Source organism: Papaver somniferum, chromosome 7 (assembly GCF_003573695.1).
Source record: "Papaver somniferum cultivar HN1 chromosome 7, ASM357369v1, whole genome shotgun sequence".
NCBI classification, from domain to species: Eukaryota; Viridiplantae; Streptophyta; class Magnoliopsida; order Ranunculales; family Papaveraceae; genus Papaver; species Papaver somniferum.
The window spans coordinates 172,209,536-172,281,624 of record NC_039364.1 but is presented as its reverse complement, the minus strand read 5'-3'; positions in this window follow the sequence as shown (position 1 = coordinate 172,281,624).

Sequence of the window (72,089 nt, the reverse complement as noted above, 5' to 3'; positions counted from 1 at the left end):
ATTCGGAGAGGAGAGTAACCTAATTAGGCGAAATCTCTTACGGCCGCTCAATTTAAAGTCTTCTTTGGGATTAAGAAGCTCTATTAGTACCGTTGGTGGGAAACTAGATAATTGCGGTTTATCTTTTGTTTTCGATTGATTTGATTGACTAACGGTGGTTGAACTTTGATTGAAACTAGTTTGTTTATGCTTGAGAATCTTCTCTTATGATATAAGATTCACTCAAACTAGATCTAAGTTTCGACAGGGATCTTTAGACTGTTCGTAGATCTAAAGACGTCTTGTGATAATCCATTGTTAACAGACTCCGTTCTGTGTGTGATCGATCACAAGATATTCAAGTTGTTATATGAAGGTGTTTATTGAAGATTAAAGAAGATTTGAAGACAAATAAGATATTGAAGATTTCTGATTTGGGGTTCATAATCTTTGGTGTGCACAATACTTGTTTCGGTATAGAGGATCCAACTATCATCGGTTTATCCTTGTGGTAGATTAGATTGATTAGTTGTGTATATCGGCATCAATACAATTCTTTTTGATTAAAAGTATTGATTGCAAAATCTTACAATTACTTCGGTAGTTGATAATAAGATAGATCTAAGAACCTGACGAAGGAGTTTATTGAGATAAACAGAAGAGCCTTTGTCGAACTCACAGCACTTGGTTGAAAAGAGTTGCTCCCAAACAAATTTGTTGTTCATTTACTGTTTGGAATACGAACCAAAGGAATTGTTTCAAGTACGTGACTTATTCATAAGTTGGAGGCGTGGGAATACAGACAGAACTAGGTGAACTATAGGTTTAGTTGCTTGGTCTCAACTATACGAAGTTGGTTTGATTTTGTATAGCGGCTTAATCCTGAGAGTATTCAATACTGGACAAGGTCCCGGGGTTTTTCTGCATTTGCGGTTTCCTCGTTAACAAAATATTGCTGTGTCTTTTACTTTTATATTTCCGCAATTATAATTGTTTTTATTATAATTAGAAGTAAAATACACAAACGTTAATTCATATTTACTTGATTGTAGATGGTGGATTTTCGATAAAGGCTAAAATCGTAAACTCATAATTATACGAAGCTCTGATTAAACAATCAGACGTGAGTATCGAGACACGGGTCTCTCATCGAATTCTCAACGGAGAGTACTTTCTCTCAGAGTACATGTAGATATGTAGTCTCACAACTGGACAACGGCATATCTCATGAATACTGAATACTTTCAGTGATTATTTCTATATAGTATCACGAGATGGACGGCTCCTAGACAGCTTGCTCTGCTAGTATAGAGCGATAACGTCTTCAGGAACAAACAACAAGTTTACCCTGACTATATAAAGGATATGACTTACGAAAAGCTCATATCGGGATAAATAATGCTCCTAGACAGCTTGCTCTGCTAGTATAGAGCCACAAAGTTAATTATTCCTAATTAAGATTAATTCTGCCGTGACATTCACTACTGAATTCCCAGAATAATCTATTATTGCTTTTATTCCATGGTCGAACCCACGACTGGTCCCATGGAATGACAATAACAATTGCTCCTATTCCATGGTCGAATCCACGACTGGTCCCATGGAATGGCAATAAACAATTGTTCTGATTCTATGATCGAATCCACAGCTTGATCTCATAGAATAGCAATAACTATATTATCTCATTACTCCGATTTCATGATCGAATCCACAACTGGTCTCATAAATGGTAATAGATAAATCTTAATTACTCCGATTCTATGGTCGAATCTACGATCCCATGGAATGGTAATGCTCACTTTATTATTCTGAATTCGTAGTCGAATCCTCAGCTGATCTTACGAATTAATAATAAACATCTTATTGCTCAGTTTTGTGAATTATTCTCCACCGAATTCCACAATTAGTAATAAATAATCAACAACCAGGCGTCTGAGCTACCTCTAAGTAAGCCCCTATTCAAATGGTGAAGGTGTATTCAACGACGATACACTAACAGTCACCGCACAAACGAGTATTTCAAAAATACAACGAAACGATGAACCTATACAAAATAGAGAAGAAAATAATAAATAATTAAAAATATTGACCAGGGTGCTGGGAGCACGGACACACGACCGACCGTGTCATGGTCAATCCCACACCAGTTTTATATGTTTAATGCATTTTTATTATTTTCCATGATTTGATGAAAATTCTCTCATTTTATCAAATCTCCTTCGTCTCGAGGAAACTCCTCGGTTTCATGGTACTTCCATAAATCCATAAAAAATAATATAAAATTAAGGAAAGGAGTGTGGGGCGTGACCATTGACCAGCCGGCCATGCCTTGGTCCCAAGCGGCCCCACACCCCACGATTCCTTATTATTATTATTATTATTATTATTTCTCTAATTTCATGAAAAAACTCCTTGATTTCATGGTATTTTTGCACAAATCATCATATAATAATAAATAAAATAAAATTATGAAAAACTTGTGGGACCGGGCCACTAGCCGGCCGGCCATGCCCTAGCCGGTCCCACACACCCTTTGCTTTATTATTTTATTATTATTTATCCTATTTTTCCTTGAATTAATCAAATTCCTTTATTTTATGGTATTTCTCTCAAATTAGGAAAAATTCCCTCAAATCATCAAAAATACCTAAAAATATTAAAAAATTATGAAAAACTCGTGGGACCGGTCCATGGCCAGCCGACCATGCCTCCATGGTCCCACACGCCCGTGTTTTTTTTATTATTTTAATATTTTGCTTCCATGAACTCATGAAAACTCCTTCAATTCATGGAAACTCCCTAAATTCATCAAATTTCTCAAAATTCATGAATTTTTCATAAAATCATCAAAATATTATAAAATTAAGGAAAGGGCACCACGAGACCGTGGTCATGACCGGACGACCATGCCTTGACCACGACGGTCCCACGCCACCTCATTCCTTATTTTTTAATTATTTTTCATCATCTCATGGTGTTTTTCTCAGTTTCGTCGAAACCCTAATTTTGGCATATTTTCTCAAATGGATGCTCAATTGCACGCCAGAAAATATCAAAATTCTTAGGACTAAGACGCGGACGCCTTAGGGACACGAGCATGCTATCTTGACCGACCAAGATTGGCTCTTTGGCTCACAGAAGCCGGTCCCATCAATTTTCACAGTTTCGACCTAATTTGCACAATTGCTCGTATTAGGTCCAAAACTCTTCCAAACACTTTGGATTTTCATGAAGCGATCGTCAGGCGGTCACGTGACAACCCAGGTCCGGTTTCATGACCTCATGGTAGGTCCCTCGCCTCGTCGTAATTAATTAGGTTTTCTCACCTAAGGCTCAGACGAGTATTTTGAATAAATGATTAAGCCAACATTTAATCATTCTTCCACCAAAAAATCGTCAACTCTTCAGGAGTTCTTTGTATTTGCTCACGTGAGCATATGGACACTACATGGTTGATCCACGGTCCCATGGAAGTCGCTCGCTCCTTCGTCCCATGGTTAAACTTCTGACGAACCATGAATTGATCATCAATTGATCAAATTAGGGTTTCTGAATCCAAGGATCATCATTCCAGATTCCAACCTTAATAATTTTACGACGACCTCATGGTCATTAATTTTATTAATTATGCTCGGTTCAACGACCAGTATTCTATTAATATTTTTGGTACCAGTAATCCATCAGATGAGCAACACATGCTCAGACGATCAAATATTCAACAATTCATCACATGAGCAACACTTGCTCAGATGATAAATATTTGCTCAAACCAAGGAATATTGGTTCAACAATCAATATTCAACGATCCATCGAATGAGCAATACTTGCTCACTTCATCGTAAGAACTATACCTCTGTCTCATGACATGTTCAATTCATGAGTTTCAGAACATCATGTTCAACTCAGCAACTACATGGACTCATCGTCCCATAAAACCACGAAGTCATCAATTGACTAACTTACCATGAGACGTCAATCGTGTCACTTGGGGGGATATCACTTAGGGTTTTGGTCTGGCGGTCTATAGCACGTGTGTTCAAACACACGATGGAATGTGAGAAAGTCGTGCAAGCAGTTGAAGGAATTCACGAGGTAGTGGGTGGAAAATCGACCAAGTATCCACACGTTGAGAAACTGGTTTCAAACACGATCTCCACTTCCCCACTCCTTGATTCCATCAACTGTCACACTTCATGGAATCATGGTGTCTAAAATTCCAGCAATATAAATAAGTCTCTGAATCATGATTGAATCATCGGCATCATCAGTATCATCAATCTCACGTCAAACTGACAACACAAGATCATCAATTCATCAATTGAGCAACTACTCTCAATTGAGCAATTTCAATCACTCAGAGCTTATCATATTCAGAATTCACACACCCACAATCTTTGATTACCATTGATTCCACACATTTCTCAGCTTCCCTTCTACATATCAACCCATCCTCTCTTGTGACCGAATTTATTCTGGAACGGTCATTGTCTTGATTTAGACCGGAGTACTACAGATTGATCTCTCGAATCTAAAGCACCCCCTTTGCAGCGGTGCATCTGTGTGAGGTTTAACATTTCTCTCGGTTCAAGGAGTCTCCTCCATACGGTCGTCTCCTCAATTCCTTAGAAACCAGCAAACCGTTTTTCCCCATCTACAGATTGGCGACCACAGTGGGAGATCATTCTCTCAGTTGCAATCTCAAAATCTCACAATATGGTTGATCTCAGGTCAGGTTCCGTTACGAATCCTAACACAAACCATGCTAGCACTAGCAACGACAACAATCAGAATATCCCGGAGACAATTCCGACCTCCAACACTGATGGTGGTGACATTACTCCTCCTCACGTTGAAGGTCATCCGCTGTCCGGACGACACCCTGAAGAAGTCAGAGGAGATCCACCACCTACCATTGCTGATCTTATCAAAGCGCAGGAGACTCTTGCAAAGAATCAGACTGACATGGCTGCTGCACAGAAGGAGCTGTGTAATTATTCAAAACTCTTACTGACAAGATGTCAGAGAAAACTCAAGAGAAGGGAAAGGAGAAGGAGAAATCCTCAGACGACGATCCTGAAGTAATTCCATTCCATACAGTAAAAGACGACGAAGTCCGCAAAACTTCTGCAGACAACTCATCAACGAGGGGATCATCGAACTTCATTATCCTGCTGCTACGCACAGGATTCCACTCCCCAAAGGTTACGTTTCTCCAACCTTCACCTTATATAATGGAACTGGCAATGCTAGGGAACATGTCTCTCGTTTTCTCGAATCCCTGGGAGAACATGAACATAATCATGTTGTTCGTCTCAAGGAATTCTCAAAATCTCTGAAAGGAAGAGCATACACCTGGTATAACAACATCGCACCAGGGACTATCAACAATTAGGGAGAAATGGTTAACGCATTCTACAGGAAATACTTCTTCGTGTCAGAACAAGTCACCCTCTCCGACCTTGGAAGGATGTTTCAGAGGGTCAGTGAAAATCCCAATGATTATGTGAAAAGGTTCAGAATCCAAGCCCTGGTTGTCATGACCCAAACGTCACGGAGCAACAACTGGTGGACTTGTGCATCAATGGCATGCTTCCGGTCTACAGGGCCTTGCTAGGAAACCTTCGATTTCAGACTTTCTCAGAGCTTCACGAAGCTGCGAAGAGGTCGGCAACCACTGCACCCGCTCTTTTGGAAAGAGCAAAGTCTACAAAGACTGAGGATTCAAAAGATACTCGAGGAAGCAGGCGTTAATCAACAAGCAGTACAACCTGCAACCTTCAACAAATGCTGTCGCAGAAGGGAGTAAGCGTAAAGCAGAACCACAGCACAAGCAGACTTCATCCACCCCTTCAAAGGCACACAAGAAGGAGAATTCGAAAATCCCTCCTCAGCATACGGAAGATCCATAAGCACCTGATTTTCCCTGTTCAATGGAAGAAGTTAATGAACTACTCGATGACTGGATCCAAGATGGTGCAATCAAATTTCCTTATGTCAAGAAGGATCCAACTGAATAGGCCATGGAAAATCCTCGGTATTGCCGCTTCCATAGATACGTCATCCATCCCACAAGTGATTGAAAAATCTTGAAGCGCATATTCAAAGAAAAGGTCGAATCAGTAGAGCTCAACCTGGGGACTGAGGGAGTGCACAAAAACCCCCTCCCAGTCAGAACTTTTACCATCTCTGAACCTCCTGTCAAGGAAGCGGTCCAATCTCTGATCGAACATGTCTGCGAATTGTTGTATCTTTCGAAAGCTCAAAGGAAAAACATGTTTGCTGCACTGAACCACATCGTGTCCAGAAAAAGTCTGTTGATCCAAGAAACCACCACCGAACCTTCAGCCACCGACAAAGAAATGTATGACTGGGGACTGCTCACCACAGTGCACACTAAAGCAAATGAGTTCAAAAGGGCGTTCGTCGATGTTGGTACCGCTGTCAACATCATCCCTTTGAAAACTCTCAGAGCTGCCGGTATTACTCGACAAGAAGCCACCCACGCTCCCATAGCAATTAGGGACCACGAAGGAATATCCAGAGACGCATACGACTTCATCACTCTCAAAATTACGGAAAGATTGATCTGCACTGAGGCCATGTTTTTCATAATCCGGGAAGACCCTGGATACGACATGGTACTTGGAAGAACTTGGATTCATGTCGGAAGGATAACGATGCCTTCAACACATCCTGTCATCGACAAGGATTCCGAGTCAGAAGACGAAGCAGAGGACGCACCACCGTTTGAGCATCTGGAAGAAGTAAAAACTCTGATGGGACTTACGCAGGAACTTGGAGAAAATACGCACACCTTTGTCAGAAGGTTTCGAGCTCAGGCAAGTCTTATTCCTCCTCATGCTCCAATATTACCAATGTTCAAATACGCTACTATAGTTCAGGGACTTCTCCCCATGAACAATTTAGCAGTCATCAAAAGATATGAGTGGGTAACTTCACCTCAACAATATTACACTCAATGATTGGGTTCAGAACTTCTTCAAATCGGTCACTCCATCGAGAGGTTTATTGCTGAAGACCTGGCTAAGCATGATCAACACTATGCTGGATACTCTCTTCCTCGCGAGTGTCCATATGTGCCACAATCGTGGAATTCCGTCAAACAGGAAATTCTGAATCAGTGGAAGATGTTCAAGGCACGATTGACCAAGCCTACAAGTTTCATGAAGGGGACCTGGTTCTCAAAGCAGTTCAGCGCGGTCTCCATTCTACAAGGAACTCCAATTGGGAAGGACCATTCATGGTCGCCAAGTCTGTGGCCGGAGGATACTACAAATTGATCAACACAGATGGGAGAACCCTACCAGTAATTCATGAAAATTGGCTCAAGGCGTTTATCTGAAATTATTGGACATTTAAGGTATTGGGGCGTTCGAAGCATTCATGGCGTTTGGATTTAACATTTAGGATTTTCTTTCATTTGTATTTCAATTCCTCCAAAACATTTGAAATACTCGCAATCAGTATTTGAATTCAACAATTTATCAAAATTCAGTTCAATTTCGTAAAAGAAAATCTTTATCAAATCTACAAGAAAAATCCTTAACCATCAGTCAATCCAAAACTATCTAAATATCAAAACCCAAGTATAAACCTCACATCTCTCAGAAGTTCAGAAGTTCAAGATATCAGCAAGAAAAGGCTTTCGCTCATCAGCATCCTTCAAGATTTGCAAAGCCGCCCTGTCCTTGTTCAACTCCTCGGTCAGCTTGGAAATCTTGTCCTCCTTCTCCTTCACAACATCATTGGGAAAGGGTATGTTCTTCTCACATGAATCCTTGATAACGTTTATTTGCTTACGAAGCCATTTCACGTTGATGCCAAGTCTTTCTGAATTCTCCAAGTTAAACTCCCAATCAAAGAGTATATATGGAGTCACGGTATTCCTGGGTCTTGTATGCATATCACTCACGACACACAAGATAACGCCTACTTGCATGGTTAAAGCATAAGCACGCCCAGAGTTCCTGTCAACGATCATGTGACCAAACTTCTTCCATATCGTCTCGTACAAGCGTGCATATCCAATGGGAACACTGAATACACCGACCAGTTCATGATACAGGAGTGAAGTGTTAAAGGGAGGATCGAAATCAACACCTGCAGTTGGATATTCATACACTATTATATGGTTCTCAGTCACTGGAGCAGCTTCCACGACCAAATCAACAGTTCCTTCGGTATTCTCCGCTGCTATCTCGGTTTCTTCTATCACTGAGGCAAAAACCATCTGGTTTTCCATAACATCAGCAGCGACCTTCTCATGACCTCTAAGTGCAGGGATGGCTGTCTCTTCATCAATAACTTCAGAAGGGTTAGAGTTGTCATCATTGGCTCCAATATCCTCAACTTCGGTATTTAGCACCTAATACGAAGATTACATGAGGTTAGAGTCACGAAGCCAAAGGAGATTATGAAACACAGTATACCCGCAAGGCAATATCATCAAAGTTCATCATACTACATTCAAGGCACGAGCAAATAACATGAAAGTCATGAAAACACATTTTACGATGAGTCCGTCTGAAGAAACTGAACTTCCCTGTACTAAGAGACGAACTGGGAGCAATACAAGGAATTAGGATGGGTCATATTCCATTCTCTTCGTATGGATGTCCTCTATGACATGTCAAAATTTCATGACAATCCGATGAACGAGCGAGTAGATGTGGCCAAAATATCAAGTGATGCGCAATCTGAAAAAGTTCTGGAAGTCTCCTGGAAGTTTACTATTTCGCCTTTTTCAGGCTCTGAACGTGCTCAAAACTTAAAAATTTAAAGCTTGGAAATTTTCCGGGCTTGAATTTGCACATGCAGATCATCAAAATCCGACTCCGGACGAAGATTCTACAGCGTTTCTACTAAAAAGCTGGGTTCTGAATTTTCTGACGACGAAATTCGACTAAGTTTTCATATATTCACATGGGTTCTCATTCATTCATTCACAAGTCAGCACTTTTACTTCTATGAAGAATATACAGGATATATACTTACTTGAGGAGTCTCCAAAGTGTCCAAGGGGTTGGAATTGTCCACATCAACGACAAGAGGAACATCACTTCCATCCGGCTCCGAATCTTGGGAATTACCTCCATTCCCATTCCCAGAGGATGATTGAGTTCCAGAATTCTCCATCTCCATGACGACATCCTCCTGTACACGTCCTTTACAATCAATATTTTCATCTATGAAGCACCACATTTGAACATGTGAAGAAATACTTACAGTTTCTTCGTCACTCAAATCAGCGATTGCTTGTTCAGTAGCAGAAAATTGAAGACCTTCAAGACTTGATGGAGTAAAATTCTGCAACAAAATTAACAACATTGGCTTCATGATTCTAATGTTAATAGCAATGAAAGTCACGGTGAGAAATATTGGGAACTCACCAAAGAACGAACTGGGGACTTCACGGTATTAGGTAACAGCTTATAACTTTTGTTCCTTCCTTCTCCGCCGTGAACAACTTCTCCAATATCTGAAAAATCTGCATGGATTCGAGGTCTTACGCTACGACCGTCCTGTAAAGAATTCAATAACATGATCAGAATACAGTTACCATGGTTTCATAAAAGACATGTGGAGAATCTTACTTGAGAACATCCTGGAGATAATTTTCGTTTATCACCAGAAAGGTACTTCAGTCTTGGTCGACCAGAGATCATCTCAGAGAGGAGGAATCTTCACTGGAGGCTGACTAACTGTCACGAATTCATGCAACCTCTCAAATTGTTGATGCCAGAATTCTATATAACCTGGGGTTACATATGCAAATCTATCAGAACCAGGAAACCAGTAACTACTCCCTTCCACGTGAGTGTGATCTAAACGAGACGCAAGCTGATCAACTGATGGTTTCCTTCTCCGGTAGTTGGAACACATTGATCCATACCCATTTGTCGAGCCGCCCTATCAATGTTGTATTCTTCTACGGCCCACTCTCCATGCATAACGGATAACAAGTGACCAGGAGTACAGCTCAACATGAAGGATCTCTCACCATCATTCGGGTTCACACCGATTTCAGAGTCGTGCTCTCTCCAGTATTGAAAGTCGTTGGTTGAGAAACATAATCAGGAACCGACACCCACGGACGAAAGTCGAACTCCGATTCTTCATCCAACACATCAATGAGGCGTGCTTTAGACCGAGGCTGCTTTGTAGACCAACGCATGATTCGGGCATTATCTTTCTCGGCGAAGATGTGACGGGCATCAGTATTTGGTCCTTGCAGGATATTACGTGGGATAGGCGCATAATTCTTGAAGTTTCCCACATCAAAGCTTGAAGAAACATCGTGTTAACATAACACTCAATCTTCATGAAGCCATTCGACACGCTGGAATCTAACACCAAGGAGTCTAAGTTAGAATACAAGGAACCCAGGAATAAGCTACCTATTGGGAGTTGCTCACCTTGAGCCATCTTAATAGCAAAAGGGATTACGAAAGGCTTCAACAAATGTCCACTGTCTTCGAATATGTCTCTGGATAACCATAAGCATAAGAAAGCGGCAATAGGTAACATACCGGTGATGGGACTATCAGAAACTTCATCTCTTGGCCACCAACGTGTCAACCAATGGGCATAACAACCTTTACTACCAGACGCCTTGTTCACTTCTTCCATCGCAGCTGTCAGAGTGTCAAAAACCACTTTTTCCTCATCCGAAAGACCTCCAGAGAAATTACCTGTAATCGGGAGATGCATCAAAGCAGCCACATCTTCTAAGGTAACAGTAAATTCTCCCCATCTACATATGAAGGTGTGAGTGGGAACACACCAACGAGCCAGCAAAGCCACGATACTTTTCACATCATGATTAATAGACAAGTCTCCAGAAGCTTGAATAGCTCTCGTCAGTGCCTGGTTGAGCATAGCCCTGACATGAGGGAAACCCAACATATGCCTCGCCCATCCAGAAATTTTTTCCAAAGGGCGTCGAGAAAGCTTAAACTCTATGGTCGATGCAAGGAAAAGCCCTCGTTCGAGACAAAGCCGTATTACCATCTTCGGGGTCACCAATTTCTTCTGAGTCACAGTCCTAGGGTTGATCAGAAGACGATATACTGGGGATTTGAGATATGCTTCAGCTCCTTTTGGATCCTCCTCAAAGAATGCGTCGTCTATATTAGGAATGTTCTTCACGCCAGTGGCATCCTCCTCTTCTCACCAATGGAGGTCTCGTCCATGCATGCATCATCCCTGGAGATGTCATCATCAGTATGCGATTCGTCCCTTGAAGTATCGTTGGCTGAGGAATTGGTCATTTTGCTAAAACAACTGCAAAGTCCACATTACATTCTACTTCAGTATGCTGTCCAGACATGAATCAAGGAAATACGGCAAAAATGGTAACTCTTAACTCTTACCTTTTGTACTTCCACTAACAATAGTGATAGTAACGGTAGAGTTAACACCTCAAAATCGTTCGTCTCTTTGAAAACTGCAAAAATGAACGAAACTTTATTAATTTCGAAACTAATTTTTCATAAAATCACGGACACAATTTTCATAATGTGAACATTCACACAACTGACCTATGAAGTTCATAACAATACAATATTCTATCATAAATATATTGTCTATCTTTGAAGAATCCTCAAAACCCACGTTTTGATTTTTCGAAAAACAACAACAATGCAACTTGCATACATAAATTCTCAAGGATTTTATCTAACGAAAAAAAACTCATGCAAATAAAATATATCATCATATTTTGCACAATATATGTCACGGGTGCATATATATATATATATAAAACTATTTTTCCTTCGTATCGTCATTATTTGTCTTTAAAACGAAGGTTTATTTCAAAAAATATTGTGAAAGCTCACATCTCATACATATGATAAAGTTTTGTATTTACATAAAATCTCATAAGCAAAATTTTATCACTGGACACAAGTTCATCATACATATTTTCCTTCGTGTCATCGTTATTTGTCTTTAAAATGAAGGATTATTCCGATTTCATGAAAATTCACTTCTTTTATGATAAAACCTTAGTACACATGAAAACTCATAAACTAAGTTTTATCACTGGACCTAGGTCCATATAAAAAAAAATCTCTCCTAAATCAGGGATTATAGTTAGTTTTCAAAACTAACGATTGAATGAACATACGTTTTCAAAAAACGAGGGTTTTTTCATAAGACTCACACTAATATACACACATGTATATAACTTCATCATGATCAAAGCATGAACAACTCATGAGGATCATAAACATCAGCAAAAAAAAATAAAAATTACCTAACGTGCGGCGGCCAGAATTTGGCAGGACGACGGTCAGACGCGCCGACGATCGGTGGCGGCTGGCGGCTCCGGAGGAAAAACCATTCTTCCCTGGCGTGAAGGTGATGAAGGTGCTGGTCGTGTGCGAGGAAAATAATAATAAAAAAAAAGGATTAATCCTTTTTATATCAATTTTATTTCCAAAACCTAATTTTCTAAGGATTTCCTTATTGGGCCCGACCCGCGAATCCTAACCGACCACGGACTTGTCGTCCAAACCAGCGGTTCAACACCAATTTATGCTCATCAAACGACACTCCAATCATGACATTGAAGCCTTCATCAAGTCATGGTTTTCTCATGCTCTCTAAATCCGGTAACGTCTCAACTTACGACTAAGTTCAATTACTGGTATTATTATTTATGGTCGGAAAATTACCATTTAATGCTGACTGAGGAACACGGATTTCTTCAGTAAGCATGGGACTTAATGTAGATGGTGGATTTTCGACAAAGTATAAAATCGTAAACTCATAATTATACGAAGCTATGATTCAGCAATCAGACGTGAGTATCGAGACACGGGTCTCTCATCGAATTCTCAACGGAGAGTACTTTCTATCAGATTACATGTAGATATGTAGTCTCACAACTGGACAACGACATATCTCATGAATACTGAATAGTTTCGGTAATTATTTCTATATAGTATCACGAGGAGGATGGCTCCTAGACAGCTTGCTCTGCTAGTATAGAGCGATAACGTCTTCAGAAACAAACAACAAGTTTACCCTGACTATATAAAGGATATGACTTACGAAAAGTACATATCGGGATAATTAATGCTCCTAGACAGCTTGCTCTGCTAGTATGGAGCCACAAAGTTAATTATTCCTAATTAAGATTAATTCTGCCGTGACATTCACTACTGAATTCCCAGAATAATCTATTATTGCTCCTATTCCATGGTCGAATCCACGACTGGTCCCATGGAATGGCAATAACAATTTCTCCTATTCAATGGTCGAATCCACGACTGGTCCTATGGAATGACAATAAAAAATTGTTCTGATTCTATGATCGAATCCACAACTTGATCTCATAGAATAACAATAACTATATTATCTCATTACTCTGATTTCATGATCGAATCCACAACTGGTCTCATAAATGGTAATAGATAAATATTAATTACTCCGATTCTATGGTCGAATCTATGATCCCATGGAATGGTAATGCTCACTTTATTATTCTGAATTCGTAGTCGAATCCTCAGCTGATCTTACGAATTAATAATAAACATCTTATTACTCAGTTTTTTGAGTTATTCTCCACCGAATTCCACAATTAGTAATAAATAATCAACAACCAGGCGTCTGAGCTACCTCTAAGTAAGCCCCGATTCAAATGGTGAAGGTGTATCCAACGACGATACACTAACAGTCACCGCACAAACGAGTATTTCAAAAATACAACGAAACGATGAACCTATACAAAATAGAGAAGAAAATAATAAATAATTAAAAATATTGACCAGGGTGTTGGGAGCATGGACACACGACCGACCGACCGTGTCCTGGTCAATCCCACGCCAGTTTTATATTTTAATGCATTTTTATTATTTTCCATGATTTGATGAAAATTCTCCCATTTTATCAAATCTCCTTCGTCTCGAGGAAACTCCTCGGTTTCATGGTACTTCCATAAATCCATAAAAAATAATATAAAATTAAGGAAAGGAGTGTGGGGCGTGACCATTGACCAACCGGCCATGCCTTGGTCCCAACCGACCCCACACCCCACGGTTCCTTATTATTTTATTATTATTATTATTTCTCTAATTTCATGAAAAAACTCCTTGATTTTTTGCACAAATCATCATATAATAATAAATAAAATAAAATTATGAAAAACGTGTGGGACCGGGCCACTAGCCGGCCGGCCATGCCCTAGCCGGTCCCACACACCCTTTGCTTTATTATTTTATTATTATTTATCATATTTTTCCTTGAATTGATCAAATTCCTTGATTTTATGGTATTTCTCTCAAATTAGGAAAAATTCCCTCAAATCATCAAAAATACCTAAAAATATTAAAAAATTATGAAAAACTCGTGGGACCGGTCCATAGCCGTACGGCCATGCCTCCATGGTCCCACACACCCGTGTTTTTTTATTATTTTAATATTTTGCTTATGTGAACTCATGAAAACTCGTTCAATTCATGGAAACTCCCTAAATTCATCAAATTCTCAAAATTCATGAATTTTTCATAAAATCATCAAAATATTATAAAATTAAGGAAAAGGCACCACGGGACCGTGGTCACGACCGGCCGACCATGCCTTGACCACGGCGGTCCCACGCCTCCTCATTCCTTATTTTCTAATTATTTTTCATCATCTCATGGTGTTTTTCTCAGTTTCGTCGAAACCCTAATTTTGGCATATGCATGCTCAATTGCACGCCAGAAAATATCAAAATTCTCAGGACTGAGACGCGGACGCCTTAGGGACACGAGCACGCTATCTTGACCGACCAAGATTGGCTCTTTGTCTCACGGAAGCCGGTCCCATAAATTTTTACAGTTTCTACCTAATTTGCACAATTGCTCGTATTAGGTCCAAAACTCTTCCAAACGCTTTGGATTTTCATGAAGCGATCGTCAGGCGGTCACGTGACAACCCATGGCCGGTTTCATGACCCCATGGTAGGTTCCTCGCCTCGTCGTAATTAATTAGGTTTTCTCACCTAAGGCTCAGACGAGTATTTTGAATAAATGATTAAGCCAACATTTAATCATTCTTCCACCAACAAATCGTCAACTCTTCAGGAGTTCCTTGTATTTGCTCACGTGAGCATATGGAAACTACATGGTTGATCCATGGTCCCATGTAGTCTCTCCCTCCTTCGTCCCATGGTTAAACTTCTGATGAACCATGAATTGATCATCAATTGATCAAATTAGGGTTTCTGAATCCAACGATAATCATTCCAGATTCCAACCTTAATAATTTTACGACGACCTCATGGTCATTAATTTTATTAATTATGCTCGGTTCAACGACCAGTATTCTAATTAATATTTTTGGAACCAATAATCCATCAGATGAGCAACACATGCTCAGACGATCAAATATTCAACAATTCATCACATGAGCAACACTTGCTAAGATGATAAATATTTTCTCAAACCAAGGAATATTGGTTCAACAATCAATATTCAACGATCCATCGAATGAGCAATACTTGCTCACTTCATCGTAAGAACTATACCTCTGTCTCATGACATGTTCAATTCATGAGTTTCAGAACATCATGTTCAACTCAACAACTACATGGACTCATCGTCCCATCAAACCACGAAGTCATCAATTGACTAACATACCACGAGACGTCAATCGTGTCACTTGGGGGATATCGCTTAGGATTTTGGTCTGAAGGTCTACGACACGTGTGTTCAAACACACGATGGAATGTGAGCAAGTCGTGCAATCAGTTGAAGGAATTCAAGAGGTAGTAGGTGGAAAATCGACCAAGTCTCCACACGTTGAGCAACTGGTTTCAAACACGATCTCCACTTTCCCACTCCTTGATTCCATCAACTGTCACACTTCATGGAATCATGGTGTCTAAAATTCCAGCAATATAAATAAGTCTCTGAATCATGATTGAATCATCGGCATCATCAATCTCACGTCAAACTGACAACACGAGATCATCAATTCATCAATTGAGCAACTACTCTCAATTGAGCAATTTCAATCACTCAGAGCTTATCATATTCAGAATTCACACACCCATAATCTTTGATGACCATTGATTCCACACATTTCTCATCTTCCCTCCTACATATAAACCCATCCTCTCTTGTGACCGAATTTACTCTGGAACGGTCATTGTCTTGATTTAGGCCGGAGTACTACAGATTGATCTCTCGAATATAAAGAACCCCCTTTGGAGCGGTGCATCTGTGTGAGGTTTAACATTTCGCTCGGTTCGAGGAGTCTTCTCCGTACGGTCGTCTCCTCAATTCCTTAGAAACCAGCAAATCGTTTTTCCCCATCTACATTGATAAGTAATCCTATTGTTTTCGTTTAAGTCCGAACCTTTTACCAAATAAACATACTTTGTTGTTGTATTGTCTCGATCTCGTATCCATTGACAATCACACGAAGTGTGAACCGATTAGTTGTATTGTTTTAACTCAGTCCATAGACAATCACTTTTGTAGAAAGGACTTATAGGTAGGAAAATTTTTAGCTTGAGGTATATTTGGGTACCCTCGCCTTTTCGCTTGGGAAAGTGTTGACTCAGGAATGAATCGTTTAGTTCTGTCATTCTGTCGAAGCGTAAATTCTCTTGAGGGTCCTGCGTCAGTGACGGTGATGTGAAGTGGCTGGGCTGAGTATCGTTCATTGGCGTAGTATTCGTTCCCATAGATGCCTTGGAAGATTTCCCTTCTTCTGGCGCTTCTCTTTTCAGTAAAGCGGTTGTGGCTGCAGACTGTTGGACAACTCTCTGAACTTCTGCGAGAGTTTGGATATAAAGGTTTTCCAACAATGCTTCATAGGTCGGCTCTTTACTTTTGTCTTGTAGATGTTGTTTTAGTTCTTTGTCGTTGACAGAGTTCAATTGGTCGTTTCCCTTCCGCTCTTGTATGATACGGCTACATGCTCCATCAGCCTCGTCATTGGTAGGGGGACAGACCCACGACCGACTTATCATACTCCTTAAAATACGAAGCATTTCATTTTGCCATTTGATAATACCAGCTTGGACCATGGTAATATCCTATAGCATTTTTGTTATGCCCTCCATGGTGATTGGATTCCGAGCATTTGTGGCTTTGGATGACCAGGGTATATCGCGAAATGGAAGGTTGAAATTGGCGATTGAAATGAATTTTGGTTAATGACTGAATTAGGTCTGAGATACAACCTCTTGAAATTGATAAAATTGGAATGAAAGAGAATGTTTTTTAACTGATTTTGCAGCCGAGAGATTAATCTCCCACTGTGGTCGCCAGTTGTTTATGGGTAAAAACTGATTCTGCTGGTTTTGGTAAATTTGGGTGTGCCGCCGAGAAACGAATCTAAACCCTAAACAAATGCACTGCACGGGAGTAGTTTAGATTCGAGAGATCAATCTGTACAGTTCTGGCCTAAATCAAGAAATGGCCGTTCCAGTCTTGCTTCGGTCACAAAGTGAAGGAGAAGGGTTGATCTTAGGGAGGGAAAAGAAGAAGCTATTGAGATCAAAATGTTGAATTTCGAGGGTGTAGATATTTTATGACTTGTATCAGAATTTGGAACTGGTTTGCAGAATGTAAGCTATCAGTTTTTGGTGTTTTTCTGGATACTTATGTTGTTAACCAAAACTCTGTCGTTTGGTCGAAATAGGCAGAAACCTATTTATACAAGTCATAATTGAACGCACCCTGATCTCGTAGGAAGTGGAAGTGGTTGAGTGATGGAGAAGTGGGGTAATGTGTAAATGATAGAAACCACATCCCTACTATGAGAGGAAACGGGTTAGTTTACACCCACTACTTCTTGCTACCACTAACTGTCCACTTTCCGGATACTTTCTTATAATGGCCGTGTTGCACGCCGCATGTTGTAAACCGCCAGACCAATACCCTGATGAGCATCCCCCAGTTTGTGACATGTTTGATGTCTCGAGTATTTTCGTGGAAAATATGCAACAGATTGCTGAGTGGGTCTTGTGTGCAAGACCTGGTTATTCTGATTAATCGTACACCATCTAGGTGACGGATAATCATGTGTGGCAAGTCAAGTCACGGGACTTGCTGCATGAAAATGTTGTGTGACGCTATTAGGTTAGTCTCGGTTGGTCACCTAAGACTTATCATAGGCCGGTTAATTCCGTGGCGAAGCTGGACGACCAAGATTGCAATTCATGAGAGAAGGTGTCTGTTGATTATGGCCACATCCCGTTGGCACCTGGTAATGGCATAGTGGCGCGATTGGCACATGCCAGTGGTATAGTGGCACGATTGGCGCCTTCCAGTGGCATAGTGGCGCGAATAGCGTCTGGCGTAGCCGCGGCCACTATATCTTGGCATATTGGTGTTAGGTCCAAATATGGATCAACAATATTGGCTCTAGTTGCCATATCAAAGTCAATGCCCTGGATGGCATTATTTGGCATGGTTAGTGTAGTGGCCCTATCCAAATTAGGGTTTGGCATGCAAAAAACCTAATTAGCACGTCTGGCATGTGGCCGCGGCACGGTGACGTTTTTGTGCGGATAGTGCCATGGCCGTGTTAAAGGAATTATGGCAGGGCCATAATGTGGGAACGACCATAGGCGCAAGGATAGCCATGGGTGGCCATAGCATGGCGCCATTTTTAGGGTTTTCTGGGTCCCACATGGCTTGTGGCATGTTGTAGGGCCGAAGCGACATAGTTTAGGCCACGGCTAGGAATTAGGGTTTCAACTAATGCCACTAGAACAAGAGTCGTATTCTGATCAGAATACCCTAATTGGAATTTGTATGGCGTTGGCCATGAACGAAAAGTGGGTTAGCACGCAGCTGCGCTGTTATGGCACGTTGGCATGTTGCTGCCGCGGAATAGCATGTTGGCATGTTGCTACCGTGGAATGGCATGGCCTGCCGATTAATATGTTGGCACGGTTTGGAGAATTGGTTAGTTAATTGGCATAGCGGCCAATTGGTGCGGTTTGCCCTTTTTAATGCGTGTGGCGGGTTTAGAGCGACCTGATTGGTCGATGGTAAAGGAGGTCGGCAAGCAGTATGGGCCCGACTATATTCCAAGCGCGCGTGGCACAATTAGAGCGACCTGATTGGTCGATAGGAAAGAGGGCCGGCAAGCATGGGGCGCGACCACATCTCAAGTGAAAAAGCGGGGGTCTAACAACACCACCCAATATTTCGCTTAGCAATCTGTATGGACAAACTCCAATATACTTTTTATGAGAATCAACTAGACAGTTAGACTCAATCAATAAAAAGATATATCAAAGAGTTTATATATCAATCTCTCGATTTGATCTTTACTCAAGCAAATGGAAATCTGCGAGTCTTTATCAAAGAGAGATAACTTGGACGGTACCAAAAACCAATGTCCAAGGATCAATCAATATCAATCAACAACCTAAGGTTGGATTTCCAATCGATGATCTTTAACGCACAACCTGTATTATTTCAATTATATAAAAAAATATAATGCGGAAAAGAAATAACACAGACACCATAAGTTTTGTTAACGAGGAAACCGCAAATGCAGAAAAACCCCGGGACCTAGTCCAGATTGAATACACACTGTATTAAGCCGCTACAGACACTAGCCTACTCCAAGCTAACTTCGGACTGGACTATAGTTGAACCCCAATCAGTCTCCCACTAATTCAAGGTAAAGTTGTATTCCTACGCCTCTGATCCCAGCAGGACACTGCGCACTTGATTCCCTTAGATGATCTCACCCACAACTAAGAGTTGCTGTAACCCAAAATCGCAGACTTGATAATAAACAAATCTGTATCACACAGAAAAGTCTATCAAAGGATAAATATGCCTCCCACAGAAAAACCCTAGGTTTTGTTCCGTCTTAAGATATAAAATCAAGGTGAACAGGAACCAATTGATAATCCGGTCTTATATTCCCGAAGAACAACCTAGATTAATCAATCACCTCTCAACAATCCTTCTTGACTACACAAGAGGTTTGTCGAGGAATCACAAACAGTGAGACGAAGATGTTTGTGACTTCTTTATCTTGCCTATCGGAGAACTCTCACGATCTCAAGCCAATCAATAGATTGTACTCGTACGATAGAAGATGCAAGATCATGTCACACAACTACGATAAAAGTAGTATCGGTCTGGCTTCACAATCCTAATGAATTCTTTAAGTCGTTAACCTGGTTTTAGAGAATAAAACGAAAGGTTAAATGAGAATCGACTCTAGCGAGCGCACTAGTATCACACAGACGTGTGGGGATAAGTTTTGCCCAATGTTAGATGTCTCCTATATATAGCCTTCAAATCAGGGTTTTTCCTTAGTTACAAAGCAATCCATATTCACCGTTAGATGAAAAACTGATTTAGATTCAAGTTAATATTTCTCAACCGTTAGATCGAAAACTTAGCTTGTCACACACACTAGGGTAGACGTTTACTGGGTATGTGAAAACCATGCCCAAACGTGTACGTGTATGTTGGTTCAACATAGTAACCCAAAAGGTTAACCATATGAGCATTTCATATTAACCTAGTTCTTCTTCACCATAACTAGTTCAATTGACTCAAATGAACTAGTTAGAGAGTTGTTCAATTGCTATGAGATCTTATGTAACTACACAAGACACAATTGAAACAAAGATGATTCAATTCGATGAATCGGCTCATGAATTTTATAGCCACGTTTTGCATAAAGCATTCCTTAGTAATTTAAGTTTCATGTTCAGAGCACATCTTTAGATCATAACCACTTAAGATCACAAACAAGTTCGCGGACTTAAGGCAACCGGCAGAGTTTTCCAAACTCAACAGAAAATCTCGGCAAAGAGACTTCCGCCAGTTCGCGGACTAGGTTCGTGGACTGAGTTCGCAGACTAAACACGCAAACGAGTTTTCGGAAAATCCCAGCAGAAATTCTCGGTAAGAGAACTTCCGACAGTTCGCGGACTTGGCAAAGCCAATTCCTCCGGTTTCTCTCAATCAACAAAGTTCGAAAACTTCGGAATAAGGAATACATGGTTATGTAATCTAAACTCTCATTCCAATCATTGAGACATTCTCAGAGGACGTTATATAGACGTTATTCACAGACCGTTTCACGTCAAAGCAATTCTCAAAGTAATTGAAACTTTTCATGACTTTCGTCACTAGGTGAAGATAAACTTGATCAAAGCGAAATGCTTTACCAACACACGATTTCGAGAAAAAGATAAGTAGTGAATACTCAGCTCGAAATGTCAAATGTGTATGATCCAGTCTATATAGCATACGACTTTTTGTCTCATAAGAAGTAGGATATAGAATAGATATACTTTTGAGTGATAGATAAGTTCAAGTCTCCACATACCTTTTTGTTGATGAAGTTCCACGGTTCCTTGAGTAGATCTTCGTCGTTGTATGATGAATCGCCATGAAGTCCTTGAGCTCAACTACACTTTTCTATCCAAGTACAAGACTTAGCTATAATAGACTAGAAATCAAGACTCATAGTTTTGATCACTAACATTGACAAACATGCTTGATATAGAAACGCATGCGATGTCGACCGAGCTATGCTCTAACAATCTCCCCCTTTGTCAATTTTAGTGACAAAACTATTTGTACATATGGAATACAAAAAAGATAAACTTTAGTGGCTCCTATTCCATAGTCTAATCTTCAACGTTCCTTGAAATCTTCGTCCTTCCAAGTACTCCAATGATCCCAAAGGTTGTAAGTTTAGCACCACCGTTGTTGAAGATCCGTAGCTATAACTATGAGAGAAATCGGGATTCTCGATCATTATTATACAGTGTCATAGTATCATTATGTAACATCAAAGTACAATTGCATCACGAATTTAACAACAATACTATGGTGATATATATCACCCCCCCTTAGTCAATACTCCATCCCGATCATGGAAACCACTCCCCCTTACACAATGATCCGAAAACCATATGTATTTGTAGTGTGAACTACATTATTTCTCCCCCTTTTTGTCAATAAAATTGGCAAAGGTAAAAGAACGGGATCATAATGAAATTTCCACAAGAGACATTTCATAGACTAAAAGAAAAATACATACCAACTTAATTTAGATGCAATCATAAATCCGAAGCTAAATGCATTCATCAAGGAGTTTTAAGATACAAGATAACCCCTATAAAATTCCACATCCTTACACCCCGCAAGATATTACGATTAAGCACAAGTTCAAAATAACTCTCCCCATTTGATGTCATTCCCGAAAGAACAACAAGAGCGACCTTAATTTCGAAAGAAAAGAAGGATTTTTTAATTGGACACCAAAAACCATGGAAATGATTTTCTATATCCAAAACTCAATCAAATTAATCACAAGTAAACCCATGATTAATTTAATTGGAATACACAACTAAATCAAACCACAAAAGCGATCAATTTAATTGATTGTGCTCAACATAAGAAAACTCACGAAGCTACGACTAAGATAACCACATGGAGATGACTACCTTAATCGTTCAAATACTCAACATAAGAAAAACCTTACGGAATATACGACTACATCAACCAATAGAACATGATTAGTATAGCCGTTCATATATTCAACACAAGAACTTGTGGAATATATGAAAAAATCAACTAGATTAATTACAAGAGAACCTATAACTAATCTAATTGGAATACATAACCAAACTAATCACCGAAGCGATCAATTTAATTGTCAAATGATTTTGCTCGAAAAAAGAAAACTTTCGGAGCAAATAACTAAATAACCAATCAAGATGATTAATTTAGTTCAAGAATGCTCCACATATAGCATCTCATGGAACAACCAACAAGGCAAATATTAATCTACATAGTTGTAAGGTTCTCAATATAAGATACACAATGGAGTCTTCACGGTAAAACATAACAAAATGGATCAATAAAGATCAATACCGTGGATAACATACAAGGATCTATTCTATTTTCCATCACTATTTTCATAACGACATAATAGACTTTATCCTTGTCAAACAAAAGATTTCATCCTATTTTCCATCAAATAAATGACTGCATAGGCATAACTTTTGTAATTGTCAAAAGTCCATTCGTCCTTTCATCAATACGAACATCAATTTATGAACGACTTTACTTCTGACACAATATGGGACCTTCAAGTTCACGGACGCAAACAATACATATCCCATAAAAATATTGCAATACTTCAAAACAGATTAATACTACAATAATATCATCCTCCAAATATTGTTAGAATTTAAAAACCAATAAACCTAAAAAATAAACATAAGAAGATGAAAGGAAAAATAGCTATGTGTAGTCACAATCTTCGCTATTCAAAGCACTAGTTATTCTTCCAATTAATCCAAAAAGAAGACATACTAGGAAAAAATTCCTTTGAGAAATTCTTTATCATTCCTGAACTCCTTGTTATCGACAACCATCGGGACATAAGGTTCACAGAGATAAGTGTCAATACCCACGAACTGTCTTGGCTGAAGAGGTCGAATTAGAGTCCTCTGAATTTCCAAATATTTAGACACGAACGTCTTTATTTCATAAATCTCCCTTCTTATTTCCTTTAACTCATCAAGAACATCGGAAAACTTCTGAGAGTTAGAAGGAACATCCCTTGGTTTTCTTGTATTCCTTATTTTTCTTTTCAGGGAATTAGAAACAGGATATTTCTCTTTTTCCTTGATTGAAGACTTAACAATCATGTTGACATCCTTTCCATCTGATGAGATAGTGCTTTAAGAACAGCTATGAACAACTGGATTTGTGTGATGGAATCACTTAACTCAACAAGCAGTCTTATAAAGGATGTCAAAAGGAAAAAGGAATGTAGGGTTCGAAACCTATTGACAGGTTCGTATACGCCCAACTCTATGTAGATGGGGAAAAACGATTTGATGGTTTTTAAGGAATTGAGGAGACGACCATACGGAGGAGACTCCTCGAACTGAGAGAAATGTTAAACCTCACAAAGATGCAGCGTTGCAAAGGGGGTGCTTTAGATTCGAGAGATCAATCTGTAGTACTCCGCCTAAATCAAGACAATGACCGTTCCAGAGTAAATTCGGTCACAAGAGAGGATGGGTTTATCTGTAGGAGGGAGGCTGAGAAATGTGTGGAATCGATGGTAATCAAAGATTGTGGGTGTGTGAATTCCGAATACGATAAGCTCTTAGTGATTGAAATTTCTCAATTGAGATTAGTTGCTCAATTGATGAGTTGATGATCTCGTGTTGTCGATGAGACGTGAGATTGATGATATTGTTGATGCCCATTCAATCATGATTCAAAGACTTATTTATATTGTTGGAATTGTAGACACCATGATTCCATGAAGTGTGACAGTTGATGGAATCAAGGAGTGGCGAAGTGGAGATCGTGTTTGAAACCAGTTGCTCAACGTGTGGAGACTTGGTCGATTTTCCACCCACTACCTCGTGAATTCCTTCAACTGATTGCACGACTTGCTCACATTCCATCGTGTGTTTGAACACACGTGTCGTAGAACTTCAGACCAAAACCCTAAGTGATATCCCCCAAAGTGACACGATTGACGTCTCGTGGTTTGTTAGTCAATTGATGACTTCGTGGTTTGATGGGACGATGAGTCCATGTAGTTGCTGAGTTGAACATGATGTTCTGAAACTCATGAGTTGAACATGTCATGAGACAGAGGTATAGTTCTTACGATGAAGTGAGCAAGTATTGATCATTCGATGGATCGTTGAATATTGATTGTTGAACCAATATTCCTTGGTTTGAGCAAATATTTATCATCTGAGCAAGTGTTGCTCATGTGATGAATTGTTGAATATTTGATCGTCTGAGCATGTGTTGCTCATCTGATGAATTATTGGCAGTGTACCAAAAATATTAATTAGAATACTGGTTGTTGAACCGAGCATAATTAATAAAATTAATGACCATGAGGTCGTCATAAAATTATTAAGGTTAGAATCTGGAATTATGATCTTTGGATTCATAAACCTTAATTTGATCAAATTGATGATCAATTCATGGTTCGTCAGAATTTAAACCATGGGACGAAGGAGGGAGCGACTACATGGGACCGTGGATCAACCATGTAGTGTCCATATGCTCACGTGAGCAAATACGAAGAACTCCTGAAGAGTTGACGATTTGTTGGTGAAAGAATGATTAAATGCTGGCTTAATCATTTATTCAAAAATACTCGCCTGAGCCTTAGGTGAGAAAACCTAATTAATTATGACGAGGCGAGGGACCGACCATGGAGTCATGGAACCGGCCCTGGGTTGTCACGTGATCGCCTGACGATCACTTCATGAAAATCCATAGTGTTCGGAAGAGTTTTTGACCTAATATGAGCAATTGTGCAAATTAGGTCAAAACTGTGAAAATTGATGGGACCGGCTTCCGTGAGCCAAAGAGCCAATCTTGGTCGGTCAAGATAGTGTGTTTGTGTCCCCAAGGCGTCCGCATCTCAGTCCTCGTGCAATTGAGCATCCATTCGAGAAAATATGCCAAAATTAGGGTTTCGACGAAACTGAGGAAAATACCATGAGATGATGAAAAGTAATTATAAAATAAGGAATGAGGAGGCGTGGGAACGCCGTGGTCAAGGCATGGTCGGACGGTCGTGACCACGGTCCCGTGGTGCCTTTTCCTTAATTTTATAATATTTTGATGATTTTATGAAAAATTCATGAATTTTGAGAAATTTGATGAATTTTAGGAGTTTCCATGAATTGAAGGAGTTTTCATGAGTTCAAGGAAGCAAAAAATATTAAAATAATAAAACAAGGGCGCGTGAGACCGTGGAAGGCATGGCCGGATGGCTAGGGCCCGGTCCCACAAGTTTCCCTAATTTTATAATGATTTTATGAAAAATTCATGAATTTTGAGAAATTTGATGAATTTAGGGAGTTTCCATGAACTCAAGGAGTTTTCATGAGTTCAGGGAAGCAAATAATATTAAAATAATAAAAACAAGGGCGTGTGGGACCGTGGAGGCATGGCCGTCCGGCTTGGGCCCGGTCCCATAAGTTTTCATAATTTTTTAATAGTTTTTAAGGTATTTTGATGATTTGAGGGAATTTTTCCTAATTTGAGAGAAATACCATGAAATCAAGGAATTTGATGAATTCAAGGAAAACTAATAATAAAATAATAAACAAAGGGGCGTGTGGGACCGGCTAGGGCATGGCCGTCCGGCTAAGGTCCGGTCCCACAAGTTTTCATAATTTATAATATTTTATTATTATTTGATGATTTGTGCAAAAATACCATGAAATCAAGGAGTTTTTTCATGAAATTAGAGAAATAATAATAATAATAATAAAATAATAAGGAACCGTGGGTGTGGGGCCGGTTGGGACCAAGGCATGGCCGGTTGGCCAATGGTGATGCCCCACACTCCTTTCCTTAATTTTATATTATTTTTTATGGATTTATGGAAGTACCATGAAACCGAGGAGTTTCCTCGAGACGAAGAAGATTTGATAAAATGAGAGGATTTTCATCAAATCATGGAAAATAACAAAAATGCATTAAAAATATAAAACTGGCGTGGGATTGACCACGACACGGTCGATCGGTCGTGTGTCCGTGCTCCCAGCACCCTGGTCAATATTTTTAATTATTTATTGTTTTCTTCTCTATTTTGCATAGGTTCATCGTTTTGTTGTATTTTTGAAATACTCGTTCGTGCGGTGACTGTTAGTGTATCATCGTTGAATACACCTTCACCAATCGAATCGGGGTTTACTTAGTGGTAGCTCAGACGCCCGGTTGTTGATTATTTATTACTAATTGTGGAATTCAATGGAGAATAATTCACAAAACTGAGTAATAAGATGTTTATTATTAATTCATAAGATCAGCTGAGGATTCGACTACGAATTCAGAATAATAATAAAGTGAGCATTACCATTCCATGGGATCGTAGATTCGACCGTAGAATGCGGAGTAATTAAGGTTTATCTATTACCATTTATGAGACCAGTTGTGGATTCGATCATGAAATCGGAGTAATGAGATAATATAGTTATTACTATTCTATGAGATCAAGCTGTGGATTCGATCATAGAATCAGAATAATTGTTACTGCCATTCCATGGGACCAGTTGTGGATTCGACCATGGAATAGGAGCAATAATAGATTATTCCGGGAATTCAGTAATGAATGTCACGGCAGAATTAATCTTAATTACGAATAATTAACTTTGTGGCTCTATACTAGCAAGTCAAGTTGTCTAGGAGCATTAATTATCCCGATATGAGCTTGTCGGTAAGTCATATCCTTTATATAGTCAGGGTAAACACGTTGTTTGTTCCTGAAAATGTTATCGATCTATACTAGCAGAGCAAGCTGTCTAAAAGCTTTCCATCTCGTGATGCTATATAGAAATAATCACTGAAATTATTCAGTATTCATTAGATATGCCGTTGTCCAGTCGTGAGACTACATATCTACATGTATTCTGAGAGAAAGTACTCTCCGTTGAGAATTCGATGAGAGACTCGTGTCTCGATACTCATGTCTGATTGCTGAATCGGAGTTTCGTATAATTATGAGTTTACGAATTTCGCCTTTGTCGAAAATCCACCATCTACACTCTAAAACCCTATAAAGAGTAGAATTGTCGATAATAACCCTTTCTTTTACTTGATATACAAAAAATAACAAATCTAAGAAAAGAAGGAAAAACTTTTCTGAAGCCTGGATCAGCACTCAATCTTGTCTCTTTTCGAACAGGCACATGAGACAAGATTTTCCCAACAACACAATCAAGTTGTGTTGCGATGAACAACGATTTGTCCATCTTTTTCCTCATGGGAGGAATCCTCTGATCTCTGTCTATCAAAACGATTTGACCATATTTTCTTTTCAAATGGTCTTATTCTATCCTTGGAACCCAACTTCTTAGACGAAGATAAGATCCTACATACCTCGGCGGTCTTCTGAGCAAGTTTCAGCGTCTTTGCTAATCGATCTGCTCTTCGTTGAAGTTTGCTGGCGTGCCTTATTTGGTGCTTGTATTTGTAACACCTTGATAGTTTGTGTCCCTTCATCGAACAAAACGAGCACGTCAATCTTGGATAGTATTCAGGCATCTGAGAGCAGCTAGACATACTGTTGATCCTGAAACATCACTGATAGGGTTTACTGTTATCGGATTCAGTGAATCTGCCAGCTTGATTGGGTTTCCCTATTCTCCGAACCCATTGAGGTTGATATATCTATTGCTACAAGTATCAAAATCGATGTTTTCACAAAGAATCCCTACCTTGATTTCCTATCTTCATCGGAATCATAGGCTTCAGACATTTTATCAAATGCTACAGCTAGACCTTTATTCCCAGTGTATTTTCTACGATTTAGGCTTTCGTTAGCAAAATGGCCAAAACCCTTACACTTAAAGCACTGAGGCATGTCCTCGTCAGCATCCCTGTTTTTAGGAGGTACGCGACCGTGAGGTTTGTTTGATGACTTAGGTTTGTCTCTTGAAAACCGTTTACTTCTCTTCAACAGAAGATCCCTAAACTGTCTTGTGATCAAGGAGACTGATTTGTCAATATCTTCATTCGAAAAATCATCCTCAGAGACATGAACACTCTTACTTTTGACAAGCAATTTAGTGTTCTTTTGTGCTTTAACAACAACATCCTTACCGACTTTGGATGTATGCTCATGGTCAAAAATCTTAAGCTTTCCAACCAAGGTGTTTCTGGAAAGATTATCGAGGTTATTCCCCTCAACGATGGCATGCTTCTTAGACTCGTATCTAGATGGTAGCGATCTGAGAATTTTCATTACAATGTCCTTTTCAGGAATAGTCTTACCCAATGCAAAAGATGCATTAACAATTTCAGATACTTTGTGATTAAACTCATCAAATGTTTCTTCATCGGCCATACGAAGGTTCTCCCAATCAGAATTAAGGTTTTGAAGCCTAACATATTTTTCACTAGAGTTGCCTTCAAACACGGTTTCTAAGATATCCCATGCATCTTTAGATCTAGTGCAGTTTGTCACATGATGCTGAATATTTGGGGTAATGGCATGTATGATAGCATTCAAACCGTCGGAATTTTTCTTTGTAGCAGTTATCTCAACAACGGTGTATTCACCCATAGGTTTGGGAACGTTTACATCACCAACTTCCACAACGGGAGCATCATAGCCATTAACCACATATACCCATGATTGAAAATCACGCGATTGAAGAAAAGCTCGCATAAAAATTTTCCACTATAAGTAATTGGATCCATCGAAGACTGGTGGTATGTTAATAGAGATTACACCTTTGTCCATGGAGTCAGATCTCTACAAACACGGACTTGTTAGGTCTTAAACGTGTTTGCCTGCTCTGATACCAATTGAAAAAGCGGGGGTCTAACAACACCACCCAATATTTCTCTTAGCAATCTGTATGGACAAACTCCAATATACTTTTTATGAGAATCAACTAGACAATTAGACTCAATCAATAAAAATATATATCAAAGAGTTTATATCTCAATCTATCGATTTTATCTTTACTCAAGCAAATGGAAATCTGCGAGTCTTTATCAAAGAGAGATAACTTGGACGGTACCAAAGACCAATGTCCAAGGATCAATCAATATCAATCAACAACCAAAGGTTGGATTTCCAATCGATGATCTTTAACGCACAACCTGCATTATTTCAATTATATAAAAAAATATAATGCGGAAAAGAAATAACACAGACACCAGAAGTTTTGTTAACGAGGAAACCGCAAATGCAGAAAAACCCCGGGACCTAGTCCAGATTGGATACACACTGTATTAAGCCGCTACAGACACTAGCCTACTCCAAGCTAACTTCAGACTGGACTATAGTTGAACCCCAATCAGTCTCCCACTAATTCAAGGTACAATTGTAATCCTACGCCTCTGATCCCAGCATGGCACTGCGCACTTGATTCCCTTAGCTGATCTCACCCACACTTAAGAGTTGCTGCAACCCAAAATCGTAGACTTGATAATATACAAATCTGTCTCACACAGAAAAGTCTATCAAAGGATAAATATGTTTCCCACAGAAAAACCCTAGGTTTTGTTCCGTCTTAAGATATAAAATCAAGGTGAACAGGAACCAATTGATGATCCGGTCTTATATTCCCGAAGAACAGTCTAGATTAATCAATCACCTCTCAACAATCCTTCTTGACTACACAAGCGGTTTGTCGAGGAATCACAAATAGTGAGACGAAGATGTTTGTGACTTCTTTATCTTGCCTATCGGAGAACTCTCACGATCTCAAGCCAATCAATAGATTTTACTTGTACGATAGAAGATGCAAGATCAGATCACACAACTACGATAAAAGTAGTATAGGTCTGGCTTCACAATCCCAATGAAGTCTTTAAGTCATTAACCTGGTTTTAGAGAAGAAAACCAAAGGTTAAAGGAGAATCGACTCTAGCGAGCGCACTAGTATCACACAGACGTGTGGGGATTAGTTTTGCCCAATGCTAGATGTCTCCTATATATAGCCTTCAAATCAGGGTTTTTCCTTAGTTACAAAGCAATCCATATTCACCGTTAGATGAAAACCTGATTTAGATTCAAGCTAATATTTCTCAACCGTTAGATCGAAAACTTAGCTTGTCACACCCACTTGGGTAGACGTTAACTGGGTTTGTGAAAACCATTCCCAAACGTGTACGTGTATGTTGGTTCAATTGACTCAAATGAACTAGTTAGAGAGTTGTTCAATTGCTATGAGATCTTATGTAACTACACAAGAAACAATTGAAACAAAGATGATTCGATTCGATGAATCGGCTCATGAACTTTATAGCCACGGTTTGCATAAAGCATTTCTTAGTAATTTAAGTTTCATGTTCAGAGCACATCTTTTGATCATAACCACTGAAGCTCAAAAACAATTTCGCTGACTTAAGGCAACCGGAAGAGTTTTCCAAACTCAGCAGAAAATCTCGGCAAAGAGACTTCCGTCAGTTTATGGACTAGGTTCGCGGACTGAGTTCGCGGAGTAAATACGAAAATGAGTTTTTGGAAAATCCCAGCAGAAATTCTCGGTAAGAGAACTTCCGTCAGTTCGCGAACTGAGTTCGTGGACTGGGTTCGCGGACTTGGTAAAGCCAATTCCTCCGGTTTCTCTCAATTAACAAAGTTCGAAAACTTCGGATTAAGGAATACATGGTTATGTAATTTAAACTCTCATTCCAATCATTGAGACATTCTCAGATGACGTTATATGGTCGTTATTCACAGACCGTTTCACGTCGGAGCAATTCTCAAAGTAATTGAACTTTTCATGACTTTCGTTACTAGGTGAAGATAAACTTGATCAAAGCGAAACGCTTTACCAACACACGATTTCGAGAAAAAGATAAGTAGTGAATACTCAGCTCGAAATGTCAAATGTGTATGATCCAGTCTATATAACATACGACTTTTTGTCTCATAAGAAGTAGGAGATAGAATAGATAGACTTTTGAGTGATAGATAAGTTCAAGTCTCCACATACCTTTTTGTTGATGAAGTTACACGGTTCCTTGAGTAGATCTTCGTCGTTGTATGATGAATCTCCATGAAGTCCTTGAGCTCAACTACACTTTTTTATCCTAGTCCGAGACTTTGCTATAATAGACTAGAATTCAATACTCATAGTTTTGATCACTAACATTGACAAACATGCCTGATATAGCAACGCATGCGAGGTCGACCGAGCTATGCTTTAACATTAAGTGCATGTGGCGGATTTGGAGCGACCTGATTGGTCGATATGAAAAGGGGTGGCCGGCAAGCAGCATGAGGCTTGGCCATCTGTGGGTGGCGCCTGAACTGGCCATCCATGTGACATGGCCACGCCTCTTCTTGATGCTATTCATATTTTTCGCGGCTCCTCTTTTATTTCTTGTTTTCTGATTTTTGTTAGGACTTTGCTCCTAAGAGTCCATGGCGGATCAATTCTTTAGCTTGCCTAGGATTGGCCTCGACCAATAAGGTTTGAGATATTGCGCAGGGCGCGAAAGACCTAATGTTTTTGCAAATTAGTTAAATCCAAAATTTGAATCTTGTGAATTATCACAAATTGATCGAATTCGATGAATTCTGCGTGTTGACACAGAGTTCTTTAAATTTTTTTCCAGAGAGCAGCATGCTTTCTGACTGAGTACTTTTATGCAGACCTTAATCTTGATACTTCGGGAAATTCATGGTACTCAACTGTGAGTGAACATTAATTGTCATGTCGTATCAATATTAAGGGTTCAGCCGGGGAACATAGCACATGAAAGTATTCAATGAGCCTACATGAATGGATAATATAGGCAGGGTGTTGAAATTTACAGAATATTTGGGATTGTTTCCACATGCACCATTCTGGATAAATTTCATGTAAACATATTGAATTGCTCAATACATGTGTAAGTAAAGAGGTTGGGCAATCATCACGTCTCTTTGCAGAATGACGACACATTGAATACAGGGTTTTAAAATTTTAGACCTGAACTAAAAACCACCATCAACACATACCAAGCTCTTGGAGCTTGTTTTACACCATAAAAGGACTTTTTGAGTTTAAAGACATGACCTGGGAATAATGGATCTTCAAATCCTTTGGGTTGAGCAACAAATACCTCTTCTTTTAAATCCCCATTTAGAAATGCTGATTTAATATCCATTTTAAAAAAAGTTTTATCTTAAGATAGCAGGCATAAGCAAGTAAAAGTCTTATTGATTCTAAACGAGCAACATGAGCAAAAGTTTCATCAAAGTCAATACCTTCAATTTGAGAATATCCTTGAGCAACGAGCCTAGCTTTGTTTCTGAAAATTTTTCTGTATTCTTCTGATTTGTTCTTGTAGATCCACTTTGTTCCAACGATGTTTACTCATGTCGGCTTAGGAACAAGTTCCCACACTTCTTGTCTTTTAAACTGATTAAGGTCCTCATGCATTGAGTTTACCTAAGCAGGTTCACTAAGTGCTTCCTCAATATTTTTCGGTTCTATTGAAGAGAGAAAACATGAATAGTGACAGGCATTCTGAAGTTCTCTTCGAGTCATAACTCTAGCATTGACATCTCCAATGATGTCTTCAGAAGAGTGTCTTTGATGTACCCACTTAGCAGGTTTTTGGACAATATTTTCAGTATCAATGGGTTGTTCAACAATATTTTCATTATCATCTTTATCATTTGTGTCACTAATTAAAGGAACAACTGATGGTTCTTCTTCAGTCTGTATATATTTAATAACAGTTTTAGAGGGAGGAAGCTCTGCTGCAGTGTGATTGTCTTGACAAAAATCGTTAATGTCATCAATAACCACGTTAATTGATACCATCATTCCTTTGGTTATGAGATTGTATACCCTGAAGGCATGACTGTCAGAAGCATAGCCAAGAAAAATTCCTTCATCACTTTTGGGATCAAATTTTCCTCTATGTTCTATGTCTTTGAGAATATAGAATTTGCTTCCGAAAACCCTTAAATAGCTTAGATTGGGTTTTCTTCCATACCATAATTCATATGGGGTATTTAGAGTTTTGGATCTTCAATAGACTCTGTTTATAAAATAACAAGCTGTAAATATAGCTTCCCCCAGAAGGTTAATGGTAGGTTTTTATTGTGAAGTATTACTCTTGCCATTTCTTGAATATTTCTATTCTTTCTCTTAGATACACCATTTTCCTGAGGTATAATTGGAGCAAAGAATTGATGAGTAATTCCAAGACTATTGCAGTATTCATATACTTTTGTATCCTTGAATTCTGTACCACGATCGCTTCTTATCTTCTTAAGCTTGCGACCTTGTTCTTTTTGAATTCTATTCACAATAATTTTGAACTCCTCAAGAGTGTCATTCTTATGCTTCAAAAAATCAACCCATGTGAAACGTGTGTAGTCATCTACCATTACTAAAGCATACTTATTTCCTCCAACAGTTGCTTGTTGGATTGGACCAAATTGATCCATATGAATTAGATCGAGAGGAGCACGAGTGGCTATGTCTCGAGAAAGTTTGTGTGGAATTTTTCCTTTGCTTACCCTTTTGGCATGTACCACAAAAACCTTCTACTTTAGTATTTATTTTTGGAACGCTTTTGACAAGTTCACGATTAATGAACTTTCCTAGTATTCGGTAATTAATATGACCAAAGCGTTCATGCCACAAATGAGTTGACTCAACCTTAGTCAAGTTACAATATAAATTGGATTGTATATCAAGAATATAACAATTATTCATACTTCTATGTCCTCGAAAATTTATTTTTCCGGACTTATCTTCAATATCACAACCTCTCATATTGAAGATAACTTTGTGACCTTTATCACAAATTTGACTAATTGACAGAAGATTTGCTTTCATTCCTTTAACATAAGCAACATCATGGATTTCGGGAATACCTGGAAGTTTGATAGTACCCTTTTTGCTAATAAGATAGTTGCTTCCATCTCCGAAGGTTACTGATCCTCCTTTGTAGTCTTCTGTTTTTGTGAACCAAGAAAGATCACCTGTCATATGCCTACTATACCCACTATCTAGGAACCATTGGAATGGTGAAGTTTTTTTAAGTGCAAATGCTCCAAGACATTGTTCACCAGATTTAGGATGATTTATTAAGTTCTTATAAAGTTTCTTAACACGATTAATCAGACGTTTTGTAAAACAAATCTTCTGAATTTAATAATTCCATCCTTTTTGAAAACTGTTCCTGGGCTGTTTCTTATTAGACTGCTCAAGATGTCTGAATGAAAAAATTGAACATCGTTGAGAATCTCCCGTTTTAGGATCTTTTATGTTTTTTACCAGTTCTCTATCAATCATGATGTTACTGATCTCGTCAGTATGTGACTGGTTTTGTTCAATCTCTTCTTCTAACCTCTTAACAAGAGAAGAGAAATATTCTTCAGAGTCTTCTTTAAGACCATCTAAAATCTTTAAAACGTTAATCGAATCGCTCATCTGATTCAATTCTTATAGGATGGATCACACCAAACACAGATTGTTATATCTTTTCGTGTTTGCCTACTCTGATACCAATTGAAAAGACGAGGGTACCCAAACATATCTCAATCTAAAACTTTTCCACCTATAAGTCCTTTCTCCGAAAGTGATTGTCTATGGACTGTGTCGAGACAGTACAACTAATCGGTTCACACTTCGTGTGATCGTCTATGGATACGAGATCGATAAAATACGACGACGAACTATGTTTACTTGATAATAGGTTCGTACTTAACCAAACACAATAGGATTGCTATCAAGTAAATAAAAATTAACGTTTGTGTAATTTACTTTAAATTATAATAACAACACTTATAATTGCGGAAAATAAAAGTAAATGACACAGTAAGATTTTGTTAACGAGGAAACCGCAAATGCAGAAAAACCTCGGGATCTTGTCCAGAATTGAATACTCTCAGGATTAAGCCGCTATACAAAATCAAACCAACTTCGTATAGTTGATACCAAGCAACTAAACCTATAGTTCACCTAGTTCCGTCTGTATCCTTGCGCCTCCAACTTGCAATAAGGAATGCACTTGGAACAATTCCTTTGGTTCGTTCCAAACAGTAAAGGAACAACAAATCTGTTAGGTAACAACTCTTTTCAAGCAAGTGATATGAGTTTGACAAAATGCTCTTCCATTTATCCCAATAAACTCCTTTGTCAGGTTCTTAGATCTATCCAATAACAATTACCAAAGTAATTGTCAAGACTTTGCAATCAATACTTTGAATCACAAAGAATTGTATTGATGCCGATCTACACAACTAATCAATCCAATCTATCAGAAAGATAAACCGATTATAGTTGGATCCCTTTCCAGCCGAAACAAGTTTTGTGCACACCAAAGATTATGAACCCAAATATCTTCTTTGTCTTCAAATCTTTTTTGATCCTCAATAAACACCTGCACAAAATCAACTTGAATCTCTTGTGATCAATCACACACAGAACGGAGTCTGTTAACAACGGATTATCACAAGACGTCTTTAGATATACAAACAGTCTAAAGATCCTCGTCGACACTTCGATCTAGTTTGAGTGAATCTTATATCAGAAGAGAAGATTCTCAAGCATAAACAAACTAGGTGCAATCAAAGTTCAACAACTATTAGTCAATCAAATCAATTGAAAACTAATAATAAACTGCAATTATCTAGTTTCCCACCAACGGTACTCGTAGAGCTTCCCAATCCCAAAGAAATCTTTAAAATGAGCGGTCATAAGAGATTTCGCCTAATTAGGGTACTTTCCTCTCCGAATAGACGACTCCACCAGTAACAACACAACTAGGTAGTTCTGCTGGATCCGAGGATTAGTTTGCTTGAAATGCAAACTTCAGTATTTATAGACAAGAAAGTTTGGGCACCAAGGAATTTCCAAAACCGAATATTCTCAAAGATATGCAATAAGGGAAAAAACAGTTTTCATAATTCCTGGAAATGCTTTGTCCAAATATTGACCGAAATCTCAGTAAAAAATCTCCAAATAGTAAATGCACATTACTAATTTTTATTTTCTAAAGATATGAATTTTAATTGCTGGAAATTAAAAGCATATAAAACTAAAAACCTTAATTAAAAGATTCTCAATTTATTTCGATCCAGGATTCTCCCTTAGCTATTAAGGAATATCTTTGAACAATAAAAGATAAGAGTTACTGCACATGTTCAAAGTATGTCGACATCTTTACTTTGTAAATCCTTTTTCATATTTACAATCTTGGAACCGATTTGCCACACTTCCAAAGAAGTTTAGAATTGGTTCATCTTACTTCCAATAACTATGTGATTGATTATCCTATCAAATCACCATTAATGGGTTTCACAGTTCTACCTCAACATAAAGTTTCGATTCTACCTCTAAGTGGGTACTAGGATCCGTTACACTAGTTACCATAAAATGGCTAACTAAGTACTAGGATCGGTTACCACTTCTTATTGTAAAACTTGTGATTGGTTGACCAAGTTATAGGATTGGTTGCACAAACTTACTAAAACTCGTTAAACCTCTTACAAGGATCGCTTACACTCTCTTGTGATCGGTCACACCTCTTACTAGGATCAGTTACCCAATGGCTAGTATTTAGTCACACCAATTTCAGGTGATTACTTAAAATCGGTTTCACTAATAAAATTCATACCAATACAAAATTCAGGCCTTGTGAATAGTTTTACCAAGATACATAAACAAGTTATGAGAGGTTATATTAAACACACATTGTTTTGGGGTAAAAACTGATTCTGCTGGTTTTGGTAAATTTGGGTGTGTTGATGAGAAACAAATTCAAACCCTAAACAAATGCACTGCACGGGAGTACTTTAGATTCGAGATATCAATCTGAACAATCCTGGCCTAAACCAAGAAATGGTCGTTCCAGTTTTGCTTCGGTCACAAAATGAAGGAGAAGGGTTGATCTTAGGGAGGGAAGTGAAGAAGGTGTTTGAGATCAGAATGTGGAATTATGAAGGTATGGTTGTTTTATGACTTGTATCGGAATATGGAACTGGCTTGCAGAATGTAAGCTATCAGTTCTTGGTGTTTTCTGGATACTTGTGTTGATAACACTTGTGTTGTTTTTTGAAATAGGTTGAAATCCTATTTATACAAGTCATGTTCGACCACACCCTGATCTCGTAGGAAGTGGAGGTGATTAAGCAGTGGATAAGTGGGGTTGTGTAAAAAGTAATGATCACCACGTTTCCATTACGAGGGAAATCTGGTCACACTTTCACCCACTACTCTCATTGTTGTTAACCGTCCGTCCTTTCGTGACACTTTCTCGTAATGGGGGCGTTGCACGACGCATGTTGTAAACCGCCAGACCAATATCCCAGTGAGCATCCCCCAGTTTGTGACATTTTTGATGTCTCGAGTAAATAGGTCAAGTCGTGAGACTCGCCGCTAAAAGCAGCACATAGTGCTTTTAGGTCAAATAATAAAATTATTTGTGAAATCAATATTTATAAAACATCGCTTATAATCGATGTATATAAAGCATCGCTTCTTTTAGATCTCATTCAAATTAGTCGTGAATTGAACGTCTCAAAAAGTAGCATAACCAGCCACCTTTGGGTGATCGTTTGAGAACCCTATGGGTAAGCTACCACTTGGTCGATCGCTCCATGTGGAGGAGGGGTGGTCGATGATCACAGTGCTACCCTTTTGGCCTCCTGAAAAATAAATCTAAACCATCCGACAAGGGTAGCGAAGTTGGATGGACGAGATGATTTGCGGCAGTTTCCTACTGCCGTTGATTTAAATTAGGGTTTAAAAATCGTGTGACCAACCCCATTTTAGTTGGTCGATTGAAAGCGCTGGACGCTAGTTTGAGCTGGCCGATCGGCCTTATGCAAAGACGGGTTGCCAGTGAGCATGCTGACATCTTTTGGGTCGCCTGAAATTGAATCTAAGCCACTCACTTTGGCCGGAGAAGATGGACGTTTGTGATTGATTTGTGACAGTATCTTGTTGCCGCAAATGCAATTTAGGGTTTCTAAAGCAGCGTGTTCACCCTACTTTGGGCAAGCGATTCTATACACTCTTGGCTTTCCGTGGGAAAGTCGATCGACCATGGGTGTAGCTGGGTCACCGGTGAACACGCCAACATTTCTTTGATCGTCGGAAGGATAATCAAAACCCTCCAACTAGGCTAGCTAAGTTGGCGGATGTGATGAATTTTGAGACCGTTATAATCGGTCTTAGCTCGTTTGAGCTCTTTTTCAATAGCGCGATCACCCTGGTTCTGGCTAACGGTCAGGGGTGTTGCGGATGAGCTAAAGGGGTTCCGATCGGCTGGGATGCTAGTGGGCCCGCCGATGGACATTATGGAGGTTTCCTAGTTCCTCTAGGAAAAGTCTAAGCTTGTTGAATTTCCTTCCCAAATCGTGCGGCCAAGATTGCTCTTTAAGACTGACATGGACAGTCTAGGTTTTCCTTGGGGAATTTAAGCGCGTCGATTGTGCTAACTTTCAATTAAAAGCGCATTGACACAAAAATCTCTTTATCAGAGAGTAGTGTAGCCTACGTGAGTGTTTTCATGCAAGTCTCAATACTGACACTTCGGGAGATTCGTGCTACTCCGCTGCGTGTGAACATTAACCGTCATGTCATGCCAATATTGAGAGTTCGGCTGGGAACATAGCATAGGAAAATACTAGGCAGGTCATGCATTAATGAATAATGCCAGTGGAGAATAAAATTCATAGAATATTTGGGATCATTGCTATATGCACCATTCTGAGTGAATTTTATGTATCCAAATATATTGAATTGCTCAATACATCCGTGAGAGAAGGGATTCTTGCACTCATCACTTTCAGATGGCTTTTGTTCCTTTGCAGGATGCCAGCGTATTAAATACATGGTTTTACAATTTTGACCCAAAACTGAAAACTACCATCAACATTAAGTCCCCTGCCTAGCACGTAACAGTGACATTAATGCGCGGTAGGCACTAGATGGTGACAATCAAGGAAATTCATGAGAAAAGTTCGGCGTACATTATCAGGATAAAGGTTAGCTCGCTCTTTGAGCAAAATACGTTTTCTTTTAGTATACTCCAGTTGTCTTCAGGTAGATAATTATCTATTCGATCATTATGCCGCATCTGAAGCCTTTATACACGGTAAGTAGAGACTCCTTTTTTTCCTGGGACCTTGCTGATTTGTGGAATATAAAGAGAAGCGTTTGAGCCTTCCTCCCCACACCGATCATCATAAAATTATATTCTTCTTCGTTCCAGGTACTGCTCCATATGTCTCATGTAATTTGATTTTGATTTTTTTTTTACGTCGATTGTTGATATAATCACGATGCCTCTTTGCAGTATATGATGGGAACTGCTGGTGATGATTATTCTTCAACTTCTCCAGAGAAAATCTTTGAAGTCGACAAACCCATGGCTAATGCATTCGAGGAGGTGATGGACAAAATAGATTCTCCGTTTCGCGAAGCTGGTCGTGCTATACAGGGTATGTCCCTTTTGCACTTACGCATCATCCGAGAGCGTGTTCAAGATTTTCTGGCTTCAGTTAGTATGGAGGAGAAGTGAAGACGTGATGAAGCGTCTCAGCCACCGAGTGCCAGGGCTGAAAGATTCATGGATCGATTGAAACGGCGTAGGATTGAGCATAAGAAATCTCCAAGTGTGACTAAGTATGATTACCTATTCATAACGGGATCATAATTCTCGATTCTGATGTGGACAAACAAGAGCATCCTCAAAAGGCTGTTGGGGCAGTTTTTGAAAAGGACGTCGGTGCGGCTTCTCAGGAAAAGGTCGAAGTAGCTTCTGTAGAGAATATTGAAGCGACTGATGGAGGTAACGCTGAAGTGGCTGCTGAAGAGAACATGGAAGCGGCATCTGTAGAAGATGTTGAAGCGGACTCCGAAGTGGATGTTGGCGCAGCTTCCAAGGAAGATGTTGGAGCGTCTCATGGGGGAATATTGAAACTGAGAGAGGTGTTGAATCTGCGTTCAAAAGGGAAGTCGAGGCGGCTTCTGGAGTAGATGTGGGGGCGCCTTGTGAAAAAGATGTTGAAGCAACTTCCGATGAGGACTTCGGTGAAGGCACCATTGATACCTGTGTTAACACCAATAGCTAGATTTCCCACTTTGGTATTTATTTTTAGCATCTTTTCGTAGCTTGTAGACATTTTTGGTATTCAGTGGTTTTCTATTTATGTGACTGAAGCCTGAACCTTGTCAAATAATAGTTATTTTATTCATGTTATCTTGATACTCAAGTTGTAGCGCTCTCCAGTAAGGTTTCGATATTGAAAAAGTGGGGGTACAACAACCTCACCCAATATTTTGATTAGCAATCTATATGAACAAACTCCAATATACTTTCAAGAGAATCAACTAGACTCAATCTTAATAAAGTATATCAAAGAGTTAATATCTCTCTTTCTCGATTCAATTCTTACTCAACCAAATAGTAATTTGCGAGTCTAATTGTATACAAGATAAATCACTTGAACGGTACCAAAGACCAATATTCAAGTATCAATCAATTTCAATCAACAACCAAAGGTCGGATTTCCAATTGATTGATTCTAACGCACAACCTGTGATATTTCAATTATATAACAAAATATAATGCGAAATATAAATAACAAAAACACCAAAATTTTGTAAACGAGGAAACCGCAAATGCAGAAAAACCCCGGGACCTAGTCTAGATTGAACACACACTGTATTAAGCCGCTACAGACACTATCCTACTACAAACTAACTTCGGTCTGGACCGTAGTTGAACCCCAATCAATCTCAAACTGATCCAAGGTACAGTTGTGATCCTTACGTCTCTGATCCCAGCAGGATACTACGCACTTGATTCCCTTATCTGATCTCACCCACAACTAAGAGTTTCTACGACCCAAAGTCGAAGACTTTAATAAACAAATCTGTATCACACAGAAAAGTCTACAGGATTAGATAGATCTGTCTCCCACAGAAATACCTACAAGTTTTTGTTCCGTCTTTTGATAAATCAAGGTGAACAGGAACCAATTGATAAACCAGACTTATATTCCCGAAGAACAACCTAGTATTATCAATCGCCTCACAATAATCTTAATCGACGCGGCGAAAGAAGATATTGTGGAATCATAAACGATGAGACGAAGATGTTTGTGATTACTTTTATATCTTGCCTATCGGAGATATAAATCTCAAGCCAATCGTTATGATTGTACTAAAAACGATAGAAGATGCAAGATCAGATCACACAACTACGAGAAAGTAGTATCGGTCTGGCTTCACAATCCCAATGAAGTCTTTAAGTCGTTAACCTGGTTTACAAGAAGAAACCTAAGGTTAAAGGAGAATCGACTCTAGCTAATATAACTAGTATCACACAGGAGGTGTGGGGATTAGGTTTCCCAGTTGCTAGAGTTCTCCCTTATATATTCTTTCAAATCAGGGTTTGCAATCAATGTTAGCTTGGTAACAAAGCATTCAATATTCACCGTTAGATGAAAACCTGATTAGTTTCAAGCTAATATCTTTCAACCGTTAGTTCGAAAACTTATCCTTTTACACACAAATGAAATGTACTATTTTGGGTTTATGTAATCGTACCCAAACATGAACATTTGTTGGTTCAACAATAGTTAACCAATGGTTAGCCATATGAGCACTTTCATATCAACCGTGTTCTTCTTCACCATAATTAGTTCAAATGACTCAAATGAGCTAGTTAGAGAGTTGTTCAATTGCAAGGAAATCTTATGTAACTACATAAAACACAATCGAAGCAAAAACGATTTGATTCACTCGAATTGGTTCATGAACTATATACTCACGGTCTGCATTTAGCATTCCTTAGTTAATATGAATAAGTTAATAAACAATCGTTTTTAGATATAATCAACTCAAGTTCGCAAAATTAGTTCGTGGACTTAAGTTCCCGGAAGGAGTTCACAAACTCCAGCAGATATTCTCGGGTCGAGAAATTCCGCCAGTTCGCGGACTGGGTTCGCGGACTTAGCTCACGCCAGTATCACGGTTCACTTGATCAAAAAAGTTCGCAAACTTCGGTTCAAGGAAAAAGGACTTATACATATATGTGTTACCACACAATGTTTATATCCATCATTGGTTATATAATCCAAACTCTCATTTCAATCATTGAAATATTTTCAGAGGACGTTATATAGTTGTTATTCACAAACCATTTTTCGTCAGAGCAATTTTCAAAGTGATTGAAACATAACATGACTTTCGTCACTAGGTAAAGATGAACTTGGCCAAAGCAAAAGCTTACCAACACATATTTCGAGAAATAGATAGGCGAGATAAACTCGGATCGAAATAGCAAATGTGTGTAATCAAAGTCTATATAACAAAACGACTTTTGTCTCAAAATAGGAGATAGAGTAGATAGACTTTTGAGTGACAGATAAGTTCAAGTCTCCACATACCTTTTAGTCGATGAAGATCCACCAGTTCCTTGAGTATTCCTTCATCTTGTATGATGATCGCCATGGAGTTCTTGAGCTCAACTACACTTTCTATCCTAGTCCAAGACTTAGCTATAGTAGAATAGAAATCAAGACTTATAGTTTTGATCACTAACATTGACAAACATGCTTGAGATAGAAACGCATGCGAGTTCGACCGAGTAATGCTCTAACAATCTCCCCCTTTGTCAATTTTAGTGACAAAACTATCAATACATATAGAATACAAAAATAAATGAAATAAGTTTTGTAACTCCTATTCCACATGCCTAATCTTCAACATTTCTCGAAATCTTCGTCACTTCCAAGTACTCCAATAATCCCAAAGGTTGTACGTTCAGCATCATCGTTGTTGAAAATCCGTAGCTATAACAACGAGAAAACAAGAGTTCTCAATCATTGTTATACAGTGTCATAGTATCATTATATAGTATCAAAGTTCAATTGCATCACAACTTCGACAATAATACTATGGTGATATGTATCACTCCCCCTTAGTCAATACTCCATCTCACATGGAAACCACTCCCCCTTACATCATGATCCGAAAACCATATGTATTTGTAGTGTGAACTACATATTAATTCTCCTCCTTTTTGTCAATAAAATTGGCAAAGGTACGAAAACGAGATCCTAATGAAATTTCCGAAAGAGACACTTCATGGTCAAAAGAAAGCACATATCATCTTATTTAGATGCAATCATATAGCCGAAGCTAAATGCATTCATCAACGAGTTTATGAAGATACAAGATAACCCCTATAATATTCCACAGCCGCACTCCCCACAAAGATTCAGCAATTAAGCACAAGTTCAATTAAGAACTCCCCCCCATAATATGTCATTCCCGAAAGAACAACAAGAGAGACCTTAATTTCAAAAGAAAAGAATGATTTCTTTGGACATAACAAATCACATACAAGTATGAATTTGAATCCAAAAATACTCAACTAAATTAACCACAAGAGAACCCATAATTTATTTAATCGAAAATGCTCAACATAAGTGAACTTATGGAGACTCAAAAAATATTCAATTAGATTAATCACAAGAGAACCCATAAGTAATCTAATAGGAATACACAGCCAAATTAACCACAAAAAGTAATCAATTTAATTGGTCATGCTCGACATAAGAAAACTTACGGAGAAACAACTAAATAACCAAAATAGGATGATTAATTTAGTTGGACATGCTCGACATAAAATACCTCACGGAGCAACAACTAAGCTAAGAATAACTCAGTCGATTGTGCTCAACATAAGACACTTTATGGAACAACACAGTATATACACAAATTGTGGATCGGAGGTCGGCCTAATACCGTGGAATAATCACGGATTCATTCTATTTTCCATCACCATTTGCACAATGACATACAATAGACATAATCCTTGTAAACACAAGATTTTAACCTATCTTCCATCAATAATGGACATAATAGGCTTAACTTTTGTATTTGTCAAAAGTTCATTCCTTCTTTTATCAATACATGCATATCGACATATAAAGGACTTAACTTTTGACAAAGTATGGGACAATCACAGGTTCACGGACGTAAACAACTTATCCCATAACAATTTGCAATATATAAAACCATAAAGATTAATACTGCAAAAATAATATTTGCCCTTTGAAGGTATAATTAATCATTTTCGCATGGATTTATACCAAGAGTGGTTACCAAAGACGTATAAAAGATTTTCTTAACCAAGAATAACATACAAAGTCATTAAAGACCATGCATCATAGTTCACATAAGATGATTGTGAACATTCAAGAATCCCATAGCAATGCGTACTACTGCCTATTCTTGAACTTCCTTCTTTCTGATTCACCAATATTATTCTTTTAAAAGCTACAAATTATCTTATAAGATAATTACTCCAAGAATCCAAGTGCCCAAGTCCAACAGAAGTAAAACAAGTGCGACGAAACGGAGCAAATTACTCAAAAACAAGATACGGGACAAAGACCAACCTCGACTCATTCAAATTTAGGATTTATCATCATCATTTTTAAGAGAATTCAAAGATCAATAGAATTCAAAAATAATGAGGTCATTCCGATTTCGGACGAAGAATTTACGGCCAAAACAAGTTTACCGAATATCGACGTCAAGTATGCATACGGGTTTGCATACGAATTTCCGTATCCTGGAGCAATATGCAGACGGGTATGCGTACTTAAACCCCTGGATTTTGATTTTAAATGATGTTATGCATACCTGGTATGTGTACCATGTAGTCCAAACATCCCGAACTATTATTTTCAAACCTGAACATTTAAGAACCTTAAACGCAGATCAAGTTAGGTAGAAATGAACCATAAGAAAGGTACGTGGATCATTATAAGTTCTATAAGAAAATAAAAACACAAATCTTGCTCAAGTTTATAGACATACCTTTTTAGAAGAATCCAGTTGAATTCTACAGCCTTACCGAACATAATCTGTGCGCCCCAATTTTCGTGTTTCTCTCACCGTATACATAACATGGCATTCCTTGGTGAGGATGCACTTACAACACAATCAAGTTGCGTTGGGGTGAACAATGTCTTGCTCACTGATCGCTATCGTATGCGACAAAAATAAATTACTTTCTCACTACTCAAAATATAAAATATAGCAAGGGTAAGAAAGGATCGTTCCCACAGAGAGGATCTAGGTTGTCAAGTTGTTTCGGTTTCTTAAATAAATAAGGGGGGATTTCTGATTTTTATGTAAAGGAAAATAAACTAAAAGCAAATAATTAAATAAACAAGCAAATCAATAAGATGAAGATATTGGTCAAGGATTAGTTTTCATTCACAAACATGAATTTGTAACAATAACTAGAATTGATATTTAATCTCAACTTTTATCAAAAGTCCTTGGATACCTTGATCGCAAGAATATCCCGCTAATTTCCTCTTGTCATCAACAAACACATTAAAAGATGCGAAAGTGAATTCTTCCTAGAAAGCAACCTAAAGTGTAAAAGCACAATTAAGTTTAACTCCCTAAGAGCACTAAGTTCTATGAAATAAGACTAATCAATGCAAACGAACGTGTAAAAGCACTAATCCGTTTTAACAAAGGTTATGATCCACATGTGACTACTAGGATGTATCACTACAAGCAATAATCACAATTATGCTACGTGTATTCAAGGTGTATCACGTTTACGTATAATAAACCCTAAACTAGCAATAGGTATGATTACGAGTTCTACCAATTTGCAACTTGACAAAACTAACAATCAATCATACATGGCGATATTTCTAGCGAATCATAATCGATAATTGTGAGACAAAACTAATTTATTGAATGAAAACCCATATTTGGAAAGAAAAATTTGCTGTTTGGTCCTAAGCCCATTAAGTTAGTTATAGTAGGGTCCAACCGGGTTTTAGACTTATCATTAGGTCCATAGTTATTTGAAACAAGCAAAATGACCGGTTTACCCTAGAACTAAACACGTGTGAAATCAACCACCTTCTTGCGGTTTTTCTTTCCCGTACAACCACCTTCTTGGGGTTTTTAGACATCACATTCAGATATTTTCAAAGAGAAAAATTTTTCTCTTCACACAGAGAATAGAAACCCAAAATTCATTTAGAGAATAGTTTCCCTACAAGAAAATTCATTCAGAGAATAGTTTGCAAACAACGATTCTGATTCACAAGAATAGAGAAAAACCCTAAAACCTATATTCTCTTCCGATAATGGTTAAAACAAGAAAAATCACAAGAACAATCCAAGAAGAAGAAACAATAATGGATGATAGCACTGCTCCTAGAACATCAGAAGACGATTCAAGAATTTCAAGACGAAAATCAAAGAGGAAAAAGAGTAAAAAGCTTGAAACACCGAAATCGAAGAAAAAAACTTCAAAAAGTTCATCGGACGATGAATATATAGATGTACTAAAAAGAAAACGAACAAAACCGAGTACCAACGCACCAATTCAGAAAAAAGGTACTATTTCTAACACTTTCAGTATATTTTTTGTTTCTGGGACATAGATCCACAAGTACATATTAGAAGTACTGATTAAAAATTTATGAAAACCTATCAGAGTTTACATGCAACTTCTACTTTGTGTTTCTAGCACTTAGAATTGGCAGTACATAACTATAAAACTGTAGAATAAGAATCAAAAGTGATATGCAATGTGTTTCATTTTATTTCTGATACATAGAGCCAGCAGTACATATATCAAATACTGAGGTTTTTTCTTAATTAGGTTGTTTTTTGGCAGTACATAAGTCCAGTAGTGAATGGGTAACATTGTTTATGTGTCTATTTACCACTGTTTGTGTTTCTGACACATAATTGGTAGTACATAACTAAAAAAGTGAGACATTGTAGTGTTTATGTACTCTAAATTCATCAGTTTCTTTGTTTATGTGATAATGAGCTTTGGATATGAAGTACATAAGTCCAATAGTGATTGATTGTGTTTCTGAGATGATGAATGTGTAGTCCATAAATGTTGTACTGAAATAAAACCAATTAAATTTTGCAGGTAAGGTTGTGCCAAAATCTGTTAGGAAGTTGTATATGTCTGGTTTCACAGCATTACATATCCTGGTTTCCAGAATGAAGGCGAGTAAATATACTTTGAGTGAAGCCACATTGGAAAAGATAGCTGAATCTTCTTATGGACAGATATTTTTGATGTTCTGGCACACTAAGTACTCAGAAAGTCATTGGGAAAAGTTGGAAGGTGCAGTGAAAAAGTACTTGAAGTGTTACAAAAGGGGTCGAGTCAAGAATGAGCTCACATTTGAGTTTGTTAGAAGAGGTGAAACACACATTATCACGTCGACACCAGAAAAAATGGGTGTAATGTTTGGAATGCCAATAATGGCAGGAAGAAGAACTGATGACAACTTTTTATGGGAGGTGGTGGATGGAGGCAGAAACCATTCTACATTAGACACTTTGGTGATAGCAACACGGTTACAAGACCAATGCTACAAGATGCCATCTTGAAACTGCTCAAGCGTACTGGAATCAAGAATTGTAAATCTGAAGGTGGCGAAGACAGTGATGATGACAATGATGAACAAGTACCCGATAGTGAAGATGATGAAGATATGGAGTACAAGATACCAAGAGTAGAAACTGAACAAACAATTGAAGATATGGTTAAGCTATTATGCCTGTTTATGTGTATTACTTTGTTTTTTACAACAAAAGATGCTCATAAACTCAAAGAAAAGTACTTTGGTTTAGTTGATGATCTTGAGAAGTCAAAGAATGTATCTTGGCCTGACCTGATACATAGTTTCTTAGAGAAGAAAATCAATCAGAACTACAACACTCCCGAGGACATCACTGGTTGTGTCGTCTATTTGTTGGTATCGATCATCTAGTACAAGCTTTTTTTTTCCAAGTACATATTTACTCTACTGTCATTTAAGTTTCTGTATTTGATTCTATTGATGTTATTTTTGTCATAGTTGTTGTATGCGGAGCATACTCACTTGGTGAAACTAGTGACGCTACCAGATGATCGATACCTTCCAAGAGCGGCAAGGTGGAACATCAAAGAAATATCTGTTGAGTTTCTAAAGGATATGGAGGCTTCACAATACACAGTAAGTCCCTAAGAAAAACAATATATATTACTAGGATAGGTTTTATTTCATTATGCTTCTTGTAGTTTTGGTTTAGGAAACAATGATGCACCAGTACATATCTAAAAAACTGATTAAAGTTGATGAATTTAAGTATAATTATTTATGTTTTCATAAATAATTATACTTAAATGATTTGTTTTAGGTAGGACACTATCAGAAAAGCAGTTTTCTGATTGACCAAAATGATTGTGTGTGTGTCATATGCACCATTTATTTGAGTACATATATGTTATACTGATACAAAAACTGGTTATATGTGTGCGTTTTATGTACTTTTCCATTTCTCTAAAGAATTTAAGGATGAATATACTATGTATGAAAAAGAAATGTTGAATGAAATTGCTCAAAGGCTTCCAGTTGAAGACGTGCCATTGACAGTAGATTGGCAATAAAAATTCGAGGATTTGGAAGTAAAGAATGAAGATTTGAGGCTGACAATTGCAGAAAAATGGTGTGAGTTACAGAGCAGGAAAGAGGACGGCCTCCCCATTGATGTGAGTATCCTAGAAGAGCTTTTGAATGATATATATCACAGAGCTTACCCACCTCCACAACCAAACTCGGGAGAAGAAGAATCTAGCAGTAGCTCTGAAGAAGGGCATGATGATTTGGATGACACCATTCCATCAGCAACTACTCCCTTGGTAACAGAGGTTGAACAAGAAATTCCAGATGATACCCAAGAAAAGTCGAATGAACAGGGAAATGCTACTCCAATAATGCCTGTTATGGGGGGCTCTGAAGAAAATATCACACAGTTCGATATTGAAGTTTCACAGTTTAAAATTTGGGCTAGATCTGATTTAGAGCGAAAGGTGAAAGAGCTGCAAGAGGAAAAGAGCATGCCAGAACCATCACAGGTAAGTTATATTCTTTCTAGTATTAGTTTAGTTTGTAAAAAACTAAAACTTGTCAGTACATATCTACTATACTTAAAAAACATACAAGTACATATCTGCAATACTGATTAAAAACATATTACCTTATGTTGAATAACAGACTGAAAAGGCTGAACTCCAACAAACAGCAACGACACAAGTTCTGGGTAATATTGAAGTGGAAATTGGTTCTCTTAGAGATAGACAGGTGAGCGAATTGAACGTTACACTAGTTAGTTCAATTTTATACTTTGTCATCCTATAAAATAATACGGTTTGGCATTGCATTTATGTAGGGTGCATCACTTGAAGAAATGTTGCCGAATATGCAGTTTATGCCTTTGGTTTGTGAGTTGCAGAGTCTCAAAGAACTGCATACCGTGCCTATGGAGAAATTGATTGACCTGTCCATCCATGGGAAGGGTATTTATACCGATGAGTACTCAAAATATCTACAAGCTGAAATTATGGGAGATCCTTATCCATCCTTAGGAATTCTTAGTCTGGAGTACCCATCGACTGGTAGTTTACCAAGCTTGGAAAAAATGGAATCTTCTCAAATCTTCGACAAATTTTATGCTAAAGATCTGGATCCTCCATCACAAGTTTCAAGATCTACTTTTGACTTGGGTTTAGGACCAAGTGATCAAAATGGAGAAGAGGTGCAGCAGCCTGCAATTTATCTAGGTGCACCTGATCCACCTCAAATCCATCTTGCAGTTGCGCCTGCGCATAATGAAGCTCCAGTTGCTAGAGGAGCATCAGATCAAGATCAAACGGATCCCTCGGATGAGCAAGCTCAAATCTATACTGCACCTACACTTAATGAAGCCTCTGCAATTGTTTTAGCTGCAGCTGAACAAGCTCGTTTGAAATCTGATCTTCAGCAACCTGAACAAGAAGTATGAACATGTTATAAACCTAGTACATATATCCTTCTGATACATATAACCAGCAGTACGTATATCAATTTTTGGTCAAATAGTTCGTAGTCTGATTTGTTTCAAATGCAGGGAACAAAGAAACCTTGGGATCCCATTCCATTCAATGAAGTAGAAAGGAAGAAGAAAATGAAGAATGACAGAAAGCAACAACCTACTAAACAATTAGAGAGTCTTGTAAGTACCTAAATCTACTTCTGTTTAATGAATTTATGTTTTGTTTTTAATGATGCTTTTAGCATATGTACTAATGCTGCCGATTCTCAAACAGAAGTATCCAGTTTTAGATGCTGAAAAGGCAGAGGAAGCTCGACTGAAGAAGAATATGAGCGCCGAAAAAGCTAATGCATATGCTGAGACTCTCCAACTTCTTTCTGAGCTACAGAAGGTAATTATAATTACCAAAAAAGTGAAAAGTAACAACTTTATCAATACTTAATGGACCACTTATGTTACATATGTTCAGTAACATGGGAAAACCCAACAGTACATATGTTATGTACTCAGTGAAACTAAAAGTACATAACTTCTGTACTGAAAAGAATCCGACAATACATATGTTCTATTTGTTCATTTTTTTTTTGCTTTTTTAGTCTCTCATTTGTTTTTTTTGTTTATGGTATATTGAAGGATAACGAACTTGGAGTTAGTCAAACATCAGAGGAAGATGACGTAACACTTGCCAAGAGACTCGAAGATAGGCTGGCTACAAAGAGTAATGAAGTCAAACCAATAGCGAAGTCGACTACATCAGTCATGGACAAGGAGAAGAAAAAGCCGACTATCTCAGCCAAGGAGAAGAAACTTACTCCAAAAATCACATACACCCCTCAGAAGCCAGTAACTCGGAGCCACCCGCAGAAAAGAGTTGATCCTGAGTTTGCTAGTGGCAAAGGACTGTCGGGACCTAAAATGCGAAAAACAAAGTCCAGAACTGAAAACCCAGTTGAAAAAGATTGCCCAACAGAGAAAGTTCAGAAAAAGGATGGCGAGAATGTGAGAAAGAGAAAAGCTAAAGGTGATCCAAATCTGCAAGAACTTACTAAAAAAGTGAAGAATGCACGCAAGTTGTTGAGCCTAAGAAAATCTCCATTCTATAAGGATTTGAGTTCACAACAAAGAGCGCTTCTCTCTCCTTTTTTTGACAAAGCTACCTCAATGTGAGTCTCTCTTGGATAGGTCCCTTTCATTTTAACAAAACTTTATGTACATCGTTTAGAATCAAACTTATAATTGATTTGGATTATTTGAATTTGCAGCAATAGTGCTTGGAAAGCTCCTGCTGTGATTGGTCATCACATATTATCTGCAGAGACATTTGAAGATCTGCTACATAACAGGGCTTTAGAGGGAGATCTTATAAATTACTGGCAATACCAACTGAAAAAAGCATACCATAATGAGCAACCGGTGAATGGACAGAGAAAGTACATTCCAGTACTCCACATTGATCCAACAGGCTGGGTATGTTTTCCAATTTATCTCGATAAACAACATGCATCATGTCTTTGTAAAGTGCAGTGCATATCTCTGATACTGTTTTACATTGAATCCGAATTCATGCTTATTTGTTTTATATATTGAGAATTTGAATAGCATATCTGCGAAACTAAAACGAAACAATTTTTTTTGATGTTGTAACAAATATTATGCTTTCATATATGTGTTTTATACTATAATTTTCAGTACATATTTACTACACTGATAAATTTAATTCTCTTTCAGTTTTATTTAAGTGACCCAGTACATCAAGTAGCAGAAAACACTGCGGTCTTCTTACCCATCAGGAATATGGAGGAAGGAACCAGGAAGATTATTATTCCAATGTCACACCAAAACGTGCATTGGACGCTTCTTGTGTATGAATGCGAGAAAGGCGAATTCTTCCACTACAACACTTGGGAAGCTGTATCCAAAAATGAGTGTCTCGATAATGCTAATCTTATGGCAGAATACTGCTTGTTAGCAATTAATGAACGCTTGTCGAGCCTGCGCCTTCCACTTGTAAACAGAGTAAAGATGATTAGTTACCCAACACCTCAACAAGGAGACTATCCAGATTGTGCAATATATATCATGCACATCATGAAGAAAGTTGTAAAGGAGGAAGTAATTGATGGAGTGCGAATGAGCTTAGGATACCCAGAAGAACTAAAGGACAAAATACATAAGAAGAGGATCTCTTTAGCATGCGACATACTCTCAGCAACATCTCCTCCTGAGGAGAGATGGAATATTCATGCTCCAAAAGGTTTTTAAGACAGTGCTTATATGAATTAGGACTGCATAGTAGAAGTTATCATAGAGAACATATTCATAGTTTGCTAGTTTGTTTTAGACAATATCAAAGTTTAGTAATTATTCTTATTTATTTTGATAACAATTGTTCTCGAAACTATGGTGTTTGTGTTTAATCTATGTACAGTTGTTTGCCTTTATAAAAATGTTGACATGTTGGATGGTAAAAGTCCATAGTATGAAGTGTTTTGGTGTGTCTTATGTAACATAGACCAGCTATTAGATTCAATTGAAGAATATGACTCTCTAAATTTGTTAATCATGATGGGGAGAACATGAATCTCAGAGCTGGTCTCTTTGTTTGGTTTGTCTTAATTGAACACACAGTACATAATAGTTGTGCTCAGAAAGTCTTGAACAACCATCCATAATGGCCTAGAAAAACTTAGGGTACATAATAGATGTACTCCAAAAATCCTGAACAACCACAATGACCTGGAAGAAACACATAGTACATACTCACTGTAATATTTATATAGTACATAGGTGTGACATATTGTAACATTTTTCAGAGTGCACCTTGAAAAAAATTTCATCCAGATAGTTGTTCATTACAAAGTAGATAACAAATCACTATTAAAACAAACTTGGAAATCAACCTGAAAAACCAATAATATTGAAAGTGGATAATGCAGTACAAAGTACCATTAAAAGAGTCTTAAATGAGCACAAAGTACATTGTCCCAGAAAGATATCAAACAGTACATAATTTCAGCACTCTAAAAAAAACGAACAAAAGTGTTTAAAATGATGCGCAAAACAGAATCTGCATTGTGACCAATAGAACTAATAAGGGAGAACTGAAAATCTAAAACTCATGGGTATGAAGGAATGACAGTGCACGTTGCCTTGTTGTGGTGAGTTTTCTTCTTGCAGTTGGAACAACAGACGGACTTCCTAGCTTTCTCCCATGCATTCTTGATACGATTTCCCTTTGGCCTACCTGGTGGAACTCGTGGATGGGGTGGAAAAATAGTATCCTCTGGCAGATACTGCTCTGGCCTGTTGTAGTTGGGGATTGGTCTGATAGCAATTGAATACAGCTGCTGAAAATTTGTAACTTTGAAGTAGTCTTCGATATAATCTACGTATCTATCACCCTTGGCAGAAATAGCTGCTGCAGCATGAGAGCATGGAAAACCATAAACACGCCATCTTTGGCAGGTGCAAGTCTTGTTCAGCAGATCAACAGTGTGAGACCTGCAGATGCGTAAAAAGCTTTTCAGCACAAATAACTTAAAATCAGTACATATATACAGCACTGCAAACAAATACAAAAAAACAAAACCTATGATTCACTCCTACATGTATGCTATAGTACAATAAAAGTTGTTTTATGGGATAAAGCTAACCTAGGTGAATGAATCTCATACTTATAGCAGATGACTGAGTAACATTCCAAACTCGACCAATTTGAATATGTTCTTTAAGTAACGCCTCGTAGGTAGGAGTGAGCTTCTCTGGGTCCATCAAAAGACTCATTTCGTGACGTTCATTCATCAACTCCATAACGCGTAACCTATGAATGGAACAAAAAGAACACCTGTAATAAATTTTGAACAAAAAAAAATGAACCAAAAACAAAGAAAACACCAACAAAAAAACACACACATAAACCTGATCATGTCAACGAGGGCGCAGGCAGGCAACCTCTTGTCTTTCCGAATCCAATTATTGAAGGACTCAGCAACGCTTTATGTAGTCTGACCAAATCTACAGCCAGTGAAGAACGCGCTGGACCAATGTTCCCTAGGCATATTGCGGCAATACTCAGCAACCCCAGGCCTTCCCATTAACTCCATTTCCATTAGTGCTTCTTCATATCTTGCTGGTGTGAGAGCATAAGTTGCTTTTTTGAAACAAGCCATAACTTCTTTGTACTTCTCGTCCGATTTCCTGATTGGTAAGTTTCCTTGCAAGTGGTAGTAACAATAGCCATGATGGGAAGTAGGAAAGTGTTTAGGAATAGCCCTCAACAATCCTTCATGACGATCAAACATAAAGGTGATAGGACGGTCATCAACAATGTTGCTAAGATTGCACATAAACCAATCCCAATTGTCAACATCCTCTCCTGGAACCAATACAAAGGCTAGCCGATAAAAACCTGCAAAAAACAAACAGTACATATATTATATACTGTCACTAAATATGTTGCTATATTAATAGATGTAACATATATTATGTACTGGAAAATAGACTAAGAATTTCCAGTACATAATAGACATATTGTACTCAAAAAAAGGTCTTATGCTTACATATATGAATTAGTGTGTGTTAGACACAATACCTTTTCAGTACATAAATGGTATACTCAAAAAGTTCCAACGATTAAAAGTAGTGAATAACTTGTAAACAATAACAATTAAAACGTAACAAAGAGCACTTGCCTTGATTCCCATTCAGACAAGTAGCATCCATAAGGGTACCTATAAATCTCCCGGTCAGAAAAGTTGCATCAACAAAAATCATTGGTCGACAAAGTCTATAACCTTCAATACAAGCGCCTATTGCAATGAATAACCTTTTAAATGTCCGAGTTGCATGGTTAAACTGAAAAACCACATAAGAGCCAGGATTTGTTTCTTTCAATGAATTCACCCACCAAACCAGATCAGAGTAAGACTTTACATCATTCCCAAAAATTTCATGGTGTGACCGTTCCAAACCATGATATGCATGGTGATATTTGATATTAACACCAGCACCAACTTTTATATAATCTTCAATTTCGCGAGGCTTGATAAGTGGGTTGTGCATCACACGATCATGAATAAGGTTGTGTCCCAGCTTCTTCGATACTTTAGGACTTCTCAACTTCACACCAGCTCCATAAGTGTGCCTCCCAACATACTTTTTTATCCTAAAAATATCGCAAGTAGAATCAATAGCAACTGCATGGATCATCCAAGTGCATGGGACTTTACTGCATTTCATTGTGAACCTTTCGCGATCATTCTTCACCTTTGTTACGCGATACCCAGTCTTTAAACAATACTTTTGACAGGCCAAACGAACAACATCAACACCACCACGAAAAAGCTTGTTCGGATCATCAAAAACATTCTCCCACCCATCGGACAGAAGAGGTTTAACAATTTCTTTTCCATCAGTTTCATAACTATCTCTATCTGCTGTAATCAGTTCTGAATTGTTGTCGACGTCACTGAATGTAGAGGAACTACATCCACCAGCAGAAAGAAAATCCACATGCAGCTCAAAGAACGCCGATTTCTTTGAAAAATGCAAGGCAGCGAGACCATGAAGTTGAAAGTCAGCAATCACATGCACTTTGACACCATTCTCAACATAAGTGATGATAATCTCAGAAGGGTTCAAGGTTCTCCAGTTTTCATAAATAAGAAATTTCAGGTCATCAATACTAGACTTAAAAGTAACCAGGTGACAAAATGATGATGATTATAATAAATGTATGCATAAAAGTAGGTATTTGGATTGGAACACTCTGCATCAGACATGTTTTGAACCTGCAAATGTGACAAAGATGTAACAGTATTAAAATACAGTATTTCACATACGTACCGATGGGTCAAACTAAAAAAAGTGAGAGATCTATGCAAGAAACAGATTCTAAGAGCAGTTTCTATGAGTATGCCATATATGTACTGCAGATTCATGAACTACAAAATCAACTGCATGACAAAGAATAATTAAGAATCTAGGAGAAACAGCAGAATCGAAGCACGTAATACGGTATTTCACATACGTACTGATGGGTCAAACTAAAAAAAAAGTGAGAGATCTATGCAAGAAACAGAATCCAAGAGCATAAACAATGAGTGTGTCATATATGTACTGTTGGATAATACGATCTGAAAGTGAAAACAAACCTGATTTTGAAAAGAAAACAAAAATATAATCAAATCGAAAGCTAAAATAAGCTAAAAACTTAACAATCTAACCAAATAACTGAATAAATACGAACAAGATTCATAAAAAACAAACAGAACACAACCGATCTCCATGATCCAAAATTCAAATCTTAAACATGATTCAAAAACTGTAGCAGAAACAATGAGTATGTCATATATGTACTGCTGGATAATACGATCTGAAAGTGAAAACAAACATGATTTTGAAAAGAAAACAGAAATATAATCAAATCGAAATCTAAAATAAGCTAAAAACTTAACAATCTAACCAAATAACTGAATAAATACGAACAAGATTCATAAAAAACAAACAGAACACAACCGATCTCCATGATCCAAAATTCAAATCTTAAACATGATTCAAAAACTATAGCAGAAACAATGAGTATGTCATATATGTACTGCTGGATAATACGATCTGAAAGTGAAAACAAACATGATTTTGAAAAGAAAACAGAAAGATAATCAAATCGAAAGCTAAAATAAGCTAAAAACTTAACAATCTAACCAAATAACTGAATAAATACAAACAAGATTCATAAAAAACAAAAAGAACACAACCGATCTCCATGAAACTGTAGCAGAAAGAAGAAAATAGAAAAGATTAAGCAACATACCTGTTAAAATCACTAAAGAAATCTTCAGAAACCCTAGTCCAAACGCGAGAAGAAGAAAGAGAGCAGAAACCCGGATGTGAATTCGCTGGTATCTTTTTTTAGAAACTTTGAAATAGGCTGCTTAAATATGGGATTGGAAGGGTAGTTTAGGTATTTGAAAATTTCACATGATTTGTCCCGCACATGTACATGACCTGGGATTAAAAAATTGGGTCCATTTTTATGTTTTCTTTTTATTATGGACCTCTAGTTACTGGGCTTTAGTGGGTGGACCTGCCACTAATTAGTATCACTATAATAGTACCTATTGGTAATTCCTAGATTTGGAAATCCAACTTATTCCTTAACCAATAATAAAATTAAATACTCATGGCATAGGCGTTCATAACAAGGAGAAAAAGAAAACTCATGTTTCTAACCCTAGGCAAAAAGTAGAAGAGAAGATCCTCCCCAAAATTTCTAGGCTTCCCTATATATAGAGTTTTGTAACCTCTTCTTTAAAAAACTAGAAAACCTAGCAAAAATAGGAAAGTGCACCTCCTAAAAATTGTGTCCCGTGCATCAAACCCCATGCAAAGTAGATCGCCAAACTCTGGCCAAAATCACACGTCCAAGGCTGTTCGTGTAAAGAAGTAGCCTAACCGCTAATTGAGCTCATGCAGCAACTGTAGAAGCCCAGTCCACGTCTTCATTGGCCTGTCCATTCCACTGTCAGTTCCATGGAACTGACAACACTTTATTCTTTTCTTGCACACTCTCGACTCGGCTAAACCCATCTCCGGCTTCACCAGCAACAACAATCAAGTTCCGGCAGTCTTCATCATCAACATCACCCACAGCTCGACTCCGCCATTCACTGTTTCTCTTACTCTCAGCTGCAGACTCCAAATTCGAGCTTCTTCGTCGGTCTTCTCAGCATAACTCCATCTCGTCAGCCAACCATCACTGTCATGCAGTCCCGTAAACTCAATTTGAACTCATTATACTCTCAACCGTTAGACTTATCTTGAGATCCATATGGCTGCAGTCAACCTCCAACCATCGTCGATGACAGAAACACCAACGTAATACCCTGTTCAGCTCAATTCTATCTCAGCAACAAATAACTCGAGTTTCTCCATTGTCTCTACCAGCATGCATTACAGTGCCATCAATTCATGAACAACATCCTGTTTTCCTATCTCATTCATCGACTGCCAATAATGACAGCAACTCTGTCGTTGATATTCCACATTCCACCAAACTTTCCAAACTTGAGCAATATCATCATCATTGTCTACATCTGATTTCCGAGAGCTGCTACTATCGTTGTTGATGTAACGAACTCAACAGAATGAACTCGAGCCAACCAACAAACTAGCCATTGCCACCACCGGTTGTTCAACCATCGAGACAACCACCACTGTGTACGGCTTCCATAAACATATCCTTGATTTTCTGTCCCTCTAAGTTCACTTATTTCCTTCTACAGCCAGCTCCACCAACGGAACTTAGGTTTGCTACCAATCTATCACTGCCATCGAACCTTCTCAATTGAACAGCAGCAACCAGTTCGACTGCAGCTTCATTTTTTTCACAACAACAGCACCACGACTGCAACCATCTCTGCCTGTGCTCCATTTTACGTCCAACCACAGCACCTTTCTTTCCTCAACTGTCTCAACTTGCTTCCTTGTTAACTGGTCCGTCTTCATCATCACAACAAATTCTGACAAGCCAAAACACATAACTTGACCAACCAATCCTTTCTTAGTCGAGTACTGTGGTCGAAAGCACCATAGATCGTACCCCCAGCAAACAGCTGCTAATGGAGCTCTCAACCCTTCATAATTCTCGATTATATCCAGTCTCAAATAGTTTGTAACTCTCAATCTCGATGTACCACACTCCATAGATCACCACAGCCTCCAGCTTCTAACAAACGCAAGCAGCAACACAGCCTTCTTCATCTGAGTTTATCTCCATCAACTGACAGCTAACACTCACTCCTTCCTTGCCATTAACCGATTGCAGCAAAATATTTATCGATCATCACCACCCACTTTCACTGGCAGAACTTCCTTCATGCCTTGTCTCAAATACAGCCACCACGACAATCATTTCCCATCGAGAAAACTCGACCCACCATCACCCAGCCTTCTGCATCACTAATAGTCGACAGCGAATCACAACAGTAACTCAACTCCATTTCAGTCCGTACCACCATCATTACTTCCCACTCTTGCAATTCATTACTGCCAAAGACTATCGAGCTTCCATCATTTCCTATCGGCAGCAGCAACACTGCCTTCGTGCCATCGTTCAGGCGTTTAGCCTAGCACTTTGTGTGAAGTTTTTTTGGTGGTGAAGAAGATGACTTCTCTGCTGACTCGAACCCTTTTATCCATCTTCTTCCCTGCAATTGGGACGAACCCATAGTTCTAAACCTCATTGCACTTCTGAAATCCCACTCCTTCTTTATCTCCGAATTCAAATGGCAACAATCACCATCAAAACCTGTTTTCTCATAAAACAAGAGAACTACAACCTGTTGTTGTTCTGTGCTTGTCTTACCTGGCCTGAAGTCTCCTGCGGGTATTATACCACATCGATGGACCCATGAGATTCATGGCATTTGACTTGGTTCGGCTGCCAAGGCAAAGAACTTGCCTGAAACTGGTCGCAGCAACATAGATTTGGAATTCTAGATCGCAGAAATATGGACTACTTCATCCGTTAAGACCTATATAGAGGGAGGTGCCCTGAGTAAACTGAGCGGGTGTCTATAACAGTTCTGTAGGTTCTCAAGTTTTCGACAACTTCAGCTTGCTTCATATGCTTTCAGATTCTTCATACGACGTCGGATTGACTCCATTCTTTCGCCATTGGCTTCGTATTTTCGTGCTCTTCGAGATGATATCAAGAAATTCTGGATTTGGGCTAGTTCCACTTCTTTTTGCTCTAATGACTCCATTGCACCTGATAAACTCAAAAGCAATCATAAGATACATAATTTACAAGAAAACTCGCAAAGAAAGTATAAACAATAGATAAATTTCAAGGCGTTTACCACACCTATCACTCACCACAAGTGACCTTTGGATTATCATGAAGGAGATCGCTTTTAGAACATTTCACATCCAATTCCATTTTTCCAAAAAACTTGTTAAGTTCCAACATCATGGATACTGCCTTCTCCATGGTCATGGAACTTTCTGGAAGATCATTCTTTTTCACACTCAAAGCATCATTGGATTTCTTTGGTACCCACTTCTGAGTGAGTTTAGGAAAAACCAGAACCTTCTTCCCATTACTCTCTTCAAGATTTCTCGGAAGAGAATTGGATTGACTATTATTTTGCAAGTTAGTCTTTCTCCAATTGGGAGCATCGGATCTTGTATTAGTCTTTATGAAGTTATCCTTTTGATAACAATTACGATTGTGAAAAGGATTCGTATGGCGTTTATAGGCAAATCTAGATTTATCACAACACTGATTCCCTTGCCTAAAGGTTGAACAGTTACAACCTGTAGCGTTAAGGGGATTAGTCTTAACATATGATCTTGGTTTCACAACTTCTAGTGATTCCCAAACAAGAACATCATGAAGTTTCTCATTCCTTATACGGAAACGACATCTCCTATCCAGGTGACCTTTATTTCCGCAATATTAACAAACATAAGGAATGTTCTTACCTCGATCCGTGTGTGATGACTTTGGAGGTTGATATACTTTGGTCTTTCGAACCTTAACTGCCGGTGAAGGTATTTTAATTTTGCCATCAGTGGAAACCTTTTGTTGATAAGCATCACTAGCCTTGACAAATTTTACCTCTTTGCTAGTTCTTGGAGCATCTATTCCCTTATAGCACAATCCTCGTGTATCACGATGATTTTTACTTGCTCCTAGCATAGTGGTTAATTTGTTTGAACTAGAATTGAAATTTTTCAAGTCATCTTCCAACATCTTGATTTTATCAAGAGCAGCAGTTAAATCAGCCTCAAGGCGTTTTTCTCGAGTGAGATAAGCGCTTTCTTTGTCGTCAAAACTTGTTTGCTGGGAGTTAATCCTTGCTTCAGATTCTGCAAATTTCTCTTCCAACAAAAAATACTTTTGATGGAGATTATCACATTCAAGTGACTTCATACATAGGTTTTCCTCAGAATCCGTGAGGATCGATTCGTTAGAACGATTCGAAACATAAACACCTGCGCAACATCTTCTCAATTTCTTATTTTCTCGACAGAGAGGAGTCAGAAGAGGAGTGACATGAGAAGTTGTCATCTTCTTCTTTTCTAACGAATTCAAAACCTTCATATACTCAGAGACTTCCTCATCAACATCTCTATCAATAATCTGAATCACCTTCATCAGAAAGTTCATCCAACTGTTCTTTTAGGCGTGTTTCCCAGAATTCAACAGGTTTTACATTAAGAGAATGTTTAGATACTAACCTAGATATGACAGTCCTCTTCGGTGAATCCAAGCTTTGAAAATCATCTGGTAATTTATAAACATGTACGTTATTAGAGATATACTCGTCCATAATCAGATAGCTACAAACACAGACTTATGAGGTCTTCAACGTGTTTGCCTTCTCTTATACAATTGAAAAGCGGGCGTACAACAACCTCACCCAATATTTCGATTAACAATCTGTATGGATAAACTCCAATATACTTTCAAGAGAATCATCTGGACTCAATCTTAATAAAGTATATCAAAGAGTTAATCTCTCTCTTTCTCGATTCAATTCTTACTCAAGCAAATAGTAATCTGCGAGTCTAATTGAATACAAAAGAAATCACTTGAACGGTACCAAAGACCAATGTTCAAGTATCAATCAATTTCAATCAACAACCAAAGGTCGGATTTCCAATTGATTGATTCTAACGCACAACCTGTGATATTTCAATTATATAACAAAATATAATGCGGAATAAAAATAACACAGACACCATAATTTTTTTAACGAAGAAACCGCAAATGAAGAAAAACCCCGGGACCTAGTCCAGATTGAACACACACTGTATTAAGACGCTACAGACACTAGCCTACTACAAACTAACTTCGGTCTGGACTGTAGTTGAACCCCAATCAATCTCACACTGATCCAAGGTACAGTTGTGTTCTTTACGTCTCTGATCCCAGCAGGATACTACACACTTGATTCCCTTAGCTGATCTCACCCACAACTAAGAGTTGCTACGACCCAAAGTCGAAGAATTTAATAAACAAATCTGTATCACACAGAAAAGTCTACAGGAATACATAGATCTGTCTCCCACAGAAATACCTACAAGTTTTTGTTCCGTCTTTTGATAAATCAAGGTGAACAGGAACCAATTGATAAACCAGACTTATATTCCCGAAGAACAACCTAGTATTATCAATCACCTCACAATAATCTTAATCGACGCGGCGAAAGAAGATATTGTGGAATCACAAACGATAAGACGAATATGTTTGTGATTACTTTTATATCTTGCCTATCGGTGATATAAATCTCAAGCCAATCGTTACGATTGTACTCAAAACGATAGAATATGCAAGATCATATCACACAACTACGAGAAAGTAGTATCGGTCTGGCTTCACAATCCCAATGAAGTCTTTAAGTCGTTAACCTGGTTTACAAGAAGAAACCTAAGGTTAAAGGAGAACCGACTCTAGCTAATACAACTAGTATCAAACATGAGGTGTGGGGATTAGGTTTCCCAGTTGTTAGAGTTCTCCCTTATATAGTCTTTCAAATCAGGGTTTGCAATCAATGTTAGCTTGGTAAAAAAGCATTCAATATTCATCATTAGATGAAAACCTGATTAGATTCAAGCTAATATCTTTCAACCTTTAGATTGAAAACTTAGCTTGTTACACACAAATGAAATGTACTTTTTTGGGTTTATATAATCGTACCCAAACATGAACATTCGTTGGTTCAACAATAGTTAACCAATGGTTAGCCATATGAGCACTTTCATATCAACCATGTTCTTCTTCACCATAACTAGTTCAAATGACTCAAATGAGCTAGTTAGAGAGTTGTTCAATTGCAAGGAAATATTATGTAACTACACAAGACACAATCGAAGCAAAAACGATTTGATTCACTCGAATCAGTTCATGAACTATATAGCCACGGTTTGCATTTAGCATCCCTTAGTTAATATGAATAAGTTCACAAATAATCGTTTTTAGATATAACCAACTCAAGTTCGCAAACTTAGTTCGCGGACTTAAGTTCCCGGAAGGAGTTCACAAACTCCAGCAGATATTCTCGGGTCGAGAACTTCCGCCAGTTCGCGGACTGAGTTCGCGGACTTGGCTCACGCCATTATTCCGATTCACTTGATCAACAAAGTTCACAAACTTCGGTTCAAGGAAAAAGGAATTATACATATATGTGTTACCACACAATGCTTATATCCATCATTGTTTATATAATCTAAACTCTCATTTCAATCATTGAAACATTTTCATAGGACGTTATATAGTTGTTATTCACAAACCATTTTTCGTCAGAGCAATTTTCAAAGTGATTGAAACATAACATGACTTTCGTCACTAGGTAAGATGAACTTGGCCAAAGCAAAAGCTTACCAACACATATTTCGAGAAATAGATAGGCGAGATAAAATCGGCTCGAAATAGCAAATGTGTATAATCAAAGTCTATATAGCAAAACGACTTTTGTCTCAAAATAGGAGATAGAGTAGATATACTTTTGAGTGACAGATAAGTTCAAGTCTCCACATACCTTTTATTCGATGAAGATCCACCAGTTCCTTGAGTAGTCCTTCGTCTTATATGATGATCACCATGGAGTTCTTGATCTCAATTACACTTTCTATCCTAGTAAAATACTTAGCTATAATATACTACAAATCAAGACTTATAGTTTTGATCACTAACATTGACAAACATTCTTGAGATAGCAACACATGCAAGCTCGACCGAGCAATGCTCTAACAGATAGAATCTCCCCATTCCACTGAGGTGCGTCCGATGGGAATGCGACACACATAAGTGGTGATGTGTTCTCCTTTTATGTGACCGAATACCGCCTCCATGATAATCATATGCAACCCTAATAATAATAGCTTGAAGTAGTGGATGCAACGATGAAAATTAAGGATTGGCCACGAACCTGTAACTTCCATTTGGTATTACCCTTGTATATCACATGTGTTGTACTTCCATGAACAAGAAATCCAAGAATCGTATTTATTAGGTGTGGAGGCTCTTTCTCCAATTAATAGCTCGTGTGACGTGATTGGACACGTATGAAGAAGTAGTTGCAACCCAAGAGTACCACGCGCTAGCTTGTTGCTTCCTGATTCCATGAAGGGATTTCCAAAATCCGAAGAATTGCTGGTGGTTAAACTTCTTTCCTGGATCTAAGCACACGATGATTGAGAGACTGTTTCTTTGTTGAAGCAGGCTGCACTTCAGGACGCTTGCCCAAAATCGTGTACTGGCTGCTTGATGATTTCCTTTGGTCGCCTTTCCCTTTCTTTATCTTTATGTATTCCCTTATTCGGTGTTGTTGATGGTGGATTTTAGTTCAGGGCTAAAATTATAAAAGCCAAAATTATGCGCTGATATCCTGCAAAGGATAAAGCCACTGATAAAATGATGAATACTTCTTTACTTTGCAAATTTACTTATAATGGAGCATGTAGCAATGATCCCATGTACCCTATGAATTTATGGCATCATGACCATCCTTGTATTTCCTGTGTTGTTCCCACTGAACTCTCATTATTGGTGCGGCATGACGAATGAGTGTTACTCTCAGCAGAGTAACACGAATCTCCAAGTGTCACTAATGAGGCATGCACATGTACAGGCTTGTTTATGGGTGAAAACTATTTCTGCCGGTTTTGGTAATTTGGGGTGTGTGGATAAGAAATGAATCTAAACCCTAAACAAATGCATTGCACGGGAGTGCTTGTGATTCGAGAAATCAATCTGTATAATTCTGGCCTAAACTAAGAAATGGCCGTTCCAGACTTGCTTCGGTCACAAAGTGAAGGAGATGGGGTTGATCTTAGGGAGGGAAACGAAGAAGGTGTTGAGATTGTGAAGATGTTGGATGTTTTATGACTTGTATCAGAAAGATGAACTGGCTTGCAGGATGTAAGCTATCAGTTCTGGTGTTTGAATATGATTGTATCAACACTTGGTTTATGTCTTCTCTGTTTTTAGGAAATAGGGAGGAGAACCTATTTATACAAGTCATTGAGCCTAACCCACGTCTCTCTGGAAAGTGGAGGAAGTGGAGTGATGGAGTAGTGGAGTTGTGTGTTAGTGTCACACGACCAGTCTTGCCCACTTCTCCCATCATCACTAACCGTCCATGTCTTCCTGACACGTTTTTGTGATGGCGCGTTTCACGCTGCACGCTGTAACCGCCAAACCAATACCCCAGTATGTATCCCCCAGTTTGTGACATGCTTGATGTCTCGAATGTGCGGATGTGGGACCCACATAAAGTAGCATGTGATACTAGATTAAATAACTAAGTTATTTGGGAAGTCGATATTTATGAAATATTGTGTGTATTCTATGCAGGTAATGCATCGAATATATATTCAACATATATGAATCATCGCTGTTTTAAGGCTTAACGGAGTAATTCACGAATTTAAGCGTCTTAAAATAGCATCACGTCCAGCCGTCTTTGAGTGATCGTTTGGAGGCTATATAGACAAGCCCTGATTTGGCCGATCACCCCATGTGGAAGAGTGGTGTACGGTGATCGTGGTGATGCCTCACTGGTTGCCTAACTCCTAACTTAGGATGTCTGTCCAAGCTGGCGAAGTTGGACGGACAAGATGACTTGCGACCCACATTTGTGACCGTCAGATTAGGGTTTAGGAGGTGCGCAAGTACCTTCTTTCAGCTTGGTAGAATCCATACATGGGGATGTTTTTGGCAAGACCGACCGGGCATGCGTGTAGACGGCTTGCTGGTGTACACGTCCGTACCTCACTGTCCCATGGAGATGTGATCTAAGCCACTCGATTTGTCCGGCAAAGTTGAGTGGTCGAGATCGATTTGCAGTTGGAACCGCGCGACCATGCCTAGTTTGGGCGCGCGAATCGAGGCATCTAGCCATGGTCGGCCTTGGACGATTGGTCACGCATGTATACGGGCCCACAACGATTGTGTTGACATGCTTGGGACCCTTTGAGTCTACATCTACACCCTTCATCTATGCCTACGAAGATGGATGGTCGCGACTGATTTGCGACACATGATATGCCACAAACCCTAATTAGGGTTTCATGTCCACACTACTTTGGCTGGACGAATTGGCAAGTATGTGGGGCCCACATTGGGCCGGTGGTGAACATGACAATACCTTCCTGAAGGCTATGGGGTTGATCTAAGCCATCCAAACATGCTGTTGAGGTTGGATGGTCGTGATCAATTTAAGACCTTTAGTGGAATTTCCTGGGACCTTTAAAGCATCACGCCGACCGAACTTTGGGAGAGCGTTTGCTTCTTCCTGGCTAGGTCGTGAGGTGGTCGATTATGCAGGCGTGAAGGGGGCCCGCCGGTGTGCAGTACAATGCTTGTCCAACCGGCCATGGGACGATCTATGTCGTCCAACCATGTCGGTAAAGTTGGACGGCCGCGATGAGATTGACATTGACAGTCTTGTGCGTACATGTTTTCCAAGCTGCTCCATACCAGCCCAACCATCCTACTGTAGGCTGGTGTTCGGTGGTTGTTTGGGAGGCGTGGTATGTATTCGACCGACCAGGGCATAAACGGGCCCGCTGGTGGTCATTAAGATGGTAGCCTGCTCCTGCTGAGGATCGTCTAGGATGGTTAAATCATGCGGCCAACTTGCGTGGTCGTGATTGTTTCTGAGACTGTCAGTCCAGATTCAAATATGCTCAGTCGGGCTAGTATAACACACCGAGAGATGTATGCTCAATCGGGCTAGTATAACACACCGAGAGAGGTGGGCTCAATCGGGCTAGTATAACACACCGAGAGATGTGCCATGTACGGGTATTTCGTACATGCCTCACTATTAACACTTGGAGATTCGTGTTACTCTGCTGAGAGCAACACTCAGTCGTCATGCCGCACTAATAATAAGAGTTCTGCGGGAACAACACAGGAAATACAAGGCTAGTCATGCATTAATTAATAATGCTGTAAATTCACAGGGTATATGGGATTGTTGCTACATGTTCCAACCTGGATGAATTTTGTGTATTTAATTCACAGAATACTGGGATTGTTGCCACATGCTCCATTCTAGGTGAATTATTAAAGTGAAGAAGTATTCATCACTTATCAGTGACTTTATCCTTTGTAGGATGTCAGCGTATAAATTTGGTTTTACAATTTTATCCCTGAACTAAAATCCACCATCAACATTAAGTCCCCTGCCTAGCATATAATGGTTGCATCATTGTGGGGTAGGCATGAGATGGTGACGAATATAATTGTATAAAGACAAGATAAAGGAAGTTTACCTGGAGGGAATCTGGCCGACCATGTTGGAAATCATCCGCGTGAGTACACCATGCGTGACCACGGACCTTGGTGGGACCAGCTTTCTCCTTCGGGTACTTGAGCCAAGAAGGGAATCCTTCTTATACCAGAGTTCTCCAATTACTTGTGTATAAAAGAGGACCGACCCTTTTTTTTCCTCTCTCTTTTTTTTTGTTTGAACAGCTTCTCCCGTTCGTGGCTTTGGCTCGCCGAGCATTAGTGCCGCTGCCACCGCTGCGGACACCGCCAGATCTTGATGCCGTTGCTATTGTTCGTCCGTAGAAAACTGTATCACGCCGCATGCATGAGAGAATATGGGCCCCACCTCTGCATGCTCCGACCAAATGTGGGATTTGTTGTGCCTGCCTTGCTCGAACGTGGAACCCGCCGCGTTCCTGGTTTGATTGAGGCCGGCTTTGCCTGCTTCGACCAATCTGGGGCTAGCTGTGCCTGATCAACTTGGGACCCGCCGCGTGCCTGCTTTGGTTGGGGCCGACTGTGCCTGCTTCGACCAATCTGGGGCTAGCTGTGCCTAATCAACGTGGGACCCGCCGCGTACCTGCTTTTCCTTGGCCGGTTGTGCCTGCTTCGACCATACACCAAACCTGTTGCCTTACCCAACACCAGACTTGCCCCTTGACCAACACCGGACTTTCCTTGACGAACACCGGCCTTGCTGATTTGATGAACCCCGACCTTGCTGACGTACATCGCTGCCTCGACCGACACCGGCCTTGCTGCCTTGTTTCATTCGAACATCGGCTTTTCTCGTACACCAGATTTATTACTTTTACAAACACCGGCCTTGCTGTTGTGACCAACACCGGTCTATCTGACTAACACCGGTCTTGCTAACCAATATCGGTCTTCCCTTTGCTCGAACGTGGGACCCAGGCGTGCTTGTTTTGCCCAAACGTGAACCTTGTATATTCGAACATGGTGTTGGTCCCGCTGTGTTCATGTCCTCATACGGCCAAGGGATCATGCTTCACTGATAATAATGCCGATGCCAAGTCAGGAGGTGTTGACAGCTTCAAAGACATGCCAAACATAAATGCTGAGTTGTTCACCACGCCCTTTCAACTACCTGAAAACATCCGTCCCAAAAGATAACCCTTCTCCTATCGACTTCAAGGTTTTTCATGCTCCGCTGGGCCCTTATGAATGATGGATGAGACACATGTTGAGAAATGAGTACATCACAGTTAACTTGACCAAAGCGCAGATTATTGATGTAGCTTGCGTGTTGAAACGGCTCGAGAGGATGTTAAAGTGGCTTCTGGTGCGAACGTTGAGGTGGATCCTGGAGAGAGCGTTGAGAGCGCTGAAGTGGATCCTTCTGGAGCGAAGTGGCTTCTCCTGGACAGGCGTCGGAGCGTCTTCCTCTGAAGAGAGCATTGAATAGGCTTCTTATTTAGTTTGATTCTCCCTCGTGAATTGCATGCTTCTTGATTGACCATCTCTCTCGTATTGAAGAAATCCCTTACTCTGTCCGTAGTGGTTGTTTCTATGATGAAGCTCGGGCACTGGTATCGACAAACGAAGAACGGTCCTTAGCATCAGCTGTGATCAGAGGAGACTGGAAGGAAGAGGCGTGATAGCTTCCTTGATATTGCCTTACGGAATGAAAAATAGGGAGACAGTCCCCTGCACACGAGCATCCACTGAGCCTTCGACTTGATAGGCGTTGTCACGCTGGGTTCATGAGGCCATCTTTTCGTATGCGTTGCATTTCATAGACATCCAGGAATATCGCTGGTCTTTGAAAATACGTCTGCTCTCTTGAGTATATCCTCGTCCTTGTACATCTTGGAATATAGCGTGCTTGCGTCTCTCAGCATCTTTGAGATGGGTAGTGCTAAGCAGTCCCCAGTCACACTCCTTGGGAGACGAAATTCTGAACGCGTCTCTCATCGATGTGGTTGCTGTCGAGCCAGATATGGAATATCTTGGATGTTGTTTCATCATTGTGGGAGTCGTGCATGTGGTACTGGAGTTGGAGTTGGCAGACGCGCAGGATATTGTATCTTGGTGGTTTTCCTCTTGCTGCTTCAGGGAAACTGCTTACAGAAGGCTGAAGTTTGTATCGCCTGTTGGTGAGATATATGCTCCCACGAACTTTATGAGGCTTTTCATTACCGGCAGGCCTGGTTCTTTCTATCAGGGCAGATGTTGTTGTAGATGAGCGTTCAACAGCTTCACGAAGTCTTCCAACATGGAACGATAGACAAGAGTGATTCGCCCGGATTCTTTCTCGTGCCCGGACGTCGTTATCTTCCTGAGGCTGCTCCCTTAAGGTGTCGGCTCCAGTAGAAGATTGCCGTCATAGCTCATTGATACATTATACCGACATTCTTTAAACCAAGTGGCATTACAACATAATAAAATTTCCGAGAGGAGTTCGAAAGGCAGTCTTACTTGCATCATGCTCGTACATCCTTATCTGATTGTATCCGCTGTATCCATCCATAAAAGAGAACATGCCGTGTCCGCTGGTGGCACCCACTAATATGTCGATGTTAGGTAAAGGAAAGTCATCATTGGGGCAGCATCTATTCAAGTCTCTAAAATCCACGCAGCACCTGATATGTACATTCTTCTTCTTTACCGGCACCACATTAGCCAGCCAGGTTGGATGATGGATGGGTTTGATGAAGCCAGCAGCCGGAAACTTCTGAATCTCAGTCTTGATTTGTTCTTCTACCTCATGCCTGAATTGCCTCGGGGATTGCTTGATCGGCCCGGATCCGGGTATGACATGTAGATGGTGGGTGACTAGTTTTTCATCTAGGACAGGCATTTCTTCATATGTCCAGGAAAATATGTCCTGGTATTCCTTGAGAAGTTTCACAAGTATCGTGTGTTCCTCCGCAGACAAGGTCGAACTGATGGAGATAGGCATGGGATATTCCTCATCCCCGATGTTTACCACTTCGATCTCATCAGTTGTGGAATTGGTATCGTCCTGCAGCTGTTGTGGAGCACCTTGTACTTCCTCTCGTGGCTCGTCGCTGTTGTAGCATTCCATTGGGCGGAGATACTGGGGTACAGTCTCCCCTGCTAATTGCTAACAGTGGCGTTGGTACACGTTTATCCTTTTTGATCACAGCTCGCCACAAAAGTCCGCTCCCTCTTCGTGTGAACGTGGGTCGCGACTTCATAGGATGGAGAAGAATGCTTTGTCATCAAAGATGCATCGTGGGTTTTAGCCCTCAATGATGCAAGTCGGTCTTACTCCTGAATTGACGCCCACGTGGGGAGTGGGATGTAACGAACTTTATCTAATTCTTTCCACGGAGCTTCCGTACGTGTTGGTTTGGTTTCCCTCGAAGTCCGTCATTGTAGTAGGATTCTGTAGGACCATTCCTGGGCGAACCTTGTATATCCTAAGAGTCTTGAGAGTAATCACATTCGAAGACGCTCCTGTGTCGATAAAACCCTCTTGAACTCTGAATCCTTAATGCGTGCGGTAACATGTAGGGCACGGTTGTGACCTTCCTCTGGTTGATTGCAGCAAAACGTCTCCGCCCGCTGATTCTTCGAGATGTGTAAAAGTTCACATAAACTTTCCACTAGAGAAACCGCTTCTTGATCCGCCGGCCTCTGGTTCATAGTGAAACTATTGACTTGAGGAGGATTGTTGTGAGGATCAGTCCTCAGTGTATGAGTCTCCATGACAGGACCGCTCATATCTGATGTCGCTTCTTTGATCAGGTCCGTGTAGGCCCGCGCCGCTGAAGTACCTTCTCCGAGTGCGTTGAATGCGTTCCTTGTTGGCTCCAGGGGCTGTCGTGGCTCTTGTGGCAATCGATAAGTTAATGTCTTGAGAAAAGTGAGTACCTCTTTCTGAGTTGTATCCATGTACGTTTGTTCCATTGCGAGAACTTCTTGTCTCTCCATCAAATCCACCATGGTAATAGGGGGTTGTCCTCCTCTGGCTCCTCCAGCTCCTCGTCCCGATGGAGGAGTGGAAGTTTCTCTGGTGACGGCTGGAGGCGTTACACTTGAAGAGATGCTAGGGTTTGCGGCTGCTCTAGCTCTGGTGATAGGAGGTGTCACGCCCAATGGAATATCTCCTCTTACTCCGCTGGTGCTGGTAGTAGAGGAAGTAATTCCACGAGATACATTGATGGTATTGATTGGATGCACGGTGACACCTGGGATATCAACACCGAGAGTGTTGTCAGCGCTAGTCACGTCAGGATTGGTTGCTGATCCAGACCTAAGATCCACCATTTTCGAAATCAATAAAATTGAATTGGTATTGAAGAAATTGATTTCACAACCGAGAGACTAATCTCCCACTATGGTCGTCAATTGTTTATGGGTGAAAACTATTTTTGTCGGTTTTAGTAATTTGGGGTGTGTGGATGAGAAATGAATCTAAACCCTAAACAAATGCACTGCACGGGAGTGCTTGTGATTCGAGAA